At 41.6% G+C, this 71,780-nt stretch overlaps 2 protein-coding genes across 5 annotated transcripts in view; both read left to right on the forward strand.

Annotated features, from left to right (window-relative positions):
• The first annotated feature begins 8,943 nt into the window (after positions 1 to 8,943).
• PABPC1 (poly(A) binding protein cytoplasmic 1) lies at positions 8,944 to 24,924 on the forward strand. The gene is made up of 15 exons (XM_059493813.1): positions 8,944 to 9,634; positions 14,210 to 14,403; positions 14,497 to 14,612; positions 16,431 to 16,570; positions 17,838 to 17,932; positions 19,457 to 19,594; positions 19,691 to 19,786; positions 20,205 to 20,477; positions 20,665 to 20,758; positions 20,924 to 21,034; positions 21,996 to 22,150; positions 22,575 to 22,659; positions 22,826 to 22,956; positions 23,251 to 23,346; positions 24,484 to 24,924. The coding sequence occupies exons 1-14, from the start codon at positions 9,442 to 9,444 to the stop codon at positions 23,341 to 23,343; spliced, it is 1,914 nt and encodes a 637-aa protein (XP_059349796.1). The 5' UTR covers positions 8,944 to 9,441; the 3' UTR covers positions 23,344 to 23,346; positions 24,484 to 24,924.
• Positions 24,925 to 62,016: 37,092 nt separating this feature from the next.
• ANKRD46 (ankyrin repeat domain 46) overlaps positions 62,017 to 71,780 on the forward strand; it is a 20,958-nt gene continuing 11,194 nt past the window's right edge. The window contains exons 1-2 of one of the 4 annotated variants that reach the window (XM_059476740.1): positions 62,022 to 62,040; positions 63,734 to 63,800. The gene's annotated coding sequence lies outside the window, so the exon portion shown is untranslated. Of the gene's footprint in view, positions 62,041 to 62,143; positions 62,303 to 63,733; positions 63,801 to 71,780 lie in introns of those variants that run through there. The other 3 variants (XM_059476731.1, XM_059476758.1, XM_059476749.1) reach the window with 3 other exon arrangements.

Genomic DNA, 71,780 nt, shown 5'->3' on the forward strand with positions numbered 1-71,780 from the left:
TCTCTGGGCCCAGTCAGCAGTGCCTGGCTCTCTCACTGCATCCACCAAATGCAGCACCTGGGGCAGGAAGCCCTCACCAGGCATTCATCCTGATGCTCTCCAGTGAGCTTCCATGGGAACAACACACCACCAGAACTAAGGATTTGGGATTTCTCACTAGAACACCCACAAGCTGGGCAGATTCATGCAATCCATGGATGGACACTGATGCTTAGAGCAGGTTGAACGTTTCTAGAAGCAGAAAAGCACCAAAATGTTCAGATGCCTCTCACAAGCAGGCAGCATGTGCCACAGGCTCCAGCAGCCAGTGCTTTTGCTCTGCTCCTCTGCAGGGATGGCTGAGACTCAAGCAGTCCCAGTTCAACATACGCCTCAAAATAACAATTGCTTCCAATTGCTCCAGCTCCCCAGTCAAAGGCAGTGAACTGTCATCTTGCCTAGGAAGGGTGGGGAATTTGTATACTGTCACATCTTTTGCTAATTCTGCTTTATCTGGTATTTGGCTACCTGCCCCTTGGGTCGGCAGGTAAGTGGACAGGTTTGACTCCCTTGCAGCAGGGGAAGCAGAGTCACTCTCAGCTGGGAGAACAGCCCCAGCTGCGGAGGGGCCAAGGACCATCTCCAGATGGGTCATTTGGCTTTGTGCTTGTCTTGGTTGGCAGGAGAGCTCCTGCTCCATTTCCAGCCCAGTGCTCCTCTTCCTCTGCTCACTGACTTTCTTTCTTTGCAGACTCATATAAAACCCAAGGGGAAAGGTGCAAACCTGGCAAGAGGGATGGAGGCAGTTCTAGGAGTCTGAATTGATGACTTTACATGATAAAAAAAACCCTGAAATGTGTTTTATCTAACACCAATAATGTGGCAGCACTGGGAGAGGAATTCAGGTCTTCAGAGAGACCCAGGTGCTTAGCTAGAGACACATAATCTATTTTCCACACCAGTTGGGCCCTGCCCTTCTGTGGGACAAAGGGGACACAAGCCAGACATACTGGACATTTAATCCTGCCCTAGGCACCCCTTACAGCTCTTAGTGAAATCCCCCTTGCTCTGGACAGTCACTGAAATCCTCTTCCCATGCCCAGCCCCAGGACCTGAAGCCCCTCATGTTATATCATCTCTCTCTTCAGTCCTTTCACCAATACTCATCCCTTAAATCTGTCTCCTTTCCTTCTGCTCTCCCCTTTTTTAGGCAAAACAGAGTGACCAAAATTAGTGCTAATTATTTCTCTAGAACTTTGCTGCAAATTACATAATTCTACAGGAGGCCATAAAGCCATTTAGCATTTTATCAGCACTGGAACAGTTTCCCTTTGTCTCTGGGCTACACACCCTGCTGCTATCTTGTGTCAGTTCTGACTCTGGGAGCAGATCTAAATCACTAAAACATCCCAAATAAACTCAGTTCAAAAAATAAAAAAAACAACCCTACAACAAACCAGCCCTTAAAAGGGAAGTGGTCAGGACAGCATGGGCTGGAGAATGGGAGAAAGCCCTGAGTAAAACAGAAGAAAGGAGCAGGAAAGGGGAATGGTCCTTCCCTCAGTGGCAGCAAGTCCCTGGGCACATTCAGCAGATGATGGAACCACAAACAGTCAGTCAGTGCCCTCTAAAGGATGGCCAGGCAGGGCCACATTCCTGTTCTGAGAGAACACCAGGTTGGGCCACAATGGGTTCCAACTGTACCCAAAGTGCTTCAGAAGCCAGAGACAGCACAAAACACACCTCAACAGAAGAGATATCACAGTCTGTGACAATGGCAGCACCCTGCTCCACCTCACACGGGTAAGAGCTGTACTGCAGGGCAGTGCCTGATGGCCAGTCCCATCCCTTTGAGCTGAGAGAACAACTTTGCTGTGGAGCCAGAAGTGGAGAGAGGAACAGGGTCAGCTTTAGCCACAAAGCCCATGTCAGGCTATGGGCAAGCAGTCTGGCTCCTTTCACAAGCAAGGCCCACAGTTTGGCAACACCATAAATTGAGCTGCAATGTCCTAAAATTGGGATAAAGGCAGAAGCATTTACTGAAATAAACTCCTCATGGTGGAACACATTTGTCCAAACAATTGTGTTTAACTTGCATGAGCAGGGGCTTTATGCAGGTTCTGTCATCTCTGTCTGGGTCAGAGTTTCATGGCACTTCCTATACAGAATCTCAGAATATCCTGAATTGGAAGGGACCCACAAGAATCAATGAGTACAACCCCTGGCCCTGCACAGAACCTTGAAGGTTTTATTGCCTGTTCCATTTTGTTCTCCATCTGCCCCATTATCCTCCACATCACCAGTTCCCTCCAATCACAGATCCTTTCAATCCTGTTTGCACCTTCTCTCTGCTATTTGCAGGTCTCTTCCCACCTCAGATTTCAGGTCTTGTGCACAGGTCCATAATATGCTTGCCCAGACCCTCCTGCCACTGATGCAAAGTCCCACTGGAAATGGGAGATATTGTGCATAGATATTGTGCTGGCACTGGGAGAAGGGAGCCTGGCAAAGAGATCCAGAAAATCCTTGGGTGGGTGCAGCATTGTGGAGCTGATACATGCTGACCAACATGAGGTGTGAGAGCTCAATCAGGCCAGCAGAGTGCCAACAAAATCTCATTCAAGTATGTGTCCCCATGCCCTGCACCCTCCTTCCTCAGCCATCATCCCTCCCATGGCTCCCCAGGGCTCAGCATCAGGCTGCAGGAGACACAGAGCCCAGCCCTGCCACCCACTCTGCCTCTCTGCCCTCCCTCTGCTTCACACAGGCCTGTGGATCACCTTCTACCTCAGCTTCATTTTGACTTTTCCTCTCTGTGCTTGGTTTTCAGATGGTCCCTGCAGTTTTCTCTGGCTCACTGTGTGAACTGAGATGATTAATCACAGGCTGGCAGGGCTTGCAGGGCTGCACTAGAGGAGCTGCAGGCTGCCGTCTCAGGCTCCTGGCTCAGGAGATTACAGGCTACTGATTCAAAGGTGACAGAACCATAATAAAATGGTCAAAGAGCCTGGACTGAGACCTGTGAGAAAATTCCAGGGCAAAGCTTTATCCATGGATCACAGAAATTTGTCCTGTGTATGGGTAATCTCAAGTCACAGTGAACAGCTAAAGGACTTTTCTCTTGAAACTGACCAAAGCATCCTTTGCTATTTGGTCCTTCTGGTTCTCCTGGCAATTGAATGACTGCAGCTGGTCCTGTGAAAGTCCATTTTTTTTCTCAAGTAACACACTCTTATGGTTCTACCATCAGCCTCTTGCAAAGGGAATATCCACAACACAAAAGGTCTGGCATTTCATCATGCACAAGGTGTGCACATGGCACAGCAGTAGCAGCTTCCCTTGGAACAGGGAATCACAGATTGGCACAGGAATCACTGTTCCATACACATTAATTCAGCAATGCCCATCTGAAGCAGATTATCTGTTCATGCCAGAGGTCACTCCAGTCTAACCCACTCCCTGAGCCAGCACACACACCACAACACTTTCTAGTGCATACCCTGGAAGAGCAGCATGGCTCTGCCAGAAAAAAAGTACTTTAAAAATAAAAGAAAAAAAGAAAAACCAACCAAAGAAAAGAAAAAATATTTTGCACTTCCACCGGGGATATAATGAGAAAGAACTGCAAAAATGGAAACTCGGGTCAAACATTAGAAAAATAATTTACAGGTTCAGGAGAGTAACACCCCAGAATAGGCTGCCTTAGAGAGACTGAACTGCCACCCTCAGAGGATTTATATGAAAAAAAATATTGAAAGATCTCAATTTGGATGATACCATGTTCTCACTTGGGAAGAGAATGGAGTTGGATACTTACCATGCTTTCTTCCTGTCTCTTCCCTACACCATTCCCCCACCCATAAAAACTCTGCATCTTTAACAGTCTACAGTCTGGTGCTTGCATAGAAATATGGCAGTGACTTTGTTTCCCCCAGTACACAATATTTAATGGTCACTGTTAAATGACTGTCCAGCAGACCACTTTGAGGACACTCAGAAACAGCAGCATGATACTCAAATGTTTTTGATTAGAGTACTTCAGCTCTTCTGGAAGAAATACTGCAGCTACTGGTGAAGGGAGCAAGCCTCAGAGATAACAAACTCTGACTGTAGCTAATAAAGGGCAGAGGGAAACGCCAATCTGGTTTCCACTATACCTTGGTGGTTTCTTAATGAGGGAGGGATTGCATCAGGCAGAGTGAAAGGGAGCAGAGGATGTGGCTGAGAGGAGGGGGCTGTGTTAGGGACAGGGATGGAGCAGCACAAATCTCACCTTGGGAAGGAAGAAGGGCTGAGAGAGAACTGTCAGAAGACCCAGAGCAGCTGAGCCTGCCCTCAGTGCAGCCAGTGACAGATGAGCATGGACTTGCCCTGCTCCTGCACTGTCCCTCTGCTCCAGACAGAGCCTTCCAGAGCAGCTCCTTGCCCAGCCCCAGCTCTGGCACCTCTTCCTCTGCCCATCCATCTTTCCAACCCTGACAGTACCTCCCAAGGCTCAATAATTAACCAGTTCTTAGAGTGAGGAGGGGGAGACAAAGTGTACTCGAGGCAATATTCCTGACCAAACTTGGTTCAGTACATTCCTATTTCCTCAGCTGCACTTGGCATTGGGGAAAACAATCCCACTGCACAAACCTGTTGCTTTGTTTGCTTCAGGCACATTACAAAGTAATTAACTATTACCTTTCCCATGTCTTTCCCTGTTCTGTTGCCAAAATTATTTATCCTTCACCAGTTCAGTAAACAGACATACAGTTCTTTGTACAAACGAAGAACAGTCCCAAAAACAAGAGAGCAAAATTGCTTCTGCCCCCATTCAAGAAGGATCAAAATACAGAGCTCAGAGGTCTTGACATATCTTTTTTCCCCCATTTTTTATTAAAGAAATTACTCAGAATTTGGGTTTGGCTGAGCTCAAAAGATTATCTAGCACTGAAAAGACTATCTGGACTAAGCAGGCTACAAAAACAAACAGTGTTATCAGTCAGGCACTTAGTTTAAAGAAACTGGCACTCCCCTTCAAAAGGTATGTGTTCTTCCTTATCTCTTTAACACAGACCATCACGGTTTTAGCTTTCACAGTGCCATTTTAGCACATGGCAGTGCCCTGCAGCTGAACAGAAAAGGAAAATGCTGAGATGTGAATATGATCAAGCAGCTCCTGAACTCAGAAACAGTGTGTGTATTCTAAACAATAAGATCTTAACTATCAGCTGTGTTAATTAAAAAATAATCTTCAATATTAGCACTTTCCAGATACTATTTAAAAATGCTTCCTGTGGCTAACTATAAACTTGGGTAAACAATAAAACCTTTTTTACATTCAGGTTGTGTTAATTAAAAGAAAATCTTCAATACTGGCACTTTACAGATACTATTTTAAAATGCTTCCTGTGGCTAACTATACAGCTGGTTTTGCATAATGTCCAACAGTTTTGTGCCATCCATCATGTATCAAAAAGTCATAATTCCTGGGCAAGAGAGGAAATTTATTGAAGTCTGAATGAAATTCAATAACTTCCCTATTTCCATGATAGCCTAGAATAAAAACCAATTGCATTCACAAATCATAATACCACTGGAACAAAAGAAAAATCTTGTATCTGCTTAGAGCTTTAAGCTACAAAGGATCTTTATTTAACTTTTGTAGAGCTTATGCTTAGAAATAATGTATCTGGGAAGTCTGAAATATTTCTTAGTTGCTGTCAGTGAAAAACATTGTGTACACTTTACATTTTTTCCTATTTGTTAGTTCTGTGAACATTGAGCTGAAAGGAGGCAACACATCCAGGCAACTTATCTAGACTGCAAAAATACTTAAAAGATTTATAATTAAAGAATTATTGCCCCTCATTCAATTCCTGTTTGACTGCAATTCCCGGAAGCTGACAAGGAAGTACTGAGTTATATATTCTGGCTAAATCTCTAACCCAGGGTTTCAAAGAAGTGGTTTCTGCTAAGAAGGCCAACTTCCAGGCCCAGCCACCCACAAAAACACCTGCAAGGACAGGACACACCAGCTCTGGGCAATAAGCCCAGCTGACAACGCAGGCCCTCTAGAGAAACTTTTATCAGACACTATGTAGAACCTGAGAGCAGCAGAGCTAAAATGGATCTGGGAGAGACCCAGGTGAGAATATCAGGTAAAACTCAACAAGGGCTCTCCTGGCAGGAGCCCTCCCAGACCCCACACCTCACCCGGGGCTCTGCACTGCAGCTCTGGTGGGCAATCAGCAGAGGCAAGCACACAAATGTCCTGGTCCTTTGCAAGGTTCAATCCTAAATCACTAAGAGTGTTTTGCAGCACCAGAATCTAAAGTTTAATGCAAATTCTGGGCCTCAAGCATGAAAGCATTCTTTCCTATTGCCTTAAAACACTTAGGCCACATCTTGAAAAGTCAGTTTGTTACAGGAGGAGGACAAGACACTTGTTTTGGGCACCATCAGAGGGGCTAGAGGCTAGACCTACCTCCTACTGTGACCAGGCTTTTATCTAAAGTCCCATTTGCTGCTTTGAGGAGCCCAGTGGGGAGAGAATAGACAGTAAAACTTCTAAGTTAGATCCTCGCTTCAGGTCAAAGCCAAAGAAGTGCAATCTGTGAGGACAAGACCCAATAATATATTATTTTGCTGAAAACAAACACTAGACAAGTTTACTTAGAAAGCTACAGTGCTTTTAAACAATATTTTGAACTCTTTTGGATATCCATATAAGGTTGAGAATGCATTTTTACTGCCTTAATCACATTTAGTGTTAGAAAACTCTGAAGTCATACCATGTTAAGAGACAAGATCTCCAAAAAGTCCCTCTCTGTGCTGAACAAAACTTGCAAATGTGATTCCTTAAATTGGGTAAAAGAGAAATGCCTTACCATGCTCTGGGCTCTATCTTGACATTGTCCCAGAGTGCCAAGGGTGGAAACAGAGCAACCTAACTCACAAGAAAGAGCAGGAACATGCAAGGGAAGAAAGAACATGTAATAATATGACCAAGTGCCAATGACAGAAAAGTGTGATAGAAGAAGCAAGTATGAAAAAGGACAGTTTGGGGAAAGGAGACAAGGTGATGAACAGGACCATGTAAGGAAAGGAGAGACAGAAACAGTACATAGTACATCCTAGGGAGGGCATTATAAACCAGTATTTAAACGAGAGAAATTCTATTTTTCTCCAAAGATCACCGTCTAAATTTTAACAAACACATCAAACATCACTATAAGACACTGCTGGTGCTGGCCATCCGCTGTAGCCAGCTGACAGAAGCCACACTGCCACCTCAGGATGTGTTCACTGTCAGCTGCTTCAGATTGCAGAGGGTACCTCAGTTTAAGGCCAGGGCAGGGCGCGGGCTGAACAAAGCTGTCACACCTTGCATGGAGCACAGGGGAGATGCCAGCTCTGCCGTGGCTTCGGTCACCTCCAACAAGAGGCAGGGAAACTGCAGCAGCTGCTGAGTGCAAGTGCAACCTTCACACTTGACAGCAAAATTCCACAAGTACTCCCCCCTACGGCTCTGCTTAAACCCATGATGGCAAATGCTAGTCAAAGAGAAATAAATCATCATACAAAACATAAAACAAGAAAACAAGATGCAAAACTGCAGACCATTCTTTTTCTTTGTGTTGAAACTGTGTAAAGAACAGTAAGAAAACACTAAGAAAAACTACATTAAATGTAAAAGAGCAGTTACATCCAGGACTTCTGCAAATCCATGATCTGGCTTCCTGCCTTACAATGGCATTAATGTTTAGTGTTTAGTGAAAATATTTTACGTTTGTTTAGCAGGAATGAAGCACATTTTATTTGATTCTATTATTTTGCAAGAATCTGAAACACAAATAACTAAAAAGCCCCCTAGAATTCTAATTGATAGGAAAATATTTTCCTTTCTCACAAAAGGATCAATGTTTATTTCAGACTAGAGAAGCCAACTAAAAATAAAGCAAGGTCTTCCAATCCCTACAGGATTGCTTTGGTGTTTAAGGAAGTACGAGAGGCAGCACTTTGTGCCATGGTGTAATTGACATGGTGATATTCAGTCAAAGGTCGGACTCGATGATCCCACAGGCCTTTTCCAACCTAATTCGTTCTGTGATTCTGCGTGCGATTCTCCCTGAGAAATTCCGTGTACGGCACAAGTCACGACGCTCGCATGGCAGGTTTCCAAAGGCACGTTTGGAATGCGGGCTGGCACCACCTCCGCAGGCCGCCCGGGATGGCGGCGGTCACCTCACGCACCCACAGAGCTGCAGAGAGGCCCAGCCAACTCCCCAGGCCCTCCGACCTACAGCCCGAACTTCTTTAGCACAAAGCACAGCGATAAAGCACGCCTAACTTAAGGAACGACCAGAGCAGAGTTTAAACACTAATCTCGCTTTATTCCCGGCCTAGTGACAACATTCCAACATTCATTCCTCCCGCAGCCGCGCCATCTCCGAGCTCTCCACCCCCCGGGCCCCGGCTCCGTCACCGCGCACGCGCCGAGCGGCGCCACGAGCCCCGCCCCCTTCCGGCCCCTAGCGCGCGACCTCGCCCCGCCCGCGCGCTCCCCCGCGCGGCCCGGCCAGCGGCGGGTGGGGCGCGCGGAGCTCGCGAGCGAGCCGGTAACGCCCCGCCCCGCGCCGGCCGTTGGTCCGCTCGGCGCGCACGCGCCCTTCCGCCCACCCGCCCTCCCCCAACCGCGCACATGTGCGCTCCCTCCCGCGCGTGCGCGCTGCCGCCGAGCCGCCCCCACACTCGCTCCGCCCCCCGTGACGCCGGGCGGGCGCATGCGCACTCCCCGCGCGGCCAACCCTCCGGCCCGCCCCGCCCTCGCGCATGCGCCGAAACAGCCCCTCGCGCCTGCTGTCGCGCGTGTCCCCACCCCCTCTCGCAGGTGCGCCTGCGCGGTGCGCGCGGCGCGGTGCGTGGCGCGCCGCGCGGCGGGGGCGGGGGGGCGGGGCGGGTATATATAGAGCGCGGCCGGGGCGGCGGCCGCCCCCTTGTCCCCCGGCCGCCGTCGGAGCTGTGTGCGCAGTGCGTGTGCTCCGGACCACCCGGACACGCCGGCCCGGCCCCGCAGCACCATTTATTACTAAAAAAATATTTAAAAAAGCCAAAAAAAATCCAAAAATCTTAAAAAACCTTTTAAAAAAATAACCCTCTTTCCTCATCCAACCTTCCCGACAACCTTTCTGCAAACGGCCGGTTTGATATAAAATAACCCGGTGAAGCGAAGTCCCCGGACCCGGCGCAGCCGAGAGGAGACACACAGCGAGCCCGACCCCGCCGAGCGCAGCACCCGCCGCCGCCAGCTCCACCCGGCCCGCACGGCGCGACCCGACCCCCGCCCGCCCATCCGCCGCACCCGCCGCAGCCGTTGAGTCCGAGCGGCCCCGCGCCTTCTTCGCCGGCCCCGCTCGCACCGACCGCCGCGGCCTCCGCCTCGTCAGCGCCCCACCCGCGCCGGGAGACGGCGGCAGGATGAACCCCAGCGCCCCCAGCTACCCCATGGCCTCGCTCTACGTGGGGGACCTGCACCCCGACGTGACCGAGGCCATGCTCTACGAGAAGTTCAGCCCGGCCGGGCCCATCCTCTCCATCCGCGTCTGCAGGGACATGATCACCCGCCGCTCGCTCGGATACGCCTATGTCAACTTCCAGCAGCCCGCCGACGGTGAGTGCCGGGCCGCGGGCGCCGGCGGAGCCATGTTTGTCCCCTGCCCCCCGCCCCGGCCGCCGCCCCGCATCCATTTTGCCGCCCGGGACGGGGCGGACCCGGCGGGGCGCGGGGGGAAGTTGGCGGTGGGGCCGCCGCTTACACGCGGCCCGGGCCGCCCGCGCCTCGTGGCGGCCGGAGAAGCGGCGGGGGAGGCGCTTCCGCGCATCGAGAGCGGCCGCGGGGCCCCGGCGATGGGCGGGGGAGCGCCCGGGGAGCCCCGGCGGCCCGGCGGGGCTGCCCCCGCTGCCGCGGAGGGGATTGTGGATGAGTGTGCGGGCGGCTCTCCACGTCCGTCCGAGATGAAGGGTAGCTTGAGGAAAGCATGGCAGTCATTAGCACCTTTTAATAACCGCGCAGCTCTGGGTGTGTGAGGGCGCGGGCAGCAGGCCGGCAGGAGGAAGTAGGGCGCACCGGCGTGGCCGGGCACTTGCACAGGCGGCCAGGCCGAAGCGTTTGTTCAGACACCATGGCAGGTCTGTCACGTGCGGGGAGGACATGGAACCGCTCGGGCCTCCTTGTGCTTCTCATGGAGCTGGAGCCCGAGCTCTGCTCTCATTCGTGTCTCTTCGCAGTAAATTCTCTGACATTGTTTCTCCCAAGCCGCGTTTTTATGAAACATGTTTTTTCATGAAGTGTTTTCACGCTGCTTCTGCAAAGTTATATCAGTGAAGAAACTTTCTCTGCAGTTCTGGCCATGTTGGGAAACACAGCGTGATCCATTTGGACGGTGTTTCACTTTTAACTGGTTCTAGGTTTTGTGGAGTCCAATTAAAAATAAAAAGCAATTGGCCAGCTAGAAGATACGTGATTTCAAATACAGTTAAGCAAACAGTTTTCCATTATAATGGTTTTATTTTCAAGCATATGAAAGTGAGATACTTAAATGGCAAACATTTCAAGCAATTAGATTTAACTGGCTTTCATAGTTAGCTTTAGCATACAGCCATTATCAGATCAGACTTTGGTGTACCGATGGTATCTGTATGTACATAGTAAAAGTTACTGCCTCATCTTCTTAATAGGCAGATACTCCACCTGTTATCAGCTCTCAGTTCAGAGAGCTTTTGATTTATTCAGCCATGCTTTAGGATGAGACGATTTGAATGGTTGTTTTGACATACTTCGCTTTCATTAAATAAAAATGTCTGGTGCAGTTTCTCAGAAAAATAAGGGGTTAGCACAGGTCAGTACTGTGATAGAATAATGTCAGGGTGTAAGGTGGAGGTGGTTTAAATGCTGCTTCTCCTTAGTGTTGACAGAGTTCCATAAGGGCTGACTTTATCACAATTTATCATTAGTTGTGCAGCCAGTGCATTTTGTGACTTGGTTTGTAATTTGTCAAATGTGGGAATAAATAGAGCTTTTTCACCTGAGCAGTGCTTAATTCAGATTTTGAATATGTGTCTTAGGAAGATGCTGTTACTCCAAATGTTGTGTTTTTCAGGCTATGGGAGACACACATATTTTAGTTTATAAATAGTCCAGTTCAGCTAAAAGTATTTGTCATCTTTATCAAACTTGCATCTGGTACATATCTGGAAGCAGTTGTTTAAAATATGCTTCAGTATTATTGTGAGATTATACTTATTCAAGATTTTCAGAATTTTATATTCTTGGCACATACCTAGAAGGCATTTGCTGGGGACTTTGTGTAGGATTTTTGTAGTCTGGGGGCTTTTTAATGTTGATTTACAGAAACCTTTTACTAGGAGTTTTGAGGGTAAATAGTTATTCTTACAATCATCCTGGTTTTATTTTGATTCCAAACTTTTTATTGGCTTTGATTCCAAACCTTTTATTGGTTTGGCCAAATTTTTAGCTACATCTCAGTCCATGCCTATAAACAGCTAGTAACAACTACCTTGGTTTTGAAAAATAGCTTTGAAGGTGTGCTTGACATCACCAGCTGTCTTTAAACGAGGGATCTCAAAGCTCTTCTAAAAACTAATTAGGCCTGATGACACATGTGTGAGGTATGCACATATGTCAGAGTTGTGACTTTCCTGAATTTGAGTCATAGTCTGGAGTAAAACTCAGGCAATCTTTTTTAATCACTAAACTGGAAACATTTTTGAGTAATCTGAAACTGCATCAGAATCCTTTGGATTTTTAGAATGGTTATGTTTCCAGAAGGTTTTTTTGTTTCAAGCTGCTGCTGTTTACCTTTAGCACAGGTTGGCATTAAGTGTATATTCTGAGTGATTTTGAAATTGTTAAAGTGGACTGTCCAGTTGCTCACGACTAAAATGGGAGCTGGTGAGTCATCGAATGAGAGCTCCAGCAGAATCAGCAGAAGTGCAGCCTGGTAGGTGTGTCCAGCTCGCTGCTGAACGGAGCTGCCTCCTGCAACCTGCAACCGGCTCAGCCTTCTATGACTGAAATGTAATGAAAGTGAGCCAGTTTCACTCGCTGGGACTTTCTAATGACAGTGGCTCGTACCTGGTTAGATGGAGTCTAGTAATGTTTTCAAAATCTACCATGGAATGACAATGTAGTGTCAATTAGGCAGAAAAACTTAATTTTCTTGTATTTCTGTTCCAAAGGAGAGCTGTTGAAGTTTCCATGCTGTCCTCTTGGAGAAATTGCACTGGTCTAAGACACAGGCTCACTATTTGTTAAGAGTGATAATGCTTGCAAAGGACCCATGGACCCACTTCCAGTCGGATGGTTGGGAAATGTGTCTAGGAACACGCATTTTTGAGGAGTGTCAGGATTATTCTAGAAGCAATTAGCATGAATTAGAAAAGCCCCTTTTCAAGTAAAGGAACCCCTGTTACTACTTCTGGAAATAATGAACTGTTTGTTGCTGGCACATCCATTGGTGCTGGCAGTAATAATTCCAATGACTTCCAGGGCAGTAGTGAGGTCTTAAAAGTTTCTACTGTGGCCAGTCTGATATCCACAGGACTTTTTTTTTCTTTTTTCCTTTTTTGTTTTTTTTTTCCATCCCCTCATTCTCCCCCCCCCCGTAGTATAGAGCCAATGATTTTGATTCTATCTAGGTTGCCTTCTCTCTCCTGCTTAATTTATATTAAAGTATTTGAAAGCTTTATTAACTTATTTAGGAGACTGGCATCTAGTTTTTGTGGCTTCAGTTTAAATAAGTTGCTGATTTGCTACAGTCATGTGAATATGGTAATAGTATAATAATCTTTTCCCCCATTAAAATGTTAATGTCCATCTGTTATGTGTCTTCAGAGAATATAATCTTAAAATTTATCTCTAATCTGAAAATGTCACAAGAAAGGATATAAAACATGGGATATCAGCTGAATCCCAGGATCACTGCAAATTGTCTTTGGCCATGGCATGCAACAATATAGCTCAAGACAAAAGCAGCACCTAAAGAGCAAAAACATTAAATAAGGATTTTTGCAATGTGATTGGCCCTTGGTCCTCCTGAAAAAAAAAATTAACTGACATGGTTGCTGTATTTAAACTATCACTAAGCTGATTTCAGTCTTGTTAACATCATATTGTCTTGATATTTGCAAATTACAGTGAAGTGAGTTAGTACCCATGGGTGTGACTTCAGGTATTTATTGGGACTTTTTTCAGTGTTCTTCCAGACTTAGAGGAACAGGCATGAAAAGGAACTGCTGTACTTGGAACTATTGCTCTTTTGTGTTTAAATACACAAGATGAGTTATAACATCAGAGACATGTCTTGTGGCTTTGAAGAGACGTGTGAAAAATGAGCAAATCTTGATACTTCCCCATCTAAATACACAAGAAATTTTACACGCAGAATTTGAAAAGTTAGTTATGGAGTTCTTCTGGAAAAACTACTCCATTGGAGTAACAAAACGTGGTTACTCCAATGGAGTAGTTTGCTGTTTAATGCTTGCTCCTTCATTGAGCTCATACGTATTTCATTGTGAGCTTTTAAAATATATGTATCATTTCAGATTTTCTAAACTAAGTAAGTGCCAGTTTTGAATCTCTTTGAACTGTCTCTTGCTCAGAATTTCATTACAGATCTTTTTGGTCACTGAGGATGTTCTGTGGAATAACTGTATGAATGAGGCTTGAATGTCTGTCTGGCAAATAAATTTTGTCAGTTATGGGGTAGTATTGGTGTTGAAGGTGTTCTTATGTTAATATTTGCAAAAGGCCTCGTATAGGCACAAGCTGTACCCCTAAAAGCATTTTCATTGACACAGTATACATCTGTGTGATATGGGAGAAGCCACTGGTTTTCACAAATGTTAAAACTTCATAACAGCTGGCGCTTGCTGCTTTTTCTTCTGTCACCATAGCATCTTTTCATAGATCTAGTCTTATGGGCTAATGAGATTTCTGCAGCTTTCTCAGCTGACTTGTGCTCCTTCTGAAGTGCAGCTTTTGCTGATGAGTTTTTGCCAGTTCTTCCTTGTATACAGCAGAGTACACTGGAGGCTTGCGTTTGCAGCTTGCTGATGGTGCTGGGCTTGAAATCATAAAGATATTATTAAGAGCTGTACTTCAGCTGGTATTTGTGTGCTTATTAAGACACCTAGCATTTCCTACTAATTCCATACTGTTTTCCAGCTGAACGAGCTTTGGACACCATGAACTTTGATGTCATTAAAGGCAAACCAGTGCGCATCATGTGGTCTCAGCGCGATCCATCTCTGCGCAAAAGCGGTGTAGGAAACATCTTCATCAAAAACTTGGACAAATCAATTGATAACAAAGCTTTGTATGACACATTTTCTGCTTTTGGGAACATCCTGTCTTGTAAGGTTAGTGGAAAATAAAATGCATTGGCACACAAACTCCTCAGTTTATGCTGGAAACATTCCTTGGGTATTACAACAAAGGTTTTTCATTAATAGGTGGTGTGTGATGAAAATGGATCCAAGGGTTATGGATTTGTGCATTTTGAGACACAAGAAGCTGCAGAAAGAGCTATTGAAAAAATGAATGGTATGCTGCTTAATGACCGCAAAGTGTAAGTACATAAATCAGTGTTTGGGGATCAGCAAGCTGAAATTCATTTTAGGGCAGACAAAGATTTAAAAAGTTACCTAGGAAAGAAAGGTTGTTCTGAAAATTTCTAATTTTAAGATGGTGTAGAGTTTTAGTGCTACAGATTTTAAGAATTGTATCACCTGCTTGTTCTGGAGTCAGTCCAAGTTCAAAAAGACAAATAACGAACTCCAGAGGAAAAAAAATCGCTGTATTAATTGTCTTACAAGCCAAGACTTTAATGAGGGTTTGGGATCTTCCCTGGTTTTCTGATCTTATTGGTCTGAGAGAAAATACAATCCATTGAGTATTCTGTATAATACATCCTTTATAACAGTTGGGAGATAAGTGTATTATCCATATTTTGGAGTCAGCTGATACTTAGCACTAAAGGGTGCTTACTTGGCACTAAAGAGTGGTCAGATTAGACTAATATTTTTGTATGAATGTCTGTTAATAGGCATATCTAGGGAGTAGAAAATAAAACTTAGAGAAGTGTAATGTTTTAAACGTTAACATTATTCTACATTGTAGGAAAAAAATGTTATTTGGCAACTTCTTCAATAATATTTAGGCTGAAGGAGTGAGTGTGCTTCACAGCTATGCCTAAGGGATCATTATGGTGTTTGGTATAATTGCAAAAGAACAGCTTTCTAGATACTTAGGAGGGTTTGGAAAAGGGATAATAGAAATCAGCATCAGTTTACTGTCATGGATTATGTTTATCTGTAGAGATGGATAGACCAAGACACATACAGGGAAAACATATATTTTGAAACTTTAGTTTTCCTGCTTGTTCTGTTCTTGACTGACATATTGTGGATGTTTTATTCAGCGTCCATTGTTATACAACTTTAAATTAGTAAAAATGGTCAACATGCAGTCACAAGAGCACAGGAGTAAAATATATCATGATACTTAATTTTGCTTTACTTAATTTTGCTTTGAATTTCTATTCAGACTAGTCTTTTAGAAATCAATTAAATCACTTCACTAACTATCAAAATCTGCTGAACACATTGCACTTCCATTCTTACTGTACTTGATTTCTATAATTACATGAAATTGTCAAAGTTTAAAAATTACTGATATGCTGCTGAATTGCGTTTTTCAAATTTGTGATTATGAAGTTAGAGCCTACAATAAAATTTGAAAGAAGGAATTTGCTACAGTCAGAAATCAGTGTCAGCCATGTACAGTCTGCTCTAAGGCATGTCCTTGGGCTGCAGAATGTTATGTTCAGGTTCTGTTCCTTTTCTGCCAGTATGAACTAACCTTTGGTGTTCCCAGTGAGTTTGCAACAGTATTTGACTCAAGAGCAAGTTGAACTATTTATTTCACTATGCCTATAAACAAAGTCTTTGATACAGACTGGAGAGGTGTGCTAGGGAGGGAGGGCAGTTAGTTAAATATCTCTTGCTTAAAAACAGAATCAGAGAGCAGTAACTGCTTTTAGGCTGCTTTTAGGGATTATGCTGTTATGTAGGATTTCTGTTCAGCCTCTTAGTACTCTTTCCATTGTCGAGCTCTTGTTGTCAAAGGCTGTTTTATAAGAGTGAACAATTTCACCAATGGCTTGAAAGCATTTTCTTGCCTTGTAACTGGGATAAACATGCTGGTGTAGCAAAGGACAGTGGAGTTGTTTTTCTGACTTTATCATAAATATTTTATTCAAAGAATTTCATACCTATAGTGAACAAGACTGATTAGGAATCAAATACAATGCCAGAGGATTAAAGTAAATTTTTAAACCTTGAGACACTTGCTTTAATCTGTATTACTCTGTTCTTCCTGCAACCAGATTTGTTGGAAGGTTTAAATCCCGCAAGGAACGTGAGGCAGAGCTTGGAGCCAGAGCAAAAGAATTCACCAATGTTTACATCAAAAATTTTGGAGAAGACATGGATGATGAGAGACTTAAGGAACTCTTTGGCAAGTTTGGTAATGTCTTAATGTTTATATAAATACAAATGAATTTCAATTTACTACATGTATCTTATCTGTACAGTGCCTTGAAATACAAGAAATCAGGGCTGTCTGATGTTGATGTAGAAATGTAATAAAGATTACTGAGAAGTGGGTACTTCCAGTTTCAGATTCAAAAGTGCAGTAATACCTGAATTTTAAATAGGCAGAATATCATATTTAATCCTACCATGAGAACTGTTTTCAGTAATCTGGAAGTAATGGGTCTATGGGTTCTGCAGTGTTCTCTGGTTTAGTACAGATTGATTTTATAAATGCACCTACAGGATGTGTGACTAATGAATTTGCTACTGCTTCCATTGACCTGCAAACTTCCCTCTGTTATTCAGTTGCGTTGTGGTGGTTGACCTAATAGAAAATTATAAGGAACTATTCCAGCACCAAGCTATGAGATTCTACCTTGATCCTCAGTTACACACAGGGCAAAATTATGGGGAACATTTGATTATGATCTAGTAATGCATACAATGTGTTGCCATCAAAATAGGAAATGGCACATCCCGTAATGCCATTAGAGGTTCTTCGCGTTTTATTTTCAATCTCACCTTTTTTTTTAATTTTTTTTTCCTGTATGCTTTTGCTGTTCTCCAGTGGATATTATGTAAAGCAAGGGAAAGCCTTGTACAAGAGATACCCTGTAGCCTTAAAGAGCACAAACAGAAAATTCCTTTCTGCTCGTCAAGTATCTGTGGTTGAAACAGTAGCGAATTTAGCTGCTACAGCTAAATTGGCTACTTCCAATTGAGTCTTTGAACTGCAATTTTTCAGAGGTTATGAAATTGCTGAACTAGGATGGACTTTCACCAGGATAAATAGTGAAAAGTATACCTAAATGCAAGGCCTTCCGTACCTGCTTCAAAGCATGGAAGCACTAATACTTTTCAAGTGTCATAATTTTTAATGATAAAACAAATTTAATTCACTTTCAGGTGAAATTTTCTTTCACTTTCAGGTGAAATTTTCTTTCACTTTCAGGTGAAATTTTGGTTGAAAATACATTAGAAAAGAAATTCAGCATGATGGACTTCAGCCATGATGGCTGAAGTTTTTCAGGACAAATTAATAATTTCATATTAATGGATGAAATTTGCTGGATACTATTAGTGCAGGAGTCCTTTTTAATACAAGTGGGATAAACTATACCTTATCTTCTAAAGAGAATGTTCAAAAGGTGAGAAGAATACACTGTCTATGAAGCATAAGTATTTTGTTCTCTTTTTAGGTCCTGCTCTAAGTGTGAAAGTTATGACTGATGAGAGTGGAAAATCCAAAGGCTTTGGCTTCGTTAGTTTTGAACGACATGAAGATGCCCAAAAAGTAAGCTTTTGGACTTAATTTTAGGAATCCTGTAACTGAGGCCCAAATAATGTTTTATTGAGTGATTAAGTTTTTTAATTGGTCAAGGACACTGCAAAAAGAGATGCTCATTGCCTAAATTACTTCGCAGAGTTTCTGTCATTTAGAATGCTTTCCTATGAGCAAATGTCAGTTGGTCTGAGAAACCTGTTAAGTGAAGATACTCTGGTACAGCTGGAACTAGTGTAGAAATGGGGAGTCTTGAATAATTTTAAAACCTGTTGTAGTTGGGCTTGAAGGTCTCAATGATATTTGGACTCTCACATGCTGAGCAATATACAGCATAGTAAATTACTACATCTCTGAATCACTGAGTCCAGTTTGGTTGCACAAAATGTTTGTGCCTTTTTGCTTTCTGCACAGAAGGCAGAGAAAGAATTGTGTTTTCTGCATAGTCAGCAGGAAAGCTATTAGTTTTATAAAGCATGCTTGGCATAACTGTGAGAAAATAGAGCCTTGTAATACTGGTTTTACTCCAAAGGGTAGCTTTGGAAAATGGTCCTTTTTATTCAAGTATATGTCTGTATCATGCCAGTATGCTGTGTAACTTAATTTTTTGTCAACAAGTTGCTTTGATATGTCAGTTTACTGTGACAGTAGGGACATAGCATCAGGGAAAAAATGCAGTACAGAACAAACAAAGTTTGCTTTTCAAAAGGTATTATGGTGATTTGTCAGTACTGCAAGTGCACAAGCGAGAGATTAGAACAAATCCTGTCTGTCTTTAGAACATCTTCATTTTTCAGTCTTGCATACATTAATTGATGAATAGTTTCTCTTACTGTGTAGTCAGAATCACATGTTGGGTGTTTTAAATAACATAAAATTCCAGTATCTGTAAAAATGTGTAAAGGCTTTGATCATAAACATATACAATAAACTAGTGACTTCTGGTTTTAAATTAATTGAGAAATACATGCCAGAGTTTTTACATCTGAAGAGTTGTAACTCTAAACAGTATGAAGGGAAGAAGTTAACATTTTCATACTTCTAATTATTTCCTTAATGAAGGACTAAAAATGAAATAAAAAGCTGTACATATGATCAGTAGCTTAACATTTAGTATAGAAAGATCTGGTAGATATTACACTTTCAGGTGTTACTTTTAAAGACACAACTGGGTGAATTAAAGATTTTCAACTTTATTTGCTTACTCTTTGCTTTTTTCTGCCATTAGCAAGATAAGGCTGGAGAAATAGTTCTTGCAACTTGGGTTTTTTCCTCCAGCTTCATATAAAAAAAAGTAGTTTGCATCCCTTGTGACTTGTCTTCAACACGACAGAAGCATACTTGAAAAGCGGTTTTCATGTTATCATAAGCGGGGAAGTCTTGGGGTATTTTGTTTCAATTAGTGGTATTTTAAGATGGATTAGCTCTTTTTCTAGAATCCTTATGTAGATTTTCAATTTGAATTGCATTTTTTGTGTATCTGAAAATTGCTGGAATACCAAAAGCACTGCTAACTTCTTGTTTGTCAATATGAAGGCTGTAGATGAAATGAATGGGAAAGAGCTCAATGGAAAACAAATCTACGTTGGCCGGGCTCAGAAAAAGGTGGAAAGACAGACGGAGCTGAAGCGCAAGTTTGAACAAATGAAGCAGGACAGGATCACCAGATACCAGGTTGAGTTTTAAATCAAGAGGGCTAACTCTATTATATGATGTTCTGAGATTGGCACAGAACAATTGCTTTTAAAAATAACTTGCCTGTTTTCTTAGGGTGTAAACCTTTATGTGAAAAATCTTGATGATGGGATCGATGATGAGCGTCTCCGAAAAGAGTTCTCCCCATTTGGTACAATCACTAGTGCAAAGGTAAAGTTTATAGATGGTGCTTATCTGTTCTCTGAAAATGAGTAGTGATCTGTCACCAAAGTGAAGTTTCATTCAGGAACGGATGTGACCCACTGTAAATGTGGGCATCAGCTGTCTTGATTATTGTACATGTCAGGTTAAGCACCATATGATCATCCTTGCTTGAAATAAACTAAGTAGTGAGACTGGTGTGGGAAAAATTAGGTCTTTCAGTGCAATATTGTGCTCATTATTTAATGAGGTTTTCACCTCTATTTGGGTAACAGTTAGCTATTTATTACACAATAATACTCATTTATATAAAATATTCAGTTAAACCTGTGGTCCCGCTTCTAATAACCTGAAACAAGAAACTCATGCAAGTTAAATAGGTGTGACACAGAAGACTTAGCTTTAAAACTAAATTTTGTACTGACAGGTGATGATGGAAGGTGGCCGCAGCAAAGGATTTGGATTTGTATGCTTTTCGTCACCAGAAGAAGCCACCAAAGCAGTCACAGAAATGAATGGTAGAATTGTGGCTACTAAACCATTATATGTAGCTCTAGCCCAGCGTAAAGAGGAGCGCCAAGCTCATCTCACCAACCAGTACATGCAGAGGATGGCAAGTGTCAGAGCAGTACCTAATCCTGTAATCAATCCCTACCAGCCAGCACCTCCTTCAGGATACTTCATGGCAGCTATTCCTCAGGTACGTGTAGAGATGAGTAACTGAATATTTTGTATTGCATATAAAATCTGCTTAAATACAACAGGAAATAGAACTGTTAGCATGTATCTGTGATTTCAGCATTTTAATCTCTTAGTGGGAGGGTGCTGGGCTGTTCAGCATGCCCTTCACAGACCACAAAGTTAAGTGATGTTGTTGTGTTTGGCAGACTCAGAACCGTGCTGCGTACTATCCTACTAATCAGCTCGCCCAACTTGCTAGACCTAGTCCTCGCTGGACTGCTCAGGGTGCCAGACCTCATCGTAAGTCACTTCTTCACCTCTTTCCAGCAATTGCTGTAAACTCAATAGCAGTTACCTTTGCACTTTCAGATAGATTTACATGGCATTGCTGTATAGTCTTCTGTTTGTCATGTTGTCATCAGTCAGTGTTTCAGCGGGTAACAGTATCTTTTTTCTCAACCACAGCATTCCAGAACATGCCTGGTGCGATCCGCCCGGCAGCACCCAGACCACCGTTCAGTACCATGAGACCAGCTTCTTCCCAGGTTCCGCGAGTCATGTCAACGCAGCGTGTTGGTGAGTTTGATTTGTGCAAGCTTTAAGTATTGGACTTCCATTCCAATTTTGCTGGTTCAGCATGATCTTGCAAAATAAACATTTGTAAGTTTAATATCACATGTGATATTCCTAGTGAATAAGCTAATATCACCTTCTAGTAATTGCCTTAAATACTGTCCCAGCAAAGACTTCAGCTGTGATCCCGTCTCTTCAGGATGAAGCACTTACTCTTCTGTGTGCTTCAGTAATACTGTAAGGGTTACTTCTGTCATTCCTAAACGTAGCTGCAGCAATTGTAATAATAGGTTGCATGTAGAAATATTGAGCTGATACAATTTTAGCTCTTACTAATTTTTTTCTATTTTGCATGTACATACTTTATTATTGTGAGCCAATATCATGAATGCAGAATCTGCACATCACTGAATGAACCAGAATTGACTGTAATCATTGAATGGTTTGGGTTGGAAGGAACCTTAAAGCTTATGTATTTCAGCCCCATGCCAGAGGCAGGGAACCTTCCACTAGACCAGGGTACTCAGAGCCCCATCCAGGCTGGTCTTGCACATCTCCAGGGATGGGGAGTCCACAGCCTCTCTGAAGGTGTAATTCTCCCAGAATGTATCAGACAGCCATTTACTTCCTAAAAATATCTTTTTTAGGAATGACTGACATAATATGCTCAGGAAATCAAATGTCCTTTAGCTTAATGAAATTATATTAATACTCAAAATGGATTTTGTTATAATGGATCTTTTTCCAGTAGCATGTAAAAAGGGCAGTTCATGAATGAAGTCACCAGAAATCAGCATCCATTAAATTTCAAGGTCTGAACCTTTGTACGTGACAGTTGACAATACTATTAAGATGAATCTATAGCACAATACTTAAATTAGGTATTTGATTTAAGTTGGTTTGTTGGACAAAATAATTATAATAATAATTATTCATACATGGAATTCTGTTCCTATTATTCCAGCTAATACATCAACACAGACAATGGGCCCACGTCCTGCAGCAGCAGCCACTGCGGCCACTCCTGCCGTGCGCACGGTCCCACAGTACAAATACGCCGCGGGTGTTCGCAACCCCCAGCAGCACCTCAACACGCAGCCCCAGGTTGCCATGCAGCAGGTGTGTGCTCTGGGAGCTGCTCTGGGCTTTTCTCATGTTCTTTGCAGAGGAAGGTGGTGAGGGTGATGGCAGGGCAGTTCAGGCTGTGCATCATGGCAGTAGAGTAAAAGCACTAAGGAGTTAAGAATGTTTGAAGTTCACCTGGGACAGGATGTGATCCCATGTTGCTTTGTTCTTTTCAGTTCCCTCATACCTTAGCCTAAATTCTTGTGTTTGCTCCTCCGTGGAGCAGTTTTTAATAATCTTCAGCATCATCGCTCAGCTCTAACCAGTAATATTTGATTGAATAGGCATAGTTGTTAATTTCTTTGATGTTTCTGACACTGTAGACATTGTGTATGCCAAGTTGGGAAATACTGGTTGTTTGAAGCTGCAACTAATTATGAGCCAGGGTTTAATTTTCAAATGTTAAATTAATTTGCAGCCTGCTGTCCATGTGCAAGGTCAGGAACCCTTGACTGCTTCCATGTTGGCTTCTGCCCCTCCACAAGAACAAAAGCAGATGTTAGGTATGTTTATGATACCTTTCTCTATGCATTGTAGCAGAAGGGCAGTTAAAGTACACTTTTTCAATCTTTAAATGCAGAGTAAATGGTTTTAGCAATAAACAAGTTTATTTCCCTTATCCCTGAAATTTAGGCTGGATTCATCCCTGACTAACTTTCTTCTTTCTAGGTGAACGTCTATTCCCCCTTATTCAAAGCATGCACCCTACTCTGGCGGGTAAGATCACTGGGATGTTGCTGGAGATTGACAACTCTGAACTCCTCCACATGCTCGAGTCTCCTGAGTCTCTTCGTTCGAAGGTGGGTGCACTTTAGCCTTGCACTGGTTCCACAGGTGGTTAAGGCTACACTGATCTAACAGTTGTTGGTGCTGGCACAGTGGGTAGCAGCAGTGCAGTGGTGGCTTGGGCCAAGAGTATCCTCTTTCAAAAGGTGACAGTGATTTACATTGCATGAACTGGAATTGTAATGTTCTCATTTTTCTACTCAACAATGTAGGCATTGTTTATATGCATAATTTCCACTGTATTATTAACTTAAATATACAAAAAGTGCTGAGCTTCCCTTAATTATTTTTTCATTTGTACTTAACAGGTTGATGAAGCTGTAGCCGTACTACAAGCCCACCAAGCTAAAGAGGCTGCTCAAAAGGCAGTTAATAATCCCACTGGGGTTCCAAGTGTTTAATAAGTAAGTTTGGACACTGTAGTTCCATAGATTGAGTAAGGCAAGTGTTTGGTCCATGGCCTTGCAAGCAGCCTGTGTCCAGACTCTGTGTCATGTGCAGCCAGAGGAAGTAGCAGCTATGGTAAACAAGCTTCTGTGCTCACTTGGTTAGCAAAAGCTACTGACATGTCATTGTTTCTAGCAACACATTTAGCTGGAATTAGCTCTAGGCATGTGTGCAAAAGCAGGCAGTTCTGTCAAATGCTGCTATTCATACTATTGAGAACAACTTGTGGAATTAAAATAAGCTTAAAATGGTACCCCAACTCCCTTTTTTCTTAGAAATTAAAGAACTTATGTATACTGTAGTTTGTACATACTTACCAAATTCTAAAATCGTCTAGTAAGTGAAAACTAAACTGTATATTGTCTTGACTTCACATTTGGGTGAATTTAGTGTCACTTAAAATAGTGCTTTTTCTTCATTGCTTTCTGTTCCTGGTATCTTAACTGTGCATGATAGAGGCAAATGGTGGTAGCTTAACAATTTTGACATGGAAAAAATGTGAAGTTGAGGATAAAAAGGAGTCTATTATCTCTTCTGTCTAGTTAGGCTTTGCCTGTTAACTGGCTTTCCACATTTGTAGCTATTATTTGAAGGTGCTGGATTTAACATTTGATCGCATAACATTTTCCTTTTGGAGGCAGAATTTGAGTCCTGATTTTTACCCATTTCTGTTTCTGGAGATAAGTGCTGAATAGATTCTCTCCCCTAAACTAAGATGCCCATACTTCGAGACCGTTACTCCATCTGCTCCATGATGTTTTAGTAACTGAAAATTGAAAATCCTGCTAGGGTAGTTATTTGATGAACTTCGACAGTAGAGGTGTCCTGCAGTCAATTGCAGTAACAATGTGCTTAAAGTAGTGCTGTCTGAGGGACTGTCCAGTTCTAGAATCAGTGTTGTCTTGCCAAGGATCAGAGTGTTGAATGCTTTTGTGTCACCTAAAAAGTGGGAGGACCTCTGATATTCTGTTTCTAAAGAGCTTTGGTATCATTGAAACAATGCAAGCCCAGAGTGCTGCATGGTGTATAGCAGTAGAAAACATACAAGGTGCTGCTTTTGTTTTAAAACATAACGATGTTGTTTTTCTTCACAGAGCTATCCGGGACTACAATCTAGAACTTCGCTTCACCGAAGAAAAAAAAATCTAAACATGGAAAAACTATTAAATATTGAGAAAAACATTGCAAAATATAAAATTAATAAAAAAAGGAAAGGAAACTTTGAAGCTTACGTACAGAGCAACGCCGGGACTAGCAAAACAGATGCTAGTCCTAGATTACTTATTGATTTAAAATTTAAAAAAAAATAGTAAAATAAAAAATACAAATTAATGTTTTATAAACCCAGGGGAAAAGAATTTTCAGCACAGTACAAAAATTTAAAGCATTCCTTTCTTTAATTTTGTAATTCTTTACTGTGGAAAAGCTCAGATTATCACCACTGTTTTAGTTGACAGTGAGAATTGATAGCTGAGCAAAGAAACATAATTTGGATTATAAAATTCTTGGTTTAATAAAAATTCCTTAAACACTGACTTGCTTGTGATGGTTTCTTTTGTACAGTGTGCTTTTCATAAACTTGTCATCCAGAATGCCAAGTTAGAATCCCACTCTACAGTATGTTTTGGTGGATTGTAGAGAAGATAAGACTACACCTGCAGACTGTCTTCTAAATAATGGAAGTGAAGGGCGGGGTGGGGGAAGTGTTTGGGTTTTTTTAATAAATTGCTGCTTGATCTGAATCTGGTCTAGTGTACAATAGCACAGAAATAATTCTATCTTCATTCAGAGCTGATGGGGTCTTCAGGTCAGTTTGAGTCCCTGAAGGGGGTTGGCAGTGAAATGGCCAATGGCACTAAAGTGAGAAGAGGCAGCACTTACACATGAGCTGTTCCATTTGCTACAGAACCATATTGAGGTTGGGAGTTTTGCAGGATTAATACTTAACACTTAGCTTGAATAAGCATTTAAATGCATAAACAAGAGAAACAGTATAATTGCTTTTTTTGTAAAACAAACTTTCACTGTGTGAATTAGCAAATACACTGAAGCTTGTCCATCCACAGATGGATTATCCTACAGTTGCCACCTTGCTTTTTGGTTTTCCCCTTTCTGCAGACCTGTGGAATAAAAAAAGTGTATTTCCTACCCCATTTAGCCCATAATTTGCTCTATAAGTTGCTTTTTCAAAATTGATAATGCAAAAGGAGAAATGAGGCGGTGAAAGTGGCATGTCCTGCTTTTACAAAGCCTGGGAGGCTGGGTTGGGGAGCAGGCACAAAGATCTGTTAGTCATGGAGGAAGGCATGACCAGTAGCCACTAAAATCTGCTGGGTCTCAGTTACTGTATGTAAAGAATGCATCTTCTGTGGAATTCACAAGAAGGATTCGTTTGTTCTGGAAGTCTCTGAAATCTGTGTTGTGTGGTGGGAATGCCAGTGTTCTCGGATCTGTTGTTGCAGTCAAAGCCCTTTAGTATGCTTTCTGAAGCCCCCAAAAGACAGTTCAGGAGCCCCCTAATTTTTCCTCTCTTGCAAAGGGGAAAATTGCAGGATTTCAGGTTTTCTGTTACAGAATTTGAGAATTGATCTTAGCATAATGAGGTGAAATTGGTCTGGTGTAAATGGAATCTAGTTAAAATCCTTTGCTGTAAAAAGCATTAGGTTAAACTTACGTAATTCTTACACTCAGTCCTGTCCTGGTGGCAGCAGACTGGGATAGTCTTTAATTTGCAGTCTTGATGAGGTATGTGACTAGAATTAACAATTTTTGAAATTGGGCGGTAAATCCTACAAAAGAGGCAGTTCAAGCAAGATGTGTACATGTTAAGGGGCTGAACGCATAGCCTTGATTTTATGTAATGTCAACTATAAAAACATTTAAACTTTGGAGACAGTTTTAATGACCTAAAAATACTTAAAGCCATAATGAGAATGCTGAAGAATCTGTTGATATTAAATGTTTAACGGAAGATTTAAAGGGTATTACAAAAACCTATTTTCAGGATTCTCAGAACACTAGCAAGAAAATAAGAGGTCTCCTCACTTCTGTTTGTTTTCCTAGATAAGTTGTGTGTTCTGTGAGTCTGCTGGAGTTAACCAAACTAATTTTTGTTTTGTAATAATGAGCAAGTTATTTAACATCTTGCCGATGGGGTAGCTCAAAAAGGAGGAGAACAGGAAGTTTGAGTTTGTACAAGACTTCTGTAGGTGTGTCATGCACTAGCATCTGCATCAGCATGAAATACTGGGTAACTTCTGTGATGGAAGGAAACAGCAAGGCAGTTCTGCTGAGGTGATGATGACAGCCTAAGAAAACAAAGCCATGGGTTGATTTGGTTTATTTCTTCATAGTCCTGCTTACATGGTAATTCCATGCTGTATGCTACAGATGCCTATTCAATAAATGTCTTCTATTTAATTTCTAAATCTTAAAGGGGGCAAACAAGGCTTTTGTTAGTGCCTCTACCGATGCATCTTTGGAGCACTACTGTAAAACAATGCAGCATGCAGGAAAATCAACTTTTTCAATAGTAGAGAAGTGTTCCTTTGAGTTAATTGCAGCCTGACTGGCAGGCACTTCCTGCTGCCACACATTCCCTCTGGTACGTGTCAGAGGCTTACACTGATCCTTTGCACCCTGCAGCCTGCTGGTGCTAAGCTGATTTTGTTGGATCCTCTGGCATTTCATTCCTTAAGTCCTTCTGGGTCTTCCATTCTGACCACAGCAAACACTTTAGAGTTTAGCAGCAGCCAAAAGCCTGCTCGGGAAGTGGGTGGTGATTTAAATGAATGAATGGTATTATATTTGCCATCCACTTTCCCAAGCAGGATGTGGCTTCATGAGCAACTAAATCAAAGGTTTGGTGCAGAGGTAATCTGGATTGCACACATGCTCTTTGCTGCTCTGCTGAAGTCTAGGGAATTCAGAGTTCACTGTGTCCAGGGGAGGAGGGGCCAAGGTGCTGGAAATTAAGATGTTCTAGAGTCTGGCAATGTCTTGTTGCCAGTTGGTACTAATTAGGTGTCTACCGTTGAATAAATGGTGTCATCAGTCCTTGAGCATCCTTCTTGGTAACATTCTTAATGGTTGTGATGGACAACTGCATGTTCAAAGGTAGCCATGCATTTGGAGTTAGGAATCTTGGAAAAAAGATTTCCTGAAGTCTACATCTAGTAGACGTATTTGTGCTTGGGATAATAGAAAAAATATCTAAACCAACTTACAATTTGTATTTTTTTACAATACAATTTGTATTTTTTCCAATAGGTCTAAGAGTTGTGGTCCAAACTAATATGCTAGAGAGAGCTGCAGTCCTTGGGACCACAATTCTCCCTAGACTTTTGTAGTTATATGTGAGTCCCTGTGGTAAGACTACCTCACTGAAAAAGCTTTTACTCTCACTTTTCTTCTACAGGACGTGGTCAATGAGAAAGAGTAGCTGCATGGAAATGAAAATGCAGCTGGAGGGGCGACAAATCCTTAGGATATTGCATTTGAAGTGAATTCAAATTTAAAACAAATGTTTCCAGCTACACTAAGAACACAAGGCGCAGATGTGGTTAGAACTTGGGCAACAAGAGCAAAGGAAGAATATTTTCAAAAAAGTAGTTTGAGATTTAGATTTCTCACTAAAAGGGATTGGGATTGAAAGTAATTTCGATTTCTCACTATTGGGATTGAAAGCAATCATTAAGTAAAAAAAAAAAGGATTGACAAGCCAGGCCACCATAATGGCCCTTTTGTCCATGAAGCACTAAGAGCAGTACATGTGCCACATGGTTTCCTGTTTCCCACGTCACCTGCTGAGGAAACATCCCTAATCCTGTCCTGTTCCAACTGGCTATAACTGGCCACATGTCTGTACTTTTTTATAGCTCTGAGCACATTTTAAAATATACCACATCATACCTAAGCATTCAAAACCCAAAACTGATGCTCTGGGCAGGCTAAATAGCTGTGTCACATTTCAGTAACTGGGACCTTGGGTTACATGGGTTCTAGGTTAAACCTGAAGTCAGCAGATGACATCAAACAGAGATTACACTTCAAAAGGTGGGCCCCAAGCATATTATGTTGTCATGTCTGTGAATGGAAACTTAATTAATCCTGTCCCTTTCCACTGCTAGAGATTTGCCACCTGTAGCTGTGTCTTGCAGAAAAAAGGAGGGGATGGATAGCAATGGCAGAGGATGGGCTCCTCAGGGCTGATGCCAGCAGCCTTCCCACTGGGGAGAGGGAGGCACAACTGGTGCACTTGTTGGACATGATACAACTTCTAAAATTGTTTAATGTAACTTTAGTCAGGGGATTGTTCACCCTAGGAAAAGGAGAATTGAAGTTTCTCTTCAAACAACTCTGTTCACTAGCACTGGGTGAGGTGAGGCCTGATGAGCTTACCTACAGTTTGGGAGTAGCCACAAGATACACAGGAGATGAATGTTAACAAACATCACCCTGTGGTGTGGTCAGAGACACCTGGTCTGGGAAAAGATTGATAAGAGAGCCACAGAATGAGGACCATCATTCTATTAACAAGGCAAAGGGATCAATAACCAATAGGCAATTGCTGAGAATTGTATCACTTAGGACCAATGAATGGGAATTTCTTTGGGTTTTCATGTATAAATATGTGAAAAGTCTGGTAAAGAACTATGTGTGATGGAGTGATTTTCAGTACAGAACCCAGGCATGTGTGGATGAAATTATTTCTATTGCACATCCTGGCCGGAATAATGTAATGCAGATTCTCTAACTCTGAAAAGATGTTGTTGGAGAGTTTCTGGTTTTCCTGCAGTTTTGGTGACACACTCACCTTTGCTTCCCTCCAAAACCATGTCAGAACAGCAACATGTCCCCACACTGCAATCAGGACACCACCAAAATTAGCTCATTTTCCCCTCCTATAGTTTTCAGGAACCAGATTTAGGCAGATGAAAAGAGACCAGCAAGCTAGAATGACAAAAGTAGAAAATTCATGTGACCTGGAGTATAGATCTTTCCTCTGTCTTCCTATACCTCACATTTTTCCATTGAACTCATTCTGCAGGTTCTTAATCTCCCAGCTTACAAAAGTGGAGATATGGACTGGCAAAATGTCTTTGGGTACAAACAAGGATACACACAGCAGCCTTGCTCAGGAGTGGAAGAAAATTCTTCCAGAGCTCCTCAGGGTGTGGGGAGCCTCATCTCTCAGGTACACCAGAGCAACTGTGACACCAGGCTACAAAGTTGGCTTTGTAAGAGGATTGTTGTGGGGGTGCTCCTGAAGTCAGTGGACTGGTTACATTTGGCTGCACAGATGAAAAATAAAAACAAATCAAGTTTTCAAGCACATTATACAATTTTATTTTACTTACTCTTCTCCACTTCATTCACAATGCCCGTAGTTAATCCTGGTTATTGAAAAATATGTTTAAGCCTTATTTTACTGGAATGAGGTTTTCCCCAGGTCATCCAGTCAATCACAGCCTTTGCAATGCAATTTTCTTCCCCTGAAAAAGGGCCTTTTCGTCAGGCCAGCATAACATGCTCTCATCAGGCCCTCAGTTACAGGGCAGGTGCTGCAGTGGCATCATTTCCCTGTTAATGAGCTCATTCCACATCTCCAGCAGTGCTGCTTGTCTAAGTCTACAAGGACTTTCACACGAGGAGACCGAGCACTACAGTGCCTTTCCCCAAAGGGTACCAGAAATACACAAAAGGAAGCTGTGAAAAACAACAAAAATAAATCACCCTTATTGTCTGAGAATTAGCCATAAACAAAAGTCTCAGGCCAGAGATGGATATATCATTTTAACAACACTTGACCTCCAATAAAAAAAAGGACTTAGCTTTCTTAACAAACCTGCTGTGTACCCCTTTTGCCAGAAGGTTGCTAGTCCATGTTCCTTGAGAAATAGTGAATTACTGTCACTTCATAAGAAATTACCACTTCGTAGGCTCTTTCCTGGAGCTACTCTGAACTCCCTCCCTGCCCAGCCCCGGCGCTTCAGAATCCGTGTCACCCCGCGGGCCCGATCTGAGGCGCCTGGTCTGAGGGGCCTGGTCTGAGGGCGCGGTGGGGCCGGGCCCGGTCGGAGGGCCCGGTCTGAGGATGCGGTGGGCACGGGCCCGGTCTGAGGGCCCGGTCTGAGGGCCCGGTCTGAGGGCGCGGTGCTGCTGCTGGGCCCCACCGGGCCCGGAGTGCTCGGAGCGGCTCCTGCTCCGCAGGGCGCGGCACGGCCGCAGCTCCGAGCCGGTGAAGGCGCGCCTGGTGCCGCCCCCAGCTGGCCCTCACACCGCCTGGTTCTCCTGATGCTGTCCTGTCGGAGGGGCAGAGCGCTGCTTATGGAGCACGCCTTTGCCAGGTGAAATCCAGCAGCCGCTGAGAGGCAAAAGGGGGGAAAAAAGGCCAGGGCTTGTGGCAGAAGGGTATGGTAAGCCGGCTAAATGGGAAACGCTGGCCAAGCAGCAGCAGCAGCTGTTGGCTCCAAGTGCCTCTTTTCCTTGGCCTCTGGGAGAGAGGTGCAGCTGCTCAATTTTGGTCATTAATCCCATGAACAACTCTGGAAAGTTTGTGGAGTTCAGTCCAGGCAAATTACAGAGTTGATTGCAGGTTGTTTGGTTTTTTTTACTAGCTGGAGGTTAATCAAGTGTTGGATCTTGAATTGCCTAAGTCAATACCTCAGGAGTGATCCTTTCCACACTGGGTTACAAAACAGCTGGAGCACAGGCTTGAAGTATTCCAAGGAATAATGAGCCTCGGAGAATAATGTATGGCCCCAGGCAACAGAAGTGGATGATTTCAGGGCGAATACTCCTGTTTATTTCTACTTTTACTTCATTCCTTGTTGAGTTGCCTCTGTCCTTTTGCCCTCTATCCTTCCTCTGGATTTCTTAGAAAAGTGAAGGGGAGCATGTGATGCTGAGCTTTTCTGTGAAAGCAGAAAGTCTGTCAGCCTTCTCTTTGTTAGCCTTCTCTTTACTCTCTGGCTGGCCTTTGCCAGTCCTTGGCTCCAAGCAAAATCTCTTCTGGCTTTTCTGTAAGTCTGGGTGCACACTATTATCCTTCCTGAGCAGCATAATTTTACCTCACCAGCCCTATTTTAGGGCCCTTTTTGGTGAACACTTATGCTGATGGCTTAGGTAGGTGCTTCTCTCGGCAGTTTCCTCGGTGTGCTCTCGTTGCAGTGACAGGACCACTCTGAAGCAGTTTTTCAGCCAGCAAACCTGGATGGGTATCAATCCATCTCTCCCAGCTCTGTGTGACTGCACAAACAGCTGGAGAAGCACAGTTAAAAGGTAGATGAGTCACAGCAGGGCTGCCATGAGAAGCAATGTTTGTTGAGGTGTGCCCTTGGAGTTGCAACTCTGCAATTCTGTTCCCTGTGGGACCTCTCACAGTAGTATTTTGCTTTGGTTAATGGAGCATTTTGGATAACCTATCTGAACTAATAAATCAGCTTATGCATTTGCTTCCACTTTAAAAAGGCCTACTGTTTCTTGCTCAATGGGTTTTAACATCATTAGTGCTCTCAGCAAAATTCTTCCCTTCTCTGCATACCTGGTAACTGAGAGTTTGCCTCCTGCTGGTCTTTACAACTTGTTAGTTGATTTTTTGTTTTCAATTCCTTCATTCCTGCTGTTGGTAGCTCCTGCACTTGATCTTGAAGTTTGTAACTATGTTGCTGTCTCTTAATTGCCTTCCTATTCTCCTGTGAGGTTGCTTGTCTATAATTATTATCTCCTGTTCTGCTTATTTTGCTTGAAATACTCTGTCAATGCAGAAAATGCACAAGTATGAGAAGCCTTACTCCAGGATAATGTAATTTTCACCACACGTGACCGGATCACATATCATGACCACAATGTACCACAGATGCAACAATTCTGTGATGCAAAGAATGTAAATTGGAAATACACTTCCCTCATGGATGGATTTCTGCACTGCTGTACTTGAGGGTATTTCCTGAATACTGCTCTGGAGGGTTTGTCTCTGGCATCTCTCGGGTGAGCTGATGTGGGAAATGCAAGCACAGAGAGCTCCCAAGGCCTCCAACATACAACTCAGAGACAGAGATGGATACAGTGTTTGACCTAAGACCTTGGAGAAAGCTTGAAGCTTTAGTATAATAGTGAAACAGACACAAAATAAGAATGAAGATTTGTAGTTTAAGCAGAAATATGTTTTAAGCAAGTAGAAATATGCCTCATGTAAGCAAATAAATATGTTGAGCAAGATAGTAGAAGATTTTACAGTTTAACAATGGAACTTTTTTAGAGTTGGTAAAAAGTAGAAGATACAGCATAAAGTTTCTGTAGAGTTGATTGCACAGAAAAAGATAGATTGCAGCAAATCCTGTAAAACATAGCAATAAGAACTGGTTATGAAGATGCTAGTGAGCTTTGTGGGAGTAGCTGATTGGATAAGAAATTTATAAAAGACATTGTAACTGGAATTAGAATGGCTTCTGATGTACAGCTTCTAATGTGACGGCTTTGAATGTAACCACCTTATAGTCTCACCCTTGAATGTAACCACCTTATAGTCTCACCCTTCCACGAGACTGACTTTTGCTATAAACTATCTTTTAAATGGCTTCAGGTGACCCTGTCTTTCTGTATCCCAAACAAGCTGCTGAACTAATTGTGCCCCTTTCAGGGTAGCAATCTTCAAAGCTCTCCTATTCCACCTCTACAAGCTCCTCTCCTGACTTGTGATGCAAAGGACACATAATTCTTGTTTGTGGCTCTGCCTTACATGCCCCTTTTCTTTTGCCGTGCATTTTCCTGCTTCCTATCACCTTTTAGTCTGAGAGTGCCTCTGTTGTTTGACACTCCCAGTCTGTGCTTCCTTGCTGTCTCCCAGAGCAGTTGTTCTCCTGAAAATGACAGTCTGGAGGGAGCAGCTGTCCAGAGGCACTGTGTGGTCATGGAGCTTAGAATGGTTTGGATGCATGGGAGACTGGGGAGGTGCAGAGACTGACTGTGAGCAGCTTACCCCTTGGTGCCTCACCTCCTAAGGATTTGCCAGGTTTAAACTGAGGAGCCAAGGAAAATCATACAGAGGGAAGAGTGATCAACCAATAATGATATATTAAAAGAGATCTTGCTTAAAGTGAGTTGCTTAGGGAGGGCTGGCCGAAATGCTGAGGAGAGTGGTGGAACTTGAGCCCTTCTCCTCTTCCTCAGGCACCTGGCTGGGGATTAACAGAAGGTGCCTGTCTGGTGTAAGGATTTACAGCCTTCACCTTCCTCTGGGAGAAGGGGCTTTGTATGGACTCTAAGAGAGTCCAGAGGTGGCTCTGTGTTCTCCCCATTGCCTCTTCCTTTAGGAGCTAGATTCAATTCCTCTAGCAATCCAATTTTCTTTTCCTCTTCTGACTTGATATTTTATTATTAGCAGTGGGAAGGAGAGCTGAAGAACCAGTCTCCCTTTGCTTGGGATGAATCCAACTCATGTTGTGCTGTTTGCACTTGCTGAACTGAGATTTGTGCAGCCATTCTCTGCAAAGAGCTGTGAACACCTTCAGCTGGAGTGTCGGTGCCAGATGGACATGCATCTGAAGGACCTAAGCTTTGGCCCTAGGACCCAAGGACAGCCAGGCACTGCTCTGTGCTGCAGCTGTGCTCTGTCCTGAGAGCTCTCTGGGGGCTGCACACTGACCAGAGCATCCCCTAACAGGGCTCTGAGGATTTATTCTGCTGATGGAGATGTAAGGCTCTCCTGCAAGACTAAGTTACAGAAGCTTCTAGAGTGGGATCAAGATTGTCTGGACAATGGTTTGTGCTTAAAAAACGTCACTGGATTTCCAGGCCCTTCCTGATTTCTGCCTTTGTTGTGATGTTGTGATGTTTGCATTTGGCTTTTCAGTTTTGCAGCTTCTTAACAATCTGGCACTTTTGTTTCTGTTATTTTGTTTGCCTTCAAGCTCTGCACATCACCAGCATGGCCCTGGGTGAAACAGCTGACCTAGACAGCATGGGCAGGACTAACACCAAAAGGCAAACCTATGGGACTAGACTAAGTAGCAGATTTGGTCAACTACACTTTGAAACTGATGATATCTTCTGCTTAGGAGGGGAAAGATGCAGAAAGATGACAAAGAAACAGCACCAACTATGGCCTGTGTCTTTACTCCTCTTTTTGAAGATAATAGCTTTTAGAGCTTAAAATTGTCATATTTAGGGAAGCTACTCTATCTATTTTAGCTGGAAATCTTGGATGAAGACTGAGTACATCTTCCACCAGGTTAGAACGTCCTATCTGGGTTTTCAGCACCATACACAAATACACACTTAAAGTTTATGGGCGTTTTCCTCTAATTCTTTGGGATGTGAAAAAATATAATTGGTTGCAAGAAGTTTCTCTTCTCTGTAGCCCAGATCCTGAGGACACATGATTGCATTTCAAGAAACTTACGCAGCAGCTGGCACTGAGATTAATTAATTATTTTTTTAAGTAAGTCAGAGTCTCAGTTTGTGTGAAGTGATGATAACAGACAGCACCACTTTCTGTAGGTGAGGCATGGCCTGAGCACAGAGGGAAGAGAGAGGACCACCTGGTTGTCAGACTCCTGGAAAATTTTCTTGCTCTGTCTCCTCAGTTTGCCTGCCTGTAGAGCAGAGATAAGTTTTCCCTGGAGCAAAATCATGTATGTGAAAGGCTTTGAAGATAAAAACCACTCTACACTCACTATTGCAGTTAGCTTTACATTAAACCAAAGCATGTCATGTTATCTAACCCTTTTATGCTGTGTGTCTCTGAGCACTTCACACATCATATGTAAAAATCAAGCCCTTGGAAAAGCTGCTGTGTTGCCAGCATAGGGAAAATGGAGTTGTGATTCTAAGCTTCACTCCTGGTTTTAGTGATTTTAGCTAACAAAAAGGAAAGGTATTGCTAATTCTTGCAGTTACAAACTATTTTCCTTCATACTTCAGTTGCTGGAGTCATGTGAAAGTCTTAGGCAGCAAGGGCCAGAGGGGAAAATGTAATCTTTCACATGATTTAATGACACTAATTGCTGAGTTGAATACTGGTGCATAAATTTAATTAGTAGTAATATCTCAGCATTCTGTAGGGAGTCTCATTTTACTGATCAGATGACACATTGTTTTGATTTAGGTTAAAAAATGTTTCCAGGCAAACTTGCTGTATTTTGCTGTTTAGTAATGTGCATTTTGAGAAAGTAAACATAGCTTATCCTTCTATTGAGAGTGTTTGCTATTGTAGAGAATGTTTATATTTTCAAATGACCAAATATTGTCCAAACCTATTGGAGCCATCATATGTCAATTGTAAAATAGTGTAACTGTGGTTTTCTAGGACTTCCAGGTCTGTTTATAGATGATGTAAGGTTTGTACAGAGACATGTCCATATTGTTGTACAGAGGCATTATGTCCAACTGGAGGAACAATCAAACTTTCAGATAATTTGTGTTCATTAAAGATTCTTGGGTTTTGGGGTTTTTTTGTTTTGTTTTTGGTGTTTTGTTGTTTGTTTGGCTTGGTTTGGTTTGGTTGGTCTTTGTGTCTTTTTTTCCCTTTTCAATATTAGATGAGCCAATAACTTTTATCACCTCTCACAGATAAAAGAGTAAAAGCCTCTGAAGTATCACAAGTCAAGGACAGAAGTTACCAGCTCATAAAACAATAGTTCTGTGGGTACAGAACAAAGAAATCCTGTATGGACATGCTGGAAAGAGAAGACATCTGTAATCAGAATTTGTTTGTGTGTAAGACCTAGCTGATAAGGTTAATGTAATATTAGGTTTTGTGGCTTGGAGCAGGAGCTCAGAAGTGGTAAGATTGTAAAAAATGGGGATCCCACATTAAAAGAGGCTGCCCACTTGGGCTCTCTTCTGGTGGCTGCCCTGAAAAAGGCTCTGCCTTTGCTGTGGGCCCTGAGGTCCATCAGAGAGGTTCTGGCTGGTGCCCTGTGCCTTTTGCAGGACATCATGTCTTGCTGTCAAAACAAGAGAGCACTGGAAGCTCCTTGGAAACTATGAATACTTCCTCATTTTCGTTTAGCTTTCCTTTGTCTGTTTAGCAGCTGAGGGGCATTTTGGGAGTGCTGTGCCTGCTTTCCATCCAGAGTTTTATCTGACAATGACCAAGCCAATGGCAGATGAGAGAGAGGCAGTCACAGCTGGAGCAGTATCTTCAGAATGGTAAGCCTGGCTATAACAACCTGATCAACTTTCACATGTAGGGCTTAAACCTTCAAGGATATGCCTGCAACATTGACTGCAGGGTGCTCTACCTTCCTCACTGAGTTAGGGTGTATCTAAAGTGCTAAACATTGCAGCCCTGTTCTGGCTGTTGGTTCACTGGGTTTAGAACATCTGGGTATCATATTTCTCTAATTTCTGAAGCAAATGCCTTCTCTGCTGATTTCTCAAAATGTAAAAGTGCAGTTTCACTCTGAACAGCCTGTAGTCTCTCCATTCTCTGTCCCTCTGGATCAATGAGTGGAACCACCCTCCATGGTTCTGCTCCACAGCTGCCAGAGCTGACATGACACCCAGTGGGTAGAAGACAGAGGCAAAAATAACAGGCACTTGGGCAGGTAGAAGAGTAACATGGACCTCCTCCCTTCAAGAGTTTCCAAGACTTGTGAGAATTATAGGAAGAGTTTGTAGAAAAATTACATCTCAGTGTGCTGTGTTCTAGGACAGGTTTGCAGGATTCCTAGAATGCGTCTTGTGAGTTTCATATAAGCCAAGAAAAAAAGAAAAATCCATTTCAACTGCCTGAAAGGATGGGTGTGCAGGTAGATGAATTTAAAGAGGTTTTTCAGCCTCTGGCCTCAGATATTTTGTGCCAAGACTTACAAAATAGAAACTCAGCGTTAGTCTTTAAAGTTGTACTTAGTTGTTATTCTTTTTTCACTTGAGTATTCATTTCTTTTAAAGCTACTGGCCTTGAGTGACCATGAGTTACATGGCCAAGAACCTTACTGAGGTCTTGCTTTGGGAGAAAAGCAGCATTCCATGTATTTTGCCCTGCTCATAGTTTCAGTTATTTAACAGACTGATAAAGGCAGCTGGGCAGAAACCAAAGGATGAGTAAAGTAGCACTGGCTATTTAGTCAAAAGTCATGTTTTGAGACGTTGGCCATGGTTTTCATCTGTTGGCTACATTTAGTTTCCTCCCTCCCCATTTTCCACTTGTTTTTCAGTTACTTTGGATTCAAATATTACAAATAGCGATGCCTTCATAATTTTTTTGAAAACTACGGCAGGTAAGTTTGAATTTTTCAACCAAATAGTTTGTTATATGAAAGTTGAAATATTATCCTACCTCCCAGGTTCAAGACTTCCTTTGCTCTCCTCCTTTCCTTGTGTTCTTAGAGTATCAGTCTGCCATATAAAGCAGTGAGTTCCAGTGACAGAGCGCTCTCTGTGAAGCCTGGGTGGCCGTAATAATAATATTTCTATTGTTTTTTTCCCCATGTACAAACTTGTTTCTCACATGGAAAGAACTGCATGCTTTGTTTTTATATTCTGTGGCATATCTGATGAATCTTTTGCCTCTAAACAGTTCACAGGAAAGTCTTTGTGAGAGCTCAATAGAGGGATTACACACATTCTTGGATTTTGCAATTGTAAATGCTTTTTGATAGTGTCAGTGGTTTGCACTGATGAGTGTACTGATGACTGCTGGGAAAATGTCCTGTTCTCTTATCTTGCAGTTGTAGTGATGGGCAGAATCTGGCACATATTTGGGTTGTTGTAGCCTAGGTGACTTTCAAATGTATTTAAATGTGGTCCATGGCATGTGTGATCTTTCTTTGGCAGGCTTGGAGCCTTGATAACTTGTGCTTATATCTGACTATTGCAAGTTGCCATATGTCCCTTTTCCATTCCTCCTTTCACTTTGCTGTTGTTCTAATGAGAATAGTGGTGTTTTGGAGCAGGTGGGTGCAGTATGACTGACTCCACAGTAATTTTAGGGAGGGAATGCTGTTTTAGTTTTCTGGGAAGTGCTTGGTGTGCTGTGGTAACCTTGCTTGAAGTGAACTGTTCTGGGAAGTGGGCGTGCTTTGAAGGACCAAATTTTGTGTCTCAAGAGCTCTTCACTTGCTATGTGTGACTTAAGATATGTAAGGGGAGTTCAGGAGGGCTATACAAAATGGTATGAATAAGTATTCCTAGCAAATTCTAGAAAGGTTTTTCCTTCATACTGTGTAAATGAAAAAATACTGTTTATTTACAGTCTCTTAAATTCAGACCAACTGGAGTGCTAAAGACAGTGAATGACTTCTGTTGTAAGAAGCAGTCCTTTTAGTTCTGATCCAATGCCTGCTATAGCCCTACAGATGACTTCCAGTAATTACTGCTGAGTCTTAATTAGTCCTGATGAGACTGATAACAGGGCTGCTAAAGAAAGTTAAATCCATCAGGAATGTCTGCAATATGCTGTCAAACACTGCCAACTGACTTTTCTTCTACAAAGTCCTGGCAGGAAATAATTCCTCAAAATATCAGTTTCCAGGGTTTAAAGATGTCTTTGGACATGACAACATTGTGGATTTCTCTTAATGCACCAGCAGAAATAATGTATATTAGTTTTTTTTTCTCTACACCAGGCCCTTTTGGTGAGGAGGGGTGACTTGATAAGTACATGTGCAGTACTAATTTTACTAATTTTATGTACACCTGTGTATGCTGATAAAGGTGTATAATGACTGTACTACCAAAAGCAGTCAGATATTTTGTAGAGGTCAAGGTAGGCACAGAATTATTCCTTAAATATTGGTGCAGGTCAGCACATTGTCAAGACAAAAAAATGAACCCAAATTTCTGTTCCACAATACAATAGATTTTAATAAGCTATGTTTAGGCTTCCTGGTTGGCAAAGACAGTAGTTCTGCAGCTTTATTTGCATACAATTAAAACTTTAAGTGGTTGTGCTTACATAAATGCTGCTCATAATACAAATGGCAATAGAGCTTTGTGTGTTCTTCCATTATGGTAAAAACCAATCTCCAAAGAGAGATCAAATAACTCTGTGAAAGACAAGAGTGCATTAATTGTCATTACCTGTGCACAGTGCCTTTTATTGGTGTGACTGACAGTTGAATAAATATTCATTTTGGCTCTTAAAGAATCTCACCCAGCAAACTGTCCTTGTTGTACATGTTCTAGTATTTATTAGCATACTGTTACTTGAGAGATGTTTTATACAGAGCAACAAAATTTCTCCAACAGTATTGAAAGACAGAGTAAAGCTCATTCTTAATGCGCCTTTGTGCTGTTCTTTTCTTCCCCATTGTGGAAGAAGTGTAGGCAGCACTTAGTGTCCTACATGTTTCTTGGGGGGGAAACATGGTGAATGCTTCTGTCTTACTGATAGTTAGTGTTAAAACCAAGCATTACCCCAAACTTGCTCATCTCATACTGCAAGAGGGATGACTAGTGAATAAAAAATTATTTAAAATATGAAAAAGTATGTTCCTTTTCTGGCAATGGCATGGACTGGCCTTGAGTAGTCAGTCTTGGCAATCTGAAACAAGTTAGCACACACCTATGCAAGCAAGCTGGCAGCTGGTGTGGGAGAAGAGGCAGAGGGACTACACTGCAGGTGCTGATGAATGGCAAGCAGTCACTTTTCTGCCACCACAGCCCTTTATTGAGCACAGATATGTCTGTAGGTCAAACTAGTGCAGCTTTTATAATAGAAACCTTCATTTTTTATTGAATGAAAACAGGGGAAACTGGAGGTGAATGAACCTGCTAGGGTTGGGATACTTTTTCCTAAAAATTCTATTGCTGACTTTTTTTCATCTTCATGTCTATCTTTCATTATGAGAGAGAAGTTCATACTTACCTAAGAGAGAATAAGTTAGTACTTACTTCATTTTCTTGGTTTGCCTTAAACAGCAGTATTTAATCTTCTACATGAAGGGATTTGTATGTGTCACTGACTAAAATACAATATGCAAAGGGGAAAATCACACTCAATTTACGGCATTTTTGGTCCTTGTCCTGTGTTTGTTCTGAATGGGGGTGTGAAGTGTGTGCTGGAGTGGGAGTGCTGTGCAGGGACCATGGCTTTACTGCAGCTGCTGGACATATTGAACATGACTCGTGTGTGCGCACTCAGCATCACACCAACCAGCTGCATCCCCTGACCACATCCTGACCTAACAGGGCCAACTCAAGTTTGGAAGAAGCCCATGCAGGCTAACCCAGCTTTCCAGGTGCCTGTTTTTGCTTGGCACCACCCTTTCCTGCTGCAGAGGTTTCAGCAGGCATACTTTGGCTGTTGCCCAGTAACTTATCTCACAGGAGGAGCTGTCAGGGGACAGCAGGACACCCAACACAACGGGAGACAGCTTAACAGAATGGATGTTTTGCTCAAAACAAACATTGCTAAAGTATTTACCAACACTATCAGGTAGTAAAGTTGAACACAGAGTTGAATGATCTACCCCCTAACACCTTTGCCCTTCCACTCTTTCAGACTCTAAAAACTTGAGCAATGACCAAGATAGAGAGACTGATTCAGTCTATCCCTTACTACCTCCAGCTCCTAAAGACAAATGCTGTGGTTCTTACAAGAAGCCATTAACAAGAGGTGACCTTGTGACTGCGTTGTGTCTTCTTTTTCATCAGGGGAAAGACAGTATGAGCAGCTACATATATCCCTGTCAGTCTCATCTTCATGCAACAAACTGGCATCCTTGAATACAACCTGAGATTATGGTCTGCTTGTGTTGGGCATCCATGCAATAATGTGGAGTATGGGGGATGCAGCTGTGAGGACAGCCAGTCATTATGCACTTATGAATAGAATTGATACACATTTCCTTGAAGCAGCAGAAGTGTGGAGTTGGGAATCTAGGAGGCTTTTTCCTGCAGGCTCTAACATGAGGAAAAGGATTCAGGTGTTGATGAAAACACAGATGAAAAGTTGAGTACTCGAGCAAATAGAGCAGAGCCTGATAACAGGCAGAAAGTAGCCTTCTTATGTGGTTCTTTACCAAAGGACTCCGATGTAAGGTGGCTTTCTTTCTGAAAAGCAAGCATGAAGACAAGGATTGAATACCACAAGAGAGTTGTGGTGTGTATGGCATTGGAAATGAAAGTAAAATGTGACCCAGAAATCTGCAGGTGTAACCAGAATCAAAGGTGTTCTGATCACAGGCTGCATTTCCTTCACTAGAGCCCCTGTCTGACCACACGATCTCTGCTCCCCTGACCTTGCATCACACTGTTTGTGCAAGCAGTGCAGGAATGCACCTTTGGAACATTCCTCTCCTCTCACTCAGTAGCTCACAAATGTGTTTGGATGTGTATGTACACAAACAGAAGACTGAGCAGCTAAGATTTTAGCACTGCTCTAAAAATGTTATTTGTTGTTAGGTTGTGTTTCTTATTTATTTAATTTCTATTTCAAAAGTGCAGCTGGACACAGAGCTGAATTTCATCTGAATTTCATATGGGAAGTTCCTATACTTTCAGACTTGCGTTGTGTGCTGGCCAAGGAGGAAGGTTTCTAGCATAGAAAGCTCTGAAGAATTTTAACTCAAGGATGTCTGTTTTATTTTTGTTTCAATGTTAAGATACAGTTCAGTCTCCTGACCTGCTGTTCTTTTCAAATATGTTGTAATAAGGACCTCATTCTCATCCTTTCTCTTTTTATGGTTCATGCTTCTTAGGTGAGCAACAGATCCACTAAGAGCTTGCTGAGGACTCAGGTTGGTTGACTCCTGTTAAAACAAAATCACATAAGCTCTGTAAAGGAAAAAAGGGAGGAATAAAAAAGATATCTAGATATCTTTCTTGCTATATAACATATATACTTTTTGAGGTTTTTCTGTTTGTTTCTATTTTGGTTTATTTTTTGTTTCTGTTCTTCTTTCTTTATGAAAACTTTTCTTTTTTTCATCAAAACTGAAACCCAAAGACCAAAGAAAATGCCTTACGAGCTCTGTATTATTCTGTATTCCTATGTTAACAATTGAGCTGTGCTTCAAGCTACTAGGACAGACTAGTGGGTAGTAGACAGCAGTTCTAGATGTTTCAGGAGATTTTACTACAGGTAATAGTAACGCTATTAAGGGGATATTCAAACAATATGAAGGGATACAAGAAAGTGTCCAATTCAAATTACATGGTATGTTTCCTGAAATTCTGGATAAAAAGTGTAAGAAATGCAAATAGTTCTACTGAACATCTACTGTTGCCAAAACACAAGGTTTCTTTATGTTGGTGCCTGTTTTGAGTACATAAGACTTTAGTGCTCTTTCCAAAACTAAAATAGTTGCTTGGGAAAAAATCTGAGCTTTTGCTACAAATTCATTTTAAAAGAAATTTCCATCCATTTTGGAATTGTTAGAATCGCCATGTGTGCTTACTGAATGGATCATTGCTGACACTGGTAAATGCTTTTTTTTTGTATTTGTATTAAACTTATGCTGGATTCTACTGTGTTATTTTAGGGACATGTCTGTATTTGTACTTCTTCACTTAACTCGGTCTTCTCCTGCCTTACAGACTGCACTGTTTCCTCCTTTTGTTTTATGTCAGTAATTTTCTTTGGTCTCAACAATACTTCACTGATAAGAGGCTAAACACAAATATTTGTAACACTGAACAATGTGGAGAGTTTCTGGCATGGACAGTTCTGCTTTCTGGGTTAAAAGCAGGTGATAAAATGAAGAGGGGGAGGGGAACCCCCAAACACAACAGCTTAAGATGATTCTTATTTTTGATTTGCTGTGTCATAACCTTACTAAGGGAATCACAGAATTATAGAATGGTTTGGGTTGGAAGGGACCTTAAAGATCATGTAGTTCCAATCCCCATGCCATGAGTGGGGGCACCTTCTGCCAGACCAGATTGCTGAGAGCCCTCTCCACCCTGTTCTTAAACACTTCCAGGAATCAGGCATCCACATCTTCTCTGGGCAAGCTGTTCCAGTATCTCAGCACCCTCACAGTAAAGATTTTTGGCCTAATATCTAATCTAAACCCACCCTCAGTTTAAATCCATTCTCCCTTGTTCTATTAATACATGCCCTTTTGAAAATAACAGTTATCAAAAGTTGGAGATAAGTAGTGACTTCATCCCCCATGGCATGATGTGAAGCTGTGCTTCTAGTTCAGTAGAATCAAATAAGATAAAATAATGCCTTTAAAAAAAGGCAGCTGAGGAAACTGCTGGTTTAAGTGTTAGACAGTCTTACTTAATGTGACTGTTCTGGATGGAACTGAGATTTTATTTCCTCTAACATCCTTTCTTGAAGACCCTCAAATTAGTCTGCCTACTAATATGCTGCACAGGGTTCTTGGAGAACTCAAACTGCTTGTAAGTAGCTTGAAACCTTGAATCATGCTTGTGTTTTTTCCCTCATGATTCCCGAGTAGAGAGGTGGCAATGAGGGTAGGGTGCTGCCAGGTGGGATTCCCTTGGAGTGGCAGAATGGTAAGGTGGCCTCTGTGCTCCCAGCCCTGGGCTGCCCCAGTGGATGAGGTGCCCTGTATCAAGGTTGTAAGAGCTGCAAGGGTGGCAGTGAGGATCTGGGAAAAGCAGGTGCATCAAGTCCTCCGTGTACTTTCCCTGTGGAGGTTTCAGCATGAGCAGCACACACCCAGAAGCACTCACTGTGGTACTTGTGCCTTTTAACCCCCAGCATTGCCGAGCCCCAGGCAGTACACGGGCTCTGCAGTGACCTGCTTGCTCCTCGGTGAGAGTCAGCAATGAGGGGTGGGCCTTTATCTAACTACAATATTTGCATCCCATGTTTGTTCCACACTTCAGATACATTTTTATCACATGAAATGTTTCTTACCAAAATATGTGCACCACAGGTATTTGTGAGGAAGTGCCTGCTCCTTCACATGAGAGGAAAATTGTAAAGGTAGTCAAGAAAGCACAGCAGATGATCCTCTGTGTAAGAGACAGAGGGGCTTCTGTATCTTCACAGAAGCAAAGTAGTGCTTTTTTAATTAAAGGGGAAAACTAGACCTGTCTCCTGGATAAGAAATAAATGGATTTTGGAATAAAGATTAAATCCCTAGAAGGACTCAATGCCTTAGGAAGGGGTTCTTTTGTTCCTTAATACATGCAAACAGATGTGTGAGTATGCAGATAGGTGAAATACTGGGTGTCAGGAAAATCTTTGAGAAATCTGTTTAAATAAGAAAGATTGTTTTAGTTTGGCTTTCCTCAACTTTTCCCCTACATATCATTCTACAAACTTTTATAAAAGATTCTTACTTTTCAGTTCTTTTTGGGGAAAAACCCCAAACCAACACTTGCTGTTTGTACTTGTGTGGTCTTTCTGACTGAAAAAATAAGTTACCAATCTGGACTGAGTCAGTTAATCAGAGTCATGCATCCTAGGATGTTCTCCAGAGTACCAAAGAGTGTTAATAGAGCACACAGCATAAATGTCAGCTCTGCCACCCTGCTCTTGCTGACTTTGCAGGAGATGGTCCAATATACAGACACCATCTGCAGAAAGATGCCAAGAGTACTTGAAACCTAAGGGTTCCCAGGAACCCTCCTGTATTTTCTGCCAGGCTAGCAAAGGTGGATACAAGAAACCAAAATTTAATGTTGCATGCAGTTATGTACAATTCCAGCATTTTCCTCTCTTGTGATTATGAAGGGAAGTAGCTTTTCTCAATTGACACCAATGCCAGAAGGATCACTGAGGGCAGTAAACAGGAGGAGGAGCTGCAGTGATGAGTTTGTGCCACCTAATCCAGAGGGAATCCCAAGGGTGTTCTCAAACTAGTTCCCATCTTCCTGAAATAAGTAACTGACCTCTCATGCAGAGTAAGGCATGGCACTTTCTAAATATGAGCTCAGGAAAGTCTTTTAGGGACATATATAGTCTTTAATATAAAACCTGTGGAGAATATTCCATTCCTGTGCACTACCTCACAGTGAGAAATGTGAGCTTTGCCTCTAGTCTGACTCTGTGTCAGACTAGACAGCCAATGGATCTGGTTTCTGTGCTTTAGTTTTCCAGATTGCAAATCACCCCTTTATTCTGTCGACACATAAGACAGTTCTCTGAGGTCACTTATTTGAGACCTGTTTTCTCATGACCTTAATGTTTTCAGGTTTCTTTTTTACAGCCCCTCTCACTGTGCAGCAGTTTGGACCTTTGGGCACTGCAAAATATTCCTGTAGCAGTGGCTCTGCTCTATTCAGATACCATAGCCTCATTATTCTCATCAGACATTTTTCCAGGTGTAGGTACAGGGATGCACTTTTTCCTTTGGCAGATTCACCTTTCCTTTTGGCAGAAAATTCACCTTCAGTTGTGTATTCACCTCCTCTTTTTGGAGTCTCTACTTCGTAGGAAGTGACTGTGTCATGCCTGCAAACACTGAGATACCAGGTAGCCTGTGGCACTTAACACCAAAAAGACCCTCCTCTAATTCTTCAGTATCTTTCCATTTACTGTTCTGCTTTTTTTTTTTTTTTTGTCATCTGCAAGCTTTAATAGTAGTTTTAGTTACTTTATATGTATAAATGGTAATATCAATTTTTTAGTTTTACCTGAATAAATAGGGAATGGAGCATCAGCATCTTCAGAAGGCTTTCAGCAATATGGAAAGCAGTAAAACAGTGTTGCATTTCTACCTGACAGGATACGTTTAAGATCCAAACCCAGAGAGCATTTTTGGATGTTTACCTTGCTGATGGCAGCAATATTAGACTTTATATCCAGACATGAGACACTGCAGAAATAATATTACTGGTAATGGCTTTCTAGAATTGTGTTGAAAGTTTCTATTTGTGAGAAGTGGAGAAAAATTAATATAATTTCAATTAGGAAAGCATAAACCTCTCTATATGAAGATATTCAAGAGTATTTTCTGTGGGCTTTGAGGAGGTTATTGTACCAGAGGGCTGGGGGCATTGCTGGTTTTGTAGATGAGATTTTGTGTCCTTAGAATTGTCCACAATTGACTTCTTAATATTACATGACTTCTGCTTCTGTGGCATTTAGCTGTCAAGTTCAGGTTTCCTTCACATATGACAGAATCAGAAAATACACAGACACACATTCATAATTAAACTGCCTTTCACCCATAGTGTGGGTGGAAGTTCTTGAACACTGAAGTCAGAAATGATCCAGTCTTCACTTATGTCTTGGCTGGCAGCTGCTGTTAAAACTGCTCTACTGATGCATCTTTTTTTCTGCATGCTTTTCTTTACTTGTTTTTTGCTGGGTGCTTTCGGTGTGTTTGCAGTCTCGGTGCTGTTCTAGTGCTGGCTCTGGAATGTCTGTAACAGCTGTTGCAATACACACAGCAAACAATTACTAGTTACAATTTGAAACCAGTAGCAACCAAATATTGTTTGCACAACTGGTTGATTTGGAGTTCCCTTCTTATGCCAGGGGAGGAGGAGCAACAACGGCTCTGCTTATTTTGTGTATTTGTACATTTATGTGTGCACAAGCAAGGCTTCTTTGGTTGCCCTCATTTCCTAATCCTAACAGCAATAACAAAGCATGCATCTGTCCGATGGGTGCTGCTCTTTGTCATGGGATTCTAAAATTTCCTCTCACTGTACTGAAAAGTGTGCACCCGTGTTTCTGCTGTGCCTTTGCAGTCTGAGTTTGTGAGGGTGGTTCTCAACTGGCTGTAGGTATAAGGGAGCTGAGCAGGTGTTTGCTGTACTCTGTTGAGCTGATATGTGTTAGTCCAGTTTCAAAACTTACACTATCTGTGCATAGGAACCATAAACTGGATAACACAAGGTGACCCCTTGCTGGTTTTGTTCTGCCATGGGGTTTGCACCACCTGAGGCAATGCCAGGACCTGTTCTTCCAGGGGAACGTGTCAGAGTCCGCCTTGGACCCTGCAACAGACTTGTGAGGTGGGAGATGCCGAAGGCAAAAAGCCTTGGGGGTGCCAGGGAGATAGGAATTCTGATCTGGGGAGAGAGAAGCAGGTGCTAATAGGGTAGAAGAAAGAAGGAGACATGTTTGGACAAGAAACTTGTAGAGGGGCCTTGTTTTGCGAAGATTGTAGGTTCGACTCCTGCCTGGCTCGCCATAATGTTTTGCGGAGAAAAGAAGAAACCTCACAACTTTATAAAAGTTGTAAAGCCTGGTATGCCTTTATTACGATGCGTGCGGGACGCAAGCCTCCCCAGAAGGCATGCGTACCCCTGAAGACTTCAGGTCTCCTTTTATCCCCCTTCCAAATGCATATGCATACAGTTTCACAACAGGTTTATACATATTCATTCCACGTGACATTTATCGCCAGTTCTCCTTTATCAAAGGAATTCTTAGGTCGGGGGCAAATTGACCTTGTGGTCATTTCTGTTTTTCTTTCTCTGTCCTCTCCCGCTGTCTCTGGCATCTGACTTTTCCTTCAGCTTTGGCCTCACAGACTTTTCACCTCTCTTAGACACTTCACCTAATTCAGAATGGATCTCTACTCTGTCTCAGGCCTTGAGTAAGGAAAGGATTTTCTAATATACTTTAAAAACCATTAATCACTTTTGCTTGATAAACTTGTCAGTTTGCAGTGGGTCAAGGTAATTTCCAAGACAGACAGTGGTGTTGTATATTGCTTTGTATGTTACTTTCGTATATCTTTAACGTTTATGTGATACTGCAAAGAAGCAATGACACTTCAAAATGCTGCAGACACCATTTCTTCTTTTGTAGTCTTAAAGATGAAATAGGGCTTTTGGGAATTATTTAGCTTTTGTCACTGTAAAATGCTACTGCATTCACTGTTATTTTGTGATGGAGGTAGATTTTACAACCCTCACTCCCTAATATTCTGGTGCTCACGCAGTATATACCAGTTTGTGCTTTGATCCAAGAAATAAAACAAGTCAAAGTCCTACTAAATCTGAGATCTGTGTTTGCCATTCCTTGGAAATGCCATCTGGTATGCTTAGTATTGCACTACCAAGGGATAACACATTAGTCTGTGGCTAGTTTCTAGCAGTAATTTGTGAGGACAACAGTGGCAGACAGAATAAAAGGTGATAGTCACTTTTTTATCTTTTGTGTTTGGACTATGAAACTTTCTTCCCGTCATATCTGGTGTCTGAATTGACTGTGGGACAAGTGATTTTAATGGTCTGCTGCCATCTCTGGTAACAGTCCTGATATTAACAGGGATAAGGAAAACCTTGCTAGTGTGTTTTTTTAATTTTAACTGGAAACAATTCTTTCCAATCTATATTTAGCTTGATGTCTATTTTTTTCCATGCATAAAAAATGTCTGCTCTTTGAACCCACTGATACAGTTGGAGAAAACCCTTCTGAACTGAATTTACAATGAATTTACAATGCTGTCACTGTGACTCAGAGTTTGAAGTGTTTTGGGATTGTCAGAAGAGAAACCTGACCCTTCCACTTTATGCTCAGACAAAGTCCATCCTCTGTGACCAAAGCATGAGGTTGCATGATCTGCCAGAGTAGCTATGACAGTAGTATTCTCAGGACTGAAGAGATTTCTCTATAATCGCCACACCACTTTCCTGAGCAAACTCAGGAGATTATGGTCACTGTGGAATTTAGGAATGCTACAATGGTACTGCATTCTTTTAGGTTATGGCTGTTTAAAAGTTATGCTTTGATTTTTCAGAACCTAAGCCAGAAAAAGACAACTCTCCCAGTCAGATTCAGTGGTTAGTTGTTGGATTATTCCCAGCTTTTCAGAGACAGGTGTTTTAAAAGATTGTGTTCCATTGTCAGTCTTGATGAAGGCTGAGACATAAGAGATGTAAAACTCAACACCATTCTATCAGAAGCCAACCTATTTCCTGGTTACAATACCTTATAAATGTTTCTCAGCCTACTAGCTTTTGCCACACAATGCTGCTAATACTTCTAACACAAATCACCTATATTTTTGCCCCGCGTGGTCCTGCTACAATACATCTTTCACAGTTCTAATTTTCTAAAATATCTTGTCTTTCTACAAGGCCATAGTTTGAAACTTGTTGAAACTTGTTTCTAGTTCAATCTCTCTCTCAACAATGTCTTCTCTATGCCATGGCCTTCCCAAGTCAGCACACCTTATCTCAGTGTTTGCATACAGATGTACAAGACTGTGTGAGCTTCCTGTCAGGTTTTGAGAATTCCTTACAATTCCATTTCTCACAGTTAGTGGGCTCACCTCTGCCTGATTTTTCTGTCCTCACTATCCCATTGTGCAGCTAGTCCTGCAAATATTGTCTGCATTTTCTATTGGTGCTACTTCTGCCCTCTTTCAGAGAAGATGTAGAGAGGCCACAGCAAACTAAAAGCAACCCAAATGTCAAGCCAGATTAGGGTTTTTCCTCCTTATGCATTATTGATAATGAAAATCCAACAGAGCTCAAGTCTGCTCTCATCAGAAGCCTTTACAGAGAACCCTACAAGATTGGTGTTTTCACTAAAGGGCAGGATGTGTAGGTATTTCCTAGAAAAACGAGAACTCCATCAGCCTGGAAAATACACAAATCCTGTAAAAATACGTATTTGTGATGCTCAGAGCACACAGTGCTCACAGTACAACAGGATTTGAGGATTTAGTAGTAAAGATCTGGAATAACATTGTATTAGAGAATAAATGCATGACAGTAGTAAACACAGTCTATTTTATTGTATTTTTATGTTTCTTTGAATCTTATGAAACTCATCACAAATTCACATGCTGGAATATGGGAGTGGTTTACTTTTATTTCTTTATTTTTATTTTTATATATTTTATATATTTATATGTTAATTTTTATTTTATTTATTTCTTTTTATATTTATTTACTTTTAAATGAGAAGTTAAATGGGACATAAGGGAAAATTTATAAACAGTTAAATTACATTAATAGGTATTGAACACTTCTTCCTTATTCATGCTAATGTATAGTGAAGCTTCTGACCTTTGTTTTTGAAGGTTACATTGTGTGAAGTGGGTCTGTTGAGAGACTTTATAAAATATTTTAGCCTATTTTTATTTCAAGATTGTGATGATGAAGCTCTCTCTGGTAAGTTTTACATGGTGCTTAACTTAGCCCTCCCTTGGATTTTTGTTGTTGTTGGCTGCAGTGACTGAATCTGAAATCTGAACAAGGCTTGCATGATCCTGCTAAGGTTAAAAGACCCATCTGGTCTGATGAATTCCCTCGAGCTCTCTTTCCCTACATCTTGGAAAGTCTGGTAGTGGGGAACAAAGTCTGGCAAGAGAGAGGGTGATGTAGGGGTAAGACTTTCACATATGAAATATCCCTTTGAGTTTACAAGTCACATAGCAACTTTACCACATGGGAGCTGTTGGGTGTGTATTCTAGGTAGACATTTAATTGGATGGCCAAACGTACATGAAACAGCTCTTAATTTACAGATCACACGCTGACTTTAACAATAGGACAGGAAGCTCTCTTGTTATACTTATAAACAATGTCTCTAGCTTACTTTCCTTTATATCTTTATGTGTTTCTTTTCTTAACAGCCAGTAACTGAAGTTTGACCACAGTGCTTTTAAGCATGCTGTAAATCAGGGTTGTGAGTGTCTTTATGATCATAAAGTGTGAAGAGGCTTTTGGATCCTCTTTGGCCTGCTGATGCCCTGTTTCCCATGGGGGTGGGTACGTGGATGAGGCAGGATCCAGGCCTGTGACTGGGATAGGCTCAGGCCACATGAGGGCAGTGAACAGTCTTTGCTGTTAACTGGAGTTAAGCTAGGCATTGCAGTTATTTATCTTTTTTCAGTTTTTTCATTGGCATAGAGAAGTTAGTGCTCTTCTGAATGTTTTAAAATGTCCTATTACTACTGGACTTACTAAGGAACTCAGGCTTTCTTAGTGAGGTAGGAAGTTTACAATCTGTGTCTATTTTATTTATTATTCCCTTGCCCTCTTCATTGTGCTGTGAAAGATATCTCTGAGTACACAGTTGGCAGTTACTACATCTCAAATATAATTTGCACTGCAGTTCCAGATGGAATTATTTTTGCCTTGTATTGTGATATGATTAGATGCACAGGAGAATAGAAAAGTTTTTCAGTTGATGACATTTCTATGTATCTTTGATAATCCTCACAAATACATCAAATCCAAAGGTAACCCACATTCCACGGCCAAAAATGTTTAGATGCTCGCACACTTACAAAGGTATGTTTAAGTGTTCTGTGAATCATGCTATTGGCTTAGAATTAAATGTTTACAGATTTGGGCCTTTAGACTTACTTTTTTTTTAAAGTGAGCAGAAAACTAGTGATCTCTGAAGAGTGACATGCTTTTCGTGCTGTACATTGACATTTTATACACCTTGTCTGGTGATCTGTTCCAGAAAAGAAGCAGTGCTGGAAGTTTCCATCCATGTGATGTGTCCTGTAACATCTATCATGTTTAGCTGTGTTTTGAATGAAGGCTATCCTAGAAGACCATAGTCTCAGGGAGTAGACATGTTCTGTAAATAGTAGAGCTTAGACTGTTCTGTAAACTTAGAGAAGTGAGGAAGATAACTAGCTTGTCAGCTAACTTAACTCCAGAATCTGTATGGTTTTTCTTCTCTAAAAGCACGTTGCTAGCTAGCAAGAACAGATACATGAAAGTAGTTGAGCTATTTCCCTAGATTTCACCAAATGTCCCTTTTTTTTTTCTTTTTCCAGTGGTGGAAAAAGTGGCAGAAGTTGAACTTCCTTATGTGAGACTTCAGAGCATGAAGGAGTTGCACTGTAAGCTTGGGATCAGAAAGTGGTGACAAGAAGCTTAAGTGAAACTACTCGGATGCATGACAACTACTATAAGCAGAGAAAGGAGTCCCTTGAATAACTTAGTTACAAAGCCTTCAAGCTTCAGCACCTTGACTGTGTTGGTTTTTTTTTGTGGCCAATTTTTAATTGGAATCGACTGGTTTCTGTGGTGTTGCATGTTTTAAATTTTAGCATTGTAGTATCCCTGAAGGGTCCTTCATTGTAGCTAGCTATTTATTCCCCCTCTCTCTCAGAAACTATAGAGAGGTGTTTTGTGGCTCCTTGCCTCCTAATATTTATACTTGCACAATGCAGTGACCACAAATAAAAATATACCCATAAACAATATAGAAGAGAACTTTGAGTTCTGAGTTACAAGCTGCCTCTCTGGGCAGAGGTGGATTATTTTTTATCTGAAATGCTCATTTCTATACACTAATATACCTGAGGCCATAGCTTGAGCACTTCTTTTAGAAAGTGGCCTGGCTTAAACAGCAGAGCATTCTTCCCCTTTCATTTGCTTGTTCCTTGGGCTACTGGTCCATTATGCTGGTGGGATTGTGTGGGCAAACAATGGTGAACTGGACTGGTGAGCTAACCTGGTCTAAAAATACTGGCTCTTTATTTTTGATTTGCTTTTGATGGAGGGTTTTTGGCCTGAGTCAGTCCCCTGGTTCTGTTTGCTGTGCAGCAAATGGTAATGCTGACTTGTGGGTGCAGATCACCCCTGGGGATGGGGAGCCTGGTGCCAAGGTCCCATTTGTCAGAGTGCCCCGAGGGGGCAGTTAGGCAGTGCAGCAGAGCCAGTCTAATGGCTCCCTGCTCCAGTTGTGCTCAGGCCTACTTCTCCCTACAAAGAAACAGAAAACAAACAAATCTATTTTTCCTTGCTTAGTGACTTGTACTGATTGCAGCAGATGAATGAATGGAGTGGAAGAAGAAGAATGGACCATGTCTTTCGGTGGCTATCAGAACCCAGGACATCCTCTGGCTGTCCTGAGCAGCCAAGACCTCTGCCAAGGGTCTCAGAAACCTTGGCACAGAGCCCAAAATGCCTGTGGTTTTGATTATGACCCATGGAGCAAGTTACCAACCTTGTATGAAGATCAGCAGGCCACAACAGTTTAAGTAGAATATTAGTGAAGTTATCATGGGGTGGAAAAGTAGATTTTAAGGTTTTTGGTATGGGGGTTCAGGAGGCAAGATGGAGGGAGCTGGGCATGTCCAGCCTTTCTCCTTCTTCTTCTTGGCCTCCATCTTCTGCTGTGATGTTGGCACTTACAGATTGGTTTAGAGTAGAAGCTCACTGTCTAACATAGGTGATAGGTATTGGAAAGTAATTGTAAACATTGTATACGTAGTTTTTAGTATAAAAACATAACACCACCCCAGGGGCAGGCAGAGTGCCTGTAGCTGCCTTGCTGAGCATACCTCGGCTGGGCAGAAAGAAAATTTTATAGATAAGAATTAATAAACAACCTCAAGACTGAAAAGTGAGGAGTCCAGACTCGTTCTTCAGTTGCATGGGCTGAAGCAGAGACATCCTATGCATCTTGGGGCAGCAATTAACAACAGCAACCCGAGAGGTGGCAGCAAGGAAAGGTGCACAGAAACTTGGTTTTTGATGCTGGTAATTTATCTGGTTTAAATCTACTGCATTAGAGCTCAGCCTCTACAAATCTTTCTGTTTCCCCAGCCTTTACAAACTGCAGTAGTAGCTGTCCAGTGAAAGAGCTGCTTGGTTCTCAGCTATGGCAAACTGTCTGAGGAGATAATTCTGCATGCAGCACTGCTCCAAGCCAGGATAGGAAATGGGGCTGTCTGGGCTGCAGGACCCAGCGTAGTGCCAGAGATACATCCGTACTGGCCGTGGAGCCTGCGCTGTTCCAGCCCTGTGGCTCTGGAGACTTACCCAGGTTGCTTTAAGTCAAAGGCTCAGGCCAGCTGTGCCCCTGGCACGTGGATAACTGAGTGCTCAATTTACTCTGCTCCTGCACCGAGCTCAGCCTGCTGCAGCTCCAGAGGGGTTGGTGCTGCAGCTAGCTGGCTTCAGGCTAGGTCTTGTATGCCAGCACTGCAGCATGGCAGTGGCTGCTCTAGGAGCCTTACCAAAGAGTGTGTAGAGAAACCCAGAGCTGTTTGAGAAATGGAGGGAAAAGTGTCAGTTCTATATTGTAACTTACATGTTTGGTACCACCAGAATCAGTGGGGAGATTGGATAAACTGACCCCAGTTTATTTGCATTTTGCTACAATGTGTAAAGAATGAGTACAGGACACACTTCAGGATCACATCTGTTGTTTGGTTTGGTGTTTTTTAATCTGGTAAGTAATGAAATCTTCCTGGATTACGCTTCCATTTTATTTAGCTGAAAAATTCAAACAATCACTCAACAGAAGAATTTCTTTATGTTTTAATACTTTTTTCCCCTTGGCTTGAAAAAGTTGTATGGATCCTTCTCTCAATACACTGCTGATGGATTGTAGAATTTCACTGAACTTGCTACATACACAGGTAAAACTGAAAGGACTTTTTGTAATCTTAAATATTACCTTTCCCACTTTAATTTAATCCTTTATACAAATTCCTGACATATTTATAAATGGTTCTTGTTGGCACTGATTTGTGCCATTTTTCTAAGTGCTGGACATAGCTGTTGTTGATAGAGAGTGTTTCAAACCCCTTCTATTAGAGATTCTAACTCACCTATGGCTTATGCATGGGAAAAATATTCCACAAAAAGGACATATTTAGGTATCTATCCACTGTATTTTCAAGGTGATATATGTATCCTAATGTTCCTAATATGCAGGCACTCTGTCATCATATAAGAACATGTAGGTGATCTGTGGGTTTGCTGAGTTGTACACTTACACACAGCTTTGGGAACTATTAACTCACGAGGAAAGAACAGTGTAGAGTGAACTTGTCCTAAAATCAAAGGCTTTGTTTAAAAACCAAAATAAACCACAAGCTTTCTATTGCTATGTGTTTTTGAATGTTTATGTGAAAGGAAATACATTTTTGCTGACTTTTTCTGCTATTTTTAAAAATTCTTTTAAGGCAGTCCAAGAAGTTAAGAGGAATTGGGTTAAACCAACAGACAAGGAGATACAGGAACTTCAATTTCTACAAAAAATGTAAACAAAGTAAAGGTAAAACAGTATTAAAAAAAAACAATAAAAATATTATAGAAGTGGGGTTTTAAAAAAAATGAAACTAGGGGCTGTGACTTCAAAAACAGAGCATGGTTTTATGGAGTTGTTTGAACTTGGGACCCAGGTCTCCCATCTCCTGGTCAGGTACTGAACCACCAAATAGAAAAGGAGATTCCTATCTCTGTTAATAGTTTTTTAAAATCTCAACAGAATGAGCTGTATCTCAAGGGCTGGCAAGAAGCATTTGATTAAATGCTATTCTTCTCTGCAAAACTCAGGTGCAAAAGTTTGTCATTCAGTTTAGGCAACCAGATGAAAATTCAGACTGCTGGGTCTATTCACAGTATTTCTTACTTGTTAGTTTTATCTCTTACTATTATCACATCTGCTAATCATCCAAAAGACCCATTTCATCAAAAGTTCTTACTCTGAACTATAAGCACTATTCTCTGAATCAAGCACCGACCTATTGTGTGATTCTGTGTCTTTCCAGAAGAAAGAGTTTAAACATTTGTCTTACAGCCCGTTTGTTTTTTCTCTCCAAATACTAGACCTACTTGCCTTTACAGCAAATTGCATTAGTTCTGTCCTTTTGGTGCAGTTCCTGATGCAGATTTGAGAAATGCAGTTCTACAGCTTGATGTTTGATCATTTTATTTGTGACTTTCCAGAAGAAAGCTGCTCAGCTGACATCCATGTTGCCAATGATGAGATTAGCTACTGCATGACATTGCCTACTAACCAAATTAGAGTTCAGCTTTAAAATCAACAGGTTAAGAATCTGGCAGGTTACTTTTCTTGTAAGTACTGCACTGACTTTGTGTCTATATTCACTTCCTCTTCATGAAACATAAGGTTGCAAGGTCTGGGGAGAAAGGGGGTGGTGTGTTTTAAATCTCTTCCACTTGCCCAGATGCTCCTCCAAACCTATTCTGAAACACATTCCCTTGGCAGCCTTTACAGCAGTGAAACATCTCACTTTGCTCTGCTCTGTTTTCTCCCTTTTCTGGCATTCCATGTCCTGCTTTACCTGTCCTTTTCCTTTCCTTTTGGAGGTAGAGTTGTCAGAGTTTTGTGTGGGAGCAAAATAACTGCTTTAGCCAGCTTTATGCTTGCAAAGACTCCCCCTTCCTACCTCCCACTTGCTCCCTCCCACAGAGAAAGTGTTCTAGTAAAGATTTCAGCTGTTTTATTTTTATGCTGCATAAAATGAACCTAATTGACTCATTCTGATTTAAGGCTGCTCCCTCTGTTCATCGGCTGGAGGGTTTTTGGTTTTTCTTTGGTTTTGTTTGTTTGTTTGTTTTTCCAAGGTATACAAAGGATGCCAAAGAAGACACACTGGAGCTCCAATCTGAGTACAATGACTCAGGCACATTAAACTGGATCATTTTGTACACAAAATAGTTTTTTTTCTCAATCTTTTCAGGGAAGGATAAGAGTAGAATGTAATCTTACAGGGTTAGTCATGCTGAGGCTGGGCCAAAAGGAACTGAGCTGGTTTGTTGCATTAGAAAGATGTTAAGAACAGGGTAAAATTAACTGAGTCAGGAAAATGATGGTTCAGTAGTTAGGGACTGTAATTTTCTCCTGGAGAAGGAATAGAAGAGTGAAGTATGTAATTTTGAAAAAATCAGAACATTCTCTGGTTTGTCCTCTTTAGACCTTTGTGTTCAGTAACTGCGTGAAGAAAATGGTATCAGAACAGATGATGGAGGCAGCCAAAGGCCAAGAAATGGTGAGCAGGTGTGTTGGTAGAGGAATTTGTATTTAATATGGGACAAGGATGCTACTCTATCACTCTTACAACCGTGCTGAGAGAAGTACCATTGAGGAAAAGTATCTTGCACATTCCAAAATGTCAGTCCAGAATTAATTGACTAAAAAGCATATCTTTGCTTGGTTTTACTGAAATGATTTTGTGAATGTTAGAAGGTTTATCATCACAGCTTTAGTAATATGTTTTACATTCTCTCTCCTTAACTTTGACTTTTTTGAGTATAATAAAGGATATAGATATATATTATATGGTATAATTTTTTGTATATTCTGTGCTACCCTGTTGTATCCATTTCTGCCTTTCAATTTTCTCCTGCTTCACTTGCTTGCTCCATCTGCTGCAATGTTAGACCAAATTAGACCTGTGACATTCACACAGAGAAAATTTTTTATTTTAAATAGAAGTGTTATTAAACTAAAAGTCTGATTTGTAGCTAAAATACTTGTATCTTTTATGTGGGCCTTTCAGGATGGAAGCATGTTTAGATATTTGATATTTTTAAAAATAATTTCCAGCATTAGTAATGTCTCTATTTAACCTTGTGATATCTAAACACTTTGTCTGCCAACTGAAAATGTCTGAAGAGGAAAAAAGACAGGACCATGGGTAATCTTCTAGGCCGCTGCTGATTAGAGCGAGCAGTGAGGCAATGAACAGCATGTTATTTCATAGCTTTAAACTGTAACTGATGCAGAAGAAAGGACCAATTTTAATCTTGGGAAAGACTGGATCTCTTTATTTCTAAATTTATTTGTAAAGGAAGGAAACTTTTAATTATGAAGATTAGCATTCACTGCATAACTAATCAGCTGTGGATAGTAGCTTGTACTAAAACAGAGGACTATGAGAGAAGGGCTGCTCTGCCAGTTCATTTCTTACACTGTTGCTGCTGGGTGTAACTCAATACTGATTTGCTCAGCATATTTTGTTACAGTATTTAGAAGAGTATTTCAGCTTATTCTCAATTTATGTTCGTCAATCTGTTCTGGAGATCAAGATGCCTGAACAGATGAAAAATAGTAAGAAATACAGCATCCAACAAAAAAGAGGTTACTGAGTGAGAAATTTAGTCCAAAATGTAAATACAATGTGTTCTTGCATGTGTTGTTTAGCCCAACCACTGTTTTTCTGGTTAGGTAAACTTCTAAAAAATTTAGCAAGAACTTCTTCAGGTAGGAAAAGGAGGAAAACTTAAATTTTTGAGAAGATAAAGAGGGTAAAAATAAGTCTGAATAAAAAAAATATATTTTAGCTTGATGGTTCAACAACTTGCTTCATTTTATTTGCTTATTGCAAGTGTTTCTGAATGATACATTTGAAATTTAGAGAAAGAGAGAATGTGTATGGACATAGGTATGTATATCTGCATGCACCTGCCGATATATTTTACAGACTTGTACTTCGATTCCACACTGGGATTGTTTGTGCATTTGTTTTCTCCCTCTGGTTGGGAATCATACCTATTTAGAAAATCTGACATGCTACATATGCATTCACAGACATTCCCATCACATAAAAGATGCAGCTCCGAGTTCATTTGCAGGAATTGTATCCATTGCTGATAGTTCCTGAACAGCTAAATAACTAAAAGATGTTGCTCTTTCAAGTCGAAAGAGAATGAATGAAATGTTGAATGAAATGGAATAATATAAAGTGAATTAACCTCCACTACAGTGTGATTGGCTGAAGAAAAATATTTCTAAAAAAAAAAGTATTTCTAAAAAAAATATTTCTAAAAACTCAATCTGAATTCAGAAAAAATATGATGCTGCCATACCTTCAGAAACCATAAAACCAATCACTAACTTCTCTTCAATAAGTAAATCAATTGAACTATGTGGTGGGTTCTCTTGCCCCTTCCTTCAAAGTGCTCTGTACTTGTTACTGCTGGAGATGAGCTTCTATGTTAGGTGTGGCCTTCAGCAGTCACAAATAACTAGCAAATGATATCAAGAGAGACAACATCTTCTGACTGGAATTGCACCTGTGCTGTGGACCGAAGGATGTGGTTTAGTGGCTTTGCTGTGATGAAGTTTCAGCAAGGACTAAGTTCCATGGCACTCTGGGCTTGAGGCCATTAGTCTGACCTGAACATGTTTAAAAATTTTTTTTGTGAGAAGAACAGCCTTGGACAGGGCGACAGAAAATCACTGAGCATATCAGCTGTGTCTGGTTGCTGATACAAAACTCATTGAGCTGAAAAAATTAAAGCTGATAATTAGAATAGAGCTGTTAAAGCAAGTCCCAGTGTGCTCTTGTGTTTAACAGTGATAGTATGGAATGGTATATGTCATTTATACAGCAAATTTGAAGTGGTTTATGTCTTCATACACCAAGCTGTGTTTTTAGAGAATTAATATGAAACCTTAAAACCATGTTTAGCTAGTTTCTAAATGCTGTGATCACTATGTTTTTAAGGATTTCCTCTGCTATTTCTCTACTGGTTTTGGGTTTTTTTAGATGCTTGAAAAATGTAGTAAAAGTTTATCTTTTGTACATTCTCATTTGAAAAAGCATTGATTGAGTTGGGTCTTTATAATTTTGGCATTAGCATCCCCAAGAGTCTTATAAATCTTTGCTCTGAGTTGGAGAAAAGTTTAACTGATGCTGTTGAAAGACTCTGAAAACTTACTGCTGACTCATGAGAAGAAAAACATTTATTTTGTTTCTGATCCTGTAGGAGTACATGATACTACTAGCTTAGCATAACAGCCTGAAAATTCTTGTCTGAATACACAAGCTAGTGCAGCAGTAAGAATTAGTAGGAAAATGAAGAAGCATAGGTGGACTTTGCAGATAGTGAGGCTTTGTAGAAGGGCCTGCACCTAGGCAATTCTGCTGTTATGTGTTATTTTAGAAATCTTGAAACAGGCATGAAATAACTTCTACAGAGATAATGTATGCAAAACCTGGTTCCAGCTTCCTAATGCCTTGATGCTAGTTACTGCAGCATGGTTACCACAGCTTCATGATAAACACTTTTATTAGATTTTCAGAACATTTACTGTACAAACATGTATCAAGAAGATAAATCAGTGCCATAAGTTTTCCTAATAAACAGAAAACTGCAGATACAGGCAATGGAATAGTGTAATTTGCCTGCTTATACCTGCCAGATGCTATGGTGTTCAGAAGCTTCAGACAGTACTGGGTACCCTTTAGGAAAAGTGGAGTTGAAAGGCAGCATTTATGCAGTTGTTATGGTTAAAGACTGTGTGATTAACAGAAGTCAATCTAATTCAGGCCTACTCAGCAGTTAAAGTATCTGTATATATATGTCCTTGTGGTCACTGTAATGCCAAACAACATCGATATTGGCACATTTGGAGCTGCTGTCCAATCCACACATACAGTACATTGTAATAAGCCTTAGAGCAGAAGCAACTGTTCTTGTGTCCTACTCCAGCAGGAAAAAAAAATTCTGTTCTCTCTGAAATATCCCAAAGAGATCAACCTGAACTGTATTATGTGAGATTTTCTAGCTTGTTTGTATCTACCTATAATTACTGAAATGCATATGCCCTTCTAACTGTTTATTTGTTCCACTGCGTGTAGTTCATTTGGGTTGTATCTCAAGGAAAACATTTTTAGTTAGGCCAAATGAAGATGACTGTGTATTTGAGAAAATAAGAGAAGAGGACCTTAATAATTTATTTTAGATACTGTCTTTCAAAATTAATTGTCTGAAAATCATACACCCATTGTTGAAATCTTGAATTACAAAGAAAACAAACAAACAAAACTCACAAAAAACCCAAACAAACAACAAAAAACCAAACCAAATCAAAAAAAACCCCATAAACCAACCAAAAGCCTTTGCTGTCATTCTTTGCCTGTGCACTGTTCTTTAGAGTTTTTACAAATCTAGTTACTAGTGAGAACGGGTGCTGAGACTATGGTTTTTGTTTTGTTTTCCCTTTTCCCAGGCACTGTTCCAGCAGAAAGGGGAGGGTTGACAGGAAAAGGTGCTACTCTATTAGCAAGAAAAAGTATTTACATATCAGCTTGTCACGTTTCTGTGAGTGTCTGTAATTAGTGTGATGATCGAGCAGGCTATTGCCTCCCTGGCATTGTCTGGGAAAGGCATGCATTTCCTCTGATCCTTCCAAGCAGACCAGACTGTTGTTGTTCGCTTACTGACCTGCTGAGTTATCATCCATCCAAAAAAAAAAGCTACACTGATATTTTTGGGTGAAGTCAAATAACTTCAGCCCCCACCCTTTCTCCCCTCTCACCCCGCTTCCATTCACATATACTCAGAGAACCTTGGTGCTGAGGTGAGGCGGGCACAGAGGCACTGTACTTTTGCCTGTTTATCTTGCTGATTTTTGTGGCGTTATAGAGGTAGCACACACAGCAGCGTGAAAATCGCAGAATCAGTTAGGTTGGAAAAGACCTCTGAGATCGAGTTCAACCTCTGCCGGAACACCACCCTATCAACCACACCATGGTCCAGTATTTAAGTCTTTAAACACCTCCAGGGCTGGAGCCTCTCCCACCTCTCCGGGCAGTGTCTAATCGCCCTTTCCGTGAAGAATGTTTCCTCCTAATGTCCAACCACACAGGCACAGCCTGGGGCGATGTCTTCTTGTGCTGTCCCTTGTTCTTGTTACCTGTGAGAAGAGCCCGACCCCCCTGGGCTCAGGCTCCTCTCAGGGCTCTGCAGAGCGCTCAGGTCCCGGCCGAGCCTCCTTTGCTCCAGGCCGAGCACCCCCAGCCCCATCAGCTGCTCCGCTCAGGGCTTGGGCTCCAGAGCCTTCCCCAGCTCCGCTGCCCTTCCCTGGACTCCTCCAGCTCCTCAGTGCCCTTCCTGAATGAGGGGCCCAGTACAGGAGGGGTGCCGTACCAGAGCCGAGTACGGGGGGCCGATCACTGCCCTGCTCCTGCTGGCCCCGCTGATCCTGCTTTCCAGCCGCTCGCGGGCCGGCCCCGCACAGCGGCCCTGCCCCGTGCCCAGTCCCCGGCGGCCTCCGCCCAGCAGGGGGCGCGCGCGCCCGCCCGGCCGCTCGCTCCGCCCGGCGCCGCGCGCCCCGCGAGAGCCCCGCGCAGGTACGGCGGGAGCGGGACGGGAGCGCGGGGCCGGGGCGGCAGCGGGAGGCCGGGGAGGGCACGGCAGGGAACCGAGGGCGCTGTCACCGCGACAGGCCCGTGCCAGGCCTGGGGAGGGAGCCGAGGACGGGCCCTGGGCACAGGCCGGCCCGCGAGCCCGAGAGGTGGAGCGCTGTGATGCCGTTTGGTGGGAGAACAGCGGGAGCAGTGCCAGCCTTCAGGGGAGGGGAGGGGACGGGGCCGCCCTGCTGACGGGGCATTGGTAAGTGAGCGACTTTGAACGTGGTTTCGAGGGGTAAACAAGATAAGTGCGACTGAAATACATGTTTTAACCTGCTGTCATAACTGTCTTTGATGAAGTAGTTACTGTTTTTATGGGAAATGGAGTAGTTCCCTTTTTAATTTTCTAGACCACACTAAAGCTGCTGCACGTTGTTATTGTGGTGAAAAGGTAGGGATAACGCCTGAACTGTAGACAGGATAGGGAAGTAACTAGAAACAAACTGTGGTGAGTAATATTGAATCGAAAATCCATCAAATCTGAGTAGCAGAGGGTATAAAATTAGTTATTTGAAGATCAGTCTTAAGACCAATCTTACAAAATATTTAATAGAGGCCTTGATGTAGCAATTAAAACTTTACTGTCTTAATTTGATAGTGATGGGGAGTTGGGAAGCACTGACAGTATTGAAGAGGGTTATAGTACTACCCAGAAAGAATTGGGTGATCCTGAGAAAAAGGATATGAAGTAAGTTTAATAACAATTTAAAGAATGAAGGTTTAGAGTCGTTACATTGCAAGCAAAAAATTTGTAGAATAAATTCTTACCAGTTGAAAGCAACACAAAACAAAAGAATGTTATGTAGCTACAAGATATTGAATTGCAGAAAAAGTAAATGCTTACTACAGTGATCCAGTTAAAGGAGTTACTATTACCCATGAACAGAACTCTAGAATTCTTTGAATAATGTTAATCATTCCCAGCAAAAAAACTGGAACAGAAACAGGAAGATATGCCAAGGTCAAGTAGGGAAGTTAAAAGTCTGTTGGAAGAGGCATTTGGCTTTTTTTAAATTTTGCAGAATAATTGTAATTTTGTTTTCTGTTTAACCAGCAAGGTAAACACGGTGAGGGAAATAAATTGAACTAAAGGATCATGTTAATACATGAATAATTTAACATACATTTAAAGATGAATAATATATGAAATTTTCTAACCTCTAGTGAGCACTGATATTTAGGACCAGCCTTCCAAAAGGTCAAGGAAGAGCAAAAACTGAACACTTACTAGATGGAATGTGGCTGGTTTGTAAAAATAATATTTTTGTTTGCTGCAGCAGAGGCCTAAGTTTAGTGTTACCTGTAGACTATAGATCAGTTTTTCTTTTTTGTTTGTTTGTGAAATAGGTTATTAGCAAGAACTTGTTAAATTGTTTTTTAGAAGAAAAAAAACAGTAATGTTTTCAGTCTGAATAGTAGAGTTCGTGACAGTCAGGAAATGACAATGGCTCATTGCTGGCTTTTTTGTGTCGAAGAAAAGGTGTGATGAGTACGCTGAGATGAGGTGAAGGTTGAAGTGTAGAATGTGCATCTGCTGTCTTCTTACCAGAGCAGTGTGAGTTTGCCTCTGCAAGAGGGGACTCTAAAATTCAGTTCTGATCTGTAATCAGTGACAGAAATTTCCTCTCTTCAGGTTTTGGTGTCCTTCAGTTAAAGTTGTCTCATCAGCAGGAGCAAGGGATTTGAAGCAGTGCTTTAAGGTAATTGTGTTATCTCACCTCAAGTTCTTTTGAACTTAATGTTTGAGCACTTGTGGCCTTGAAGTCCTCATCCGCAGCTCAGGACCTGAGGTACTTGATTGTCCAAGGAGTGAACTACTACTAGAAGCTCTTCTAGGGATCTGGGTATGCTGGAATTTTGAGGACTGTCACTCTTTTCTTTTGGTCAGTCTGTCAGTTAATATCTCCCCACGTGATCTTGATTGTGGATGTTTCACTTCCAGATAGATCAGTTAATAAGCACATAAGATGTTTGAGAGGGCACTGGTTTATACCTGTTATGTGAAACACGTGATCCCTTAAGCACTGGGCTTTCTGGAGAGACCATCCATAGAATGCTGTTAGAGTAGGCAGCAGGCCTGTCTTGAGTGCATGGGTTTGTTCCACCAAATTTCCATTGTGAGTGTTTATTGTGTGTGTAAGTCAAGAGCACAGATACTGAAATGGTCAGTTTTGTTGTGGTTTGCTTTGCTATTTAGAGATGATATTTAATAAATAAGTGGGAAAAAAGGTTTTGTCTTGTGCAGTCCCCCACTGCAGCCTTGTCTGTACTTACAGGACTTAGATTCTGTTATCATTCATCTATCAGCACCACTTTTCCAAGTGGCATTTTTTCTTTCACTTTTTCAATGAAATTTTGATTGGTTGTGGAACAGAGCTGCTTAAACACCAGTTTTGTCAGTCAGCACATTTCTGACATCCAAGTAATGCAGCTACATCAGCTGAATTTTATAATATAAACTCAAAGGCATAAATCCTGTACTGCTCATTATGATATTCTTCAGCATGCTCAAGACCTCTTAGAGTGTGTTAGAGTGTCTGCTCAGTGACCAGCACTAGTGGATGGTGACAGAAGGAGGGCAGCAGGACATTTCAGGAATGGCTTGGGGTGTATGGGCTTCCCGTGGATGGTGTAAAATGCTTGTGTGTCTTCTTCACCTTGGAGTTTTTTATCCACAGAAGAAAATGCCTGTTTGTGTTATGTGTTAGTACCTTAGGGGCTGGTTCTCTCTGAGAATGGGTACATCTTCAGAGTTTTGCTACATCCAAAACTCATCAGCTTTTCCTCAGGGTTACTGAGTAGGGTTGTAGATAGAGGTTATGTGGATCTTCTGGAAGCATTAAAGCAAAGTACCATACTAGAGGCTTTTGAGGAGAGTGAATGTGTGTAGCATCAAAGACATTTCTTACATGCAGAAGTTGTTGGGTTGAAAAATTATAAAGAAGAATGGAGAATGGACTGCAGGAAGCAGCCAGGCTCGTGCTCTCCCAATGGAGGATCTCAGGTGGCTGCTCTTGAAAGCGGAGTGCTGGGTGAGCCAGATCAGCCTCATCCAGGACATCAGTTTAGTCAACTTATGATCAGTAAGACTGGAATAATACTAATTCTGCATGGTTCTGTTCTGGCTTCTGAACTGTTGGAATTTGCATGTACTGCCTAGAAAAGGCAGTGAGCAACAAGGTGGTAGTGTTTGCCAGGACATGGGTTGTAAAGATAGAGTCAGCTATGAAAAGCTGCAGAAGAGCCCTGTAAAACTGAGTAACTGGATAATATACTGGCACATGAGTTCAGTGTAAGTAGAGAGACTCAGCATAAAGAGAATCCTACCTTCCCATTACTTCTCAGTAATGAGCAGTATCTTAGAGTTTTGATGAATGGTTCCATGAAAATGTAGCAACAGCATTAAGCAGCAGTGGAAAAGTGGAAAACAAACAGTGGAATATTACTGAAGAAACAAGTAAAAAACAAAGCAAAGAATTTTCTCATGACACTTGTTAATCCATGGTTCACCCCACACACCTTGATTGAGTCAACCTTGCTCTGTCTCCCAGCTCACAAAACAGAGTAAAAATGAGTGAGATTCAGAGAAGCAAAACAAGAATGGTCACAGACCCAGACCCCCTTCCAAATGAGGAATGACCAAGAAAGCTGGACTTCAAAATTCATCCTGGAGGAGGCTGTGATGAAGGCCTGTAGAATCATGAGTGGCAGGAAAAGAACAGGCTGAGGTGCACAGTCTGTTTTTCCTGCAGCAGAGCTGGGGGTCCACAAGGGAAGCTGCCAAGCCCCTGCTTCAGCAAGACCAAAAGATTTTCTTCATAAGAACTGAGTTGGAGAACTTACCAGAGTATGTTGTTGGTATTAAAAGTATTTGTGTTGAAGAGGAGAAAGAGCTGATTCAGAGGTGGAGGTGGAGCCAAATACGTAAAAACCCCATCCATTTTGAATAGAAAAAGCAAAATTATATATGCTTGCCCTATTCTTTATTCTTTCTGGCCTCTGCTTTTTGCCACCATTTCAAAACTTACACTAGGCCTAAAAGGACCTTTGCTGGGATCTGCTGTGGCTGCTTTATGTTGGTTCTTTATTCACAGAAGTCATAATTGATGTGGACTTTTTTTCACAGTTTCTCCTTATCCTTCCTCAAATAGAACTTGTTGAACCTCTTTAAAGAAACATGGTGTCATGGTTTGATGCTGGCACAATGCCAGTGCCCCCATGAAAATACATTCTCCCTGGTGTCTGCTGTGAGATGTGACCAGGAATAGAGCAAAGCAGCCTCCTACTTAGAAATAAAGAAGAGAAAACTTTATTAACCTACAACTATAAGTAAAAAGAAACACAAAGAAAGAATGAAAACCTTCCAAAAACATTTCCTCCTCCCCCCACCAAATTTCCAATACATCCATCCCTCAGATCACCAACTCTCAGTCCATCACCACCCTTTAGATAATCAATTCTCAGTTCATGGAGGAGTGAGGAGTCCCTCTTGTGCCACAGGCTTCCCCTGGAAACACAGTTGAGACCTCTTGTGTTTCCTGTCACACGTAGCACCGCCTGGAGATCATTGCCATCGTGACATCTTCCTTCCATGCCCAGTGCTCTCACCACTGCGCATGGACCAGAGCTGCTTCTAGGGTTTTCCTTTCAAGGGTGCTTGGTCCAGTTCCAAAAAGAGCACAGTCTCTCACTTTTGGGACACCTGTCCCCCCTAAATTCACCCCCTCGGGCCAAGGGGTCTCAAGAACACAGATCTTCTCCACAGAAGATCGAGGGCACCAACCACCCTCCTCATCTGTTGTCTCTGTTCATGCACTCTTACACATAACATCACTGCACTCCCTTGGCTCTGAGCCATTGCCTCCCCTAAATGCAGTCTCTGTGTCACAGGAAAAATGGTTCTGTCCATGGCTGTACAAGAAAAGTCCAGCCAAAGGCCACTCCATCACCTCCTCCCACCCAAGATTCTTCTCCACTTCTCTTGTGGCCCGTTTCCTCTTATCTCATCTTTATCTTTCATTCAGCTCCAGGAGGATCAGCATTTGTAAGGTTTCCATCATCCAAGAAAAGGGTTAAAAATCTCAGGCTCTGCCTGTCCAAAACTCCCATGCTGCCCTGCCGGGCACCTTCTCAGAAAGTTTTCCTGGAAGTTCTCTGCTTTTAACCCCCTGTGTTCTCAGAGGCGTATCCATGTCCTCAGTCATCACACCAGGTGCCAATATTCAAATCTGAGCACCTATTGGTTTGACCACAGCATCCCAAAAAAACTCACTTCCTCACAAACCACGACACATGGGTATTGCTGTTCATTGACTAGACACTGGGTTTCAGGCTGAATATTAATTGGGTCTTTTACAGATGAGTTACTGTTACTTACTAAGTTATCTAAAGGTAGAAGTTCCCCCTGTATATGTGATGTCTTCTGTTTTCAGGCTCAGCAGGATAAATTGATGCAGTTGGTAAACATCAATTGAGGTACCTCACTCTCAGGTTCTTTTCAATCATCTTTCATTGCATTTCTGGTCAATTCCAGCCCCTGTGCAGATCAGGAGCTTGAACCTGACCTCTCATTCTCCTCAGACCTGCTTGTTGTCCTGAGAATGCTTAGGCTGCTGGTTTACTCCCTTCAGTCCCTTTAGACTGAAGTTGGGCAGTCACTTTTACTACTACATGTTCGTTTGAGTCTAAGCATAGTGAAACAACTATTTATGCAAAGGTAGTATCACTATGTATATAGCAGTTAGACATACAACCTTAATAGTGTTACCATTTTATCTTGTCACATAAATCCACTGTGATACTGTTGCATTCTTAGTGTCATGATGGATGCATTGATAGATATTTAAAATATTTGAAAGAGTAAATTTATCAATTTACTATTTGTCTTTGATAAACTGGTTTAGTGATTTACTGTGTGAACATGAAAATTCTGAACAGAAATATGTGTATCCAGCACTTGTAGTAAGAGTTGCATGTTTGACAGTCTTAGTTGTCTTATCATTGGTACTTTGATGTAAATGCATTGGTGGTATAAAATAATGAACTTCAATGAATAAGCAGAGCAAGATATTTTCTCAAAGGTGAAGCCCAGCATACAGTTAGATATAAATGACTCACAAATTTAGGAGAGATCTGCTTTTAAAAGTGACTTATTTCTGTTCACTAGCCACTAAACCAGATTTGATGTTTTACACTAAGGCCATGTCATCAAGGTTATGCATGACTAAGGACATATAAGCTATTATATATATATTATAAGGGGAAAAGGTAAGAAAATATGAACTATATAACAAATCATTTGGTCACAGGATCTTAGTTTGCTTTATTGCTTTTATTAAGTTCTGATTTCTGATGATTCCTCCTGGACACAGAAAGTTTTTCCCCATGTTAGTTAATATGTCATCTCAGACTTACTATTTGTCTAGGTAAGGACTAGGTTTTTTGTGGGGGGGGTGTTTTGGATTTAGTTTTGGGTATTTTTAAAGAAACAGGCATAAATACATACTTTTTAAAATTAATACCTGTAGTTTCAGAACTCGAGCAACATACCTTAGTTCTCATTTCACTAATAGAGAATCAGAGATTAAATGAGAATGCTGTTTATACTGCAAGGAAGTAGCAGTTTGAATTTCAGAATCCTTTTAATAAAGTTTTATAAAATCTTATTTTCAGGCCTTTCATAATTTTCTTCCCAGGATAATAGAAAACACCACAAATGTGGAAAAAGTGGTGTGTGTGAGTCACGGCTTACACACCATGCCAGTACCTAAAGGGGACTTACAAGAAAGGTGGAGAGGGGTTTTTACAAGGACATGAAACTGGGAATGGCTTAAAACTGACAGAGGGAAGGTTTAGATTGGATATAAGGATGAAATGCTTTCCTGTGAGGGTGAAGAACAACTGGAAAAGTTGCCCAGAGGAGCCGTGGGTGCCCCATCCCTGGAAGTGTTCCGGGCCAGGCTGGCTGGGGCTGGGAGCAGCCCGGGTAGTGGTGTCTCAGGTGTCCCTGGCCGTGGCAGGTGACCTGTTCGTGTCTCTCCCCCCTCACGGCATTCTGTGATTGTTTGTCCCTCCATTCGGACAGGAATCCAGCAGTCCACGTGGTGGCAGTGTCCGTCCAGCCTCCCGTGCTGCTCCTGCCTCGGCAGCCAGCCGGACACAGCCCTCCTCAGTCAGTGTCTGCTCCAGAAGGCTGCTCCGAGGCTGCAGCGAATTTAAACACAAACGCTTAATTAAGAGTGGGACAAATTCTCGTTACTCTGTTAATAACCAGACTATTAAACCAATAACAAAACAATGTGTAGTAATCTTTAATATTTTCTTGACCAGCATACACCCTACGTGTTCCCAGCAGAAACAAAAAAGGAGTTCAGGTAAAGCTTTGTGAAGAGGTTGATAATTATGACTTGTATGATTCAATCACTTTAAGATGTATTCAAACTGGCCACAATGATCAGAGAAGTACTGCAGCTATATACTGGTTTAATTGAACCAATTGTGAGGAATTAGTTACAGATTATTTGAAAAAAATCTGTAAATTGCCTTTTTTCCTAAATAGTTCTTGTACAGAAGATGGAAGATGAGCAATGTTCAAAAATACTTAGCTGTATATTTGATTGAAGTTAAATGTGCCCAAACATGTAATGCAACTGAATTACCAGTTAAGTTTAGCAAGGATAAAATGTTTGTGAATCTGCTTGTTAATAAAGGCATTTTAAATGAATGATCTCTTTCTTATTTTTCCCTTTTTTTTGTGTACCTGAGTACACAAAGCTTGTACTGTTTTAACTGGGGAAGCATCCTGCAACCCTGGATTGGCATTTGAGGCCTTGTATATTTTTTATCTTGTAGTGTTGACATAGTGAGCAATAATGAGCAAAGCTCCCTGTTTCCCAAAGCCATCATCTGCTGATCCATAAGAGCAGCAATAGTTGTTAAACCTTTTTCATAAAGCACTTTGTAGCCTGTACTTGTAAAGTCCTTTGTAGGTGCAGTGTCCCAGAGTTTCTACTTACAGGATGGTCCTGACATCAAGAGATCATTACCTGGATGTCTCATGTCTGCATAAGGGAATGGTAATGATTGGAAACAAATGGCATAAATAATGTTATTCTGTTGGCACCTGCCCATGTGGCTGACTAGGGACATGAGAGGGCATGTAGGTGTTATAAACCTGCTGTGATACCTCAAATCCAGGAACTGTTCAAAAAATAGCTAAAGTTAGAAAGGGAAAATCTGCAGAATATAGCAGTGTGTAAAATAGGCATCATGCTGTGCTTAGTCTGAGGTGCTGCTTTTAGCAGCAGTTCCATATTGGTGGAGCCATAAAACCATTCTAGTTGTACTGAAAAGATAAAGATTTCTAATAGAAAATACAGAACTTAAGTGGATTTTGATGTACATAATGGAGTTCTTTCCTAAATGGAAATGAGTTGATCACATCATTTTTTACTAAATATAATATTTATTCAGTGAAATGACTTCTCAGTAAGTTACACATAAATTCGCGTGTGCTTGAAAACTTAGCAAGGAATTTCTCCCTCAGCATTTTAAGCAAAGTACTGGAATGTTTTTCATTAAATAATGAAGAGGAAGAGCTCTGCAAGGCACTGCCACTGAAGTGCTCTCAAAGTGCATTACAGAAAGAGGATGCTGTTTTCCACAAGGGAGTTGAAAAATGCAAATTTTGCAAGTAACATGTATGGTGTGTTTGCTGGCAGAGGAGATTACTATTTCCTGGATTTGTTTTAGTTTCCATTTCTTGGTGGTGGCAGTTTCCCTAGTGGTGATCTTACTGATGCCTGGGTTCTAGATGTCAGAGTTTGTATTAATAGTGAGAAATCTTGAGAATGGAGCGATCTGATAATGTTCTGTGGTACTGATGTGTTGTTTTAAAATAGGGGCAGTTAGTTCAGTTTTCCTGAATGTAGTGGGGCAAACTAGTTTTCCAGAACTTTTCTCTCCTGTTTTTCTTTCCAGCTTTTCTCTCCTGTTCCTTGGGCTGTTTGGTAGCTGTTGGACTTAAGGAGAAAGCAGAGACCACAGCATATATTTAGTAAAATAAAACTGTGCACAGTTAACACAAATTTTAGGACTAGTTTAAGAAGTGACAGAACTTGCATTTAACTCTGTGGTTTGAATTTTTCAAGATCGCTCCTGACTTCTGCAGATGAGAATGTGTCCTGCAACAGATGAGTGTGTGACAATGAGTTACCATTGTGCACAGTTTAGTGAGAGACAACTGACTCCTAGTAAATAAATTATTTTTTCAGAATCACTTAATGTAAGCATTCTTTTTGAAAACAAAACAGCTTGGTTAAATTATCTTGTGCTATATGTGTCATTGAAGAGGCTTACAGCATAATTTCTGAAGTTATTAATTAAGAAGTACATTGTATTGAGGCCTAAAGAAATGTATAAATCTAGGGAAAATGCATTCTTACATTATGCCTTTCTAATGGGAATCCTTCTAGATTGGGAGGATGTCTTTGAATTTACTTTTTTTCACAAAACTGATTTTCAGTCAAAGTACCAAGTTATTAAGAGCAAACCTTTTTTTAACAAAAAAATATTATTTAACAGATACATTTTCAGTAGATAGTGATGAATTTTTACAAGCAGTGATTTACTTCTGTTTTTAAACATTAGATTTATTTAAGTACTAGTAGTATTTTTTTGGG

This window comes from Ammospiza nelsoni, chromosome 1, assembly GCF_027579445.1.
Source record: "Ammospiza nelsoni isolate bAmmNel1 chromosome 1, bAmmNel1.pri, whole genome shotgun sequence".
In the NCBI taxonomy this organism is placed as follows: Eukaryota; Metazoa; Chordata; class Aves; order Passeriformes; family Passerellidae; genus Ammospiza; species Ammospiza nelsoni.

Coding starts and splice junctions, on each gene's coding strand:
- PABPC1 (XM_059493813.1), top strand. CDS start 9,442: ATGAACCCCAGCGCCCCCAGCTACCCCATGGCCTCGCTCTACGTGGGG. Junction 19,595..19,690: donor ACAGGATCACCAGATACCAG/GTTGAGTTTTAA, acceptor CTGTTTTCTTAG/GGTGTAAACCTTTATGTGAA. Junction 20,478..20,664: donor TCATGGCAGCTATTCCTCAG/GTACGTGTAGAG, acceptor TGTGTTTGGCAG/ACTCAGAACCGTGCTGCGTA.